Source organism: Euleptes europaea, chromosome 7 (assembly GCF_029931775.1).
Source record: "Euleptes europaea isolate rEulEur1 chromosome 7, rEulEur1.hap1, whole genome shotgun sequence".
NCBI classification, from domain to species: Eukaryota; Metazoa; Chordata; class Lepidosauria; order Squamata; family Sphaerodactylidae; genus Euleptes; species Euleptes europaea.
This window is the reverse complement of record NC_079318.1, coordinates 42,410,966-42,482,258: the sequence shown is the minus strand read 5'-3', so window position 1 is coordinate 42,482,258 and position 71,293 is coordinate 42,410,966. Positions and strand designations below refer to the sequence as shown.

The 71,293-nt window shown below is 42.3% G+C and overlaps 3 protein-coding genes and 3 non-coding genes across 6 annotated transcripts; 1 reads left to right on the top strand and 5 right to left on the bottom strand.

Moving 5' to 3' along the window:
- Positions 1–17,321: 17,321 nt before the first annotated feature.
- WDR43 (WD repeat domain 43) lies at positions 17,322–46,817 on the bottom strand. Its single transcript, XM_056852936.1, has 18 exons — positions 46,539–46,817; positions 42,634–42,768; positions 39,974–40,092; positions 37,204–37,324; positions 36,214–36,353; positions 35,425–35,527; positions 34,086–34,150; positions 33,243–33,414; positions 32,888–32,974; positions 27,691–27,819; positions 26,174–26,314; positions 24,333–24,419; positions 23,021–23,052; positions 21,886–21,949; positions 20,705–20,818; positions 18,715–18,784; positions 17,605–17,657; positions 17,322–17,508 (listed from the first exon to the last, which is right to left on the bottom strand). Exons 1-18 carry the CDS (start codon positions 46,815–46,817, stop codon positions 17,359–17,361), a joined length of 2,061 nt encoding a protein of 686 aa, XP_056708914.1. The 3' UTR covers positions 17,322–17,358.
- On the bottom strand, positions 32,320–32,395 carry LOC130481280 (small nucleolar RNA SNORD53/SNORD92). Its single transcript, XR_008933465.1, has one exon. It is a non-coding gene; the product is annotated as a small nucleolar RNA SNORD53/SNORD92 (small nucleolar RNA).
- LOC130481281 (small nucleolar RNA SNORD53/SNORD92) lies at positions 36,980–37,063 on the bottom strand. The gene has a single exon (XR_008933466.1). It is a non-coding gene; the product is annotated as a small nucleolar RNA SNORD53/SNORD92 (small nucleolar RNA).
- LOC130481279 (small nucleolar RNA SNORD53/SNORD92) lies at positions 39,248–39,325 on the bottom strand. The gene has a single exon (XR_008933464.1). It is a non-coding gene; the product is annotated as a small nucleolar RNA SNORD53/SNORD92 (small nucleolar RNA).
- Positions 46,818–51,614: 4,797 nt separating the features above from the next.
- On the top strand, positions 51,615–58,793 carry TRMT61B (tRNA methyltransferase 61B). The gene is made up of 7 exons (XM_056853696.1): positions 51,615–52,442; positions 53,277–53,379; positions 54,658–54,848; positions 55,974–56,065; positions 57,067–57,278; positions 58,375–58,446; positions 58,630–58,793. Exons 1-7 carry the CDS (start codon positions 51,615–51,617, stop codon positions 58,695–58,697), a joined length of 1,566 nt encoding a protein of 521 aa, XP_056709674.1. The 3' UTR covers positions 58,698–58,793.
- A 142-nt stretch (positions 58,794–58,935) lies between these two features.
- SPDYA (speedy/RINGO cell cycle regulator family member A) lies at positions 58,936–68,276 on the bottom strand. The gene is made up of 6 exons (XM_056853611.1): positions 68,042–68,276; positions 66,413–66,471; positions 64,184–64,269; positions 61,696–61,867; positions 59,854–60,148; positions 58,936–59,024 (listed from the first exon to the last, which is right to left on the bottom strand). The coding sequence occupies exons 1-6, from the start codon at positions 68,274–68,276 to the stop codon at positions 58,936–58,938; spliced, it is 936 nt and encodes a 311-aa protein (XP_056709589.1).
- Between the last annotated feature and the right edge of the window lie 3,017 nt (positions 68,277–71,293).

The following is a 71,293-nucleotide window of genomic DNA, read 5'->3' as shown; positions in this document are numbered from 1 at the left end:
GTCTGTTCAAAAGCCACACAGTTCAGAGCAGTAAATAAAGCCGATTCGGTGTCAGTTCCCAATTGTTCCAGGCAGGAACACAAAACAAGAAGCACGCTTTCTTTCGCAAGGACAACTAAAAAGAGACTTACCTCCATCCTCATTCAGACACTCCTAACACACACTTAGGAGTTGGCCACTTCCACAGTGGGACAGATGTGGGTCTGATGCGCTCCCCAAAACATTCTTCACTATTTTGAGCCCCCCGGGCAGTTTTTTTGCGAGGTGCCCAAGTCTGTCACCATTTGCTAAGGAATTAAGCCTGCCAGCACATAAGAAGATTCATTAATGTATTAGATAAGGTGCATCTGATTGGCTCCTTTTTTTAGGCCTTTGCATGCAAATTGATCTGTTGGACCTGGGTGTCAGGGGAGACCAGGCAACCTGCCAGCGCATGAGCTTCGAAAGGAAAAGACAGCCAGTGCAGTTCCCTAAGCCTATGTGCTAAAGGGATTGCCAACCCAGGGTCAACTCTGTAAAGTCCAAAAGCAACACTGGCTGCCTTTTGACACCAGGGAGTGAGGACATATGGGGTGCATCTAACTTCTGCTGTTTCTGGAATGCTGTTAGAAGCATTTCCCCTAAAAAGAAAAAAAAAAGGCATAGCAAGTTGCCAACCACCTGCTATTACAACTGATCTCCAGCCAATAGAGAGCAGATCCCCTGGAGATAGGGTTGCCATCCTCCCGGTAATAGCTGGAGGTCTCCTGCTATTACAACTGATCTCCAGCCAGATCCCCTGGAGATAGGGTTGCCATCCTCCAGGTAATAATGCAGTACAAAATAGGCACCTCCGTGCCAGTACCAATGGTTAGAAAATCTGCAACGGAATCTCCAGTACAAAAGTAGCAAAAAATTCTTATTGGTGCTTACACATGTAACATCAACAATACAAGAGTGAAAGATACATATAAGAACAGTCAAAGTTATATACAGTATGTACAATCTAAATAGGGTGCAGTCTCAGTGCACCAATTGCCATGTTCTTTCAAGTAAATGTTGTATTTTCTTCAAAAAGTCCAATAGTAGGTACTATCCCAAAAGCACACTTTTTGGGAAAAGGTGGGGGACGGCCGTTTCAAATATTTTCTTCAGCCCCAAACAGTAAACAAATCCAAATCGTACCCAATAGTCAAATCTTTCACTCTGTTCTCAGTTCCCCGAGGGATACTCTAAAGTGAAGCGGCCCCCAGGTCCCTGGGGGCGGAGCCTGAAGAGGGCGGGGTTTGGGGAGGGGAGGGACTTCAATGTCATAGAGTTCAATTGCCAAAGCGGCCATTTTTCTCCAGGTGATCTGATCTCTATCGGCTGGAGATCAGTTGAATTGGCAGGAGATCTCCTGCTACTACCTGGCAGTTGGCAACCCTAATTTAACTACCATGGCTAACAGCCAATGATAGACCTCCCCACCATGAATTTGTCTAATGAATCTGACAGACCTTCCCACCATGAATTTGTGAAAGTGAGAGAGACTCCAAAATCTTGCACGGATTTCAGAGGCTCTCTAAAATGGTGCTTGTCCAGTGTGGTTTTTAATATTTCTGCCGGTTTAACTTTATGATTGTGGGCTTGAATTGCTTTGGGGGCTGATTTTTTAGGGTTGGATATGCTATTATGTTTGCTGACAGTTTAATTGTTTTTAGATTATAATATTACTGTTGTAAAGCAGTATATGCATAGCATAAGTGGGTCTTTAAAAAAAGGCCATGCTGGAAATAGAAATATTAGACAGCCTCAGATTCCAGTGTCATCTATTTCTATGTGATCACTCAAAAATGTTATTCCCCAAAGCACACTTTTTTGGACAGGAAAGCATCTGTGATCTAGGCTGACTTCCTAAAACAGGGGTGGGGAACCTTTTTCCTGCCAAGGGCCATTTGCGTATTTATAACATCATTCGGTGGCTATACCCAATTGGCTCCCGCATGCATGCTCTGCTGCCAGGAGCCGCCAGCCTCTTCCTCCCCTCCCTCGCTGCTCAAAAGCCGACAGGAAGCAAGAGGGGCTTACAATGTGCCGCAGCGTTCCTGCACGCCGCAGCTGTAGGGGGCAGCCTTGGGGGAAGCATCCCTCCCCTCTCACTGACCAACAGTCAACAGTCGGCGAGAGGAGGTCCAAAGGGCACTGCAGTGCCCCTGTAAGCCGCGGCTCCAGGGACACCCTCGGGGAGGTCCGCCCTGCACCCCGCCTCCATGGCAGGGCCCCGGAGCTCCCGAGGGCCACAAAAAATGTCCTCGGGGGCCACATATGGCCCCCAGGCCTGAGGTTCCCCATCCCTGTCCTAAAACTTTGAATGAATACTGATGATCATTTCCAGAGTGTGCTTGTAACCAACCTATGAAGTGGTGAGGAGAATCTTACAGAAATCCAGAAGCAGAACGGTGGTAAGATTCTTCTCACTGTTTGACAGGGTAATACAGATGACCAGCTTATCAAGTGGTTATCAACACACTGGTAAGTTACCGCTTGGAAAACGGCTGTATTCACTACCCAATTAAAGTTTTTGCCGCTACCATCCCATCCTTTTGACAAATCTCTGCCTAAATTTCTAGTTGCTGATCTAACAGTTACCTCTGGACTTGTAATCAATAATATTTAATTCAACCAGCCTTCATAAACAACATTGAGACGTAATAGCAGCCGCTCCTGCATCAGATAAACACCCCAAACAGAAAGATAGGTAGATATACATTCCAGCTGCAGCTGCAATCAGTAATATACCTCGAGTAATGACAGCCCCAACAGTAAATAACCAGGAATTAGACAGGGAGGGCTCAACAAATCATTGCATTCTCAGAGTTGTAAAACACTAGATGTCAGGCAGTGACTATTCAAGGACTAATTGGAAAGGAAGATGGGAAGGAAGGCCAACAAAACCTCTCTAGCAGCTGCTTCACATTCACGCATTACTAAATTTCACACATGAGGCACCTGTACAAATAGATTTACATGTAAACCTGCATGTAGGATAATATACTTGTGTCAAGAAAAGGCTCCTTGAACCAGGAGAAAGCACCACCATTAGCAGAATGGATCTGTGGGGTCTAAACCTATCAGGTTTGGTCCAGTTACACCGTTTTTCACAACCCAGGTTATAAGTGTCACTTAATGAGTGGCATGCATATCGTTTCCTATATAAAAGTGCCATGAAAAAGGTAGATAATTTGAGTTGCTTTGAACACGCTACAATTTATGGAATTAACTGCAATGCCATCTGCCCTTGCTGTCCTAGTTCGCTTTCTTTAAGCATCTTTCTGCTAACAGACACACTTTCTAAAGCACTTACAGGGACAGGAACCACCACAAAATGATTGATAGTAGCGAAAGCTGTTGAGAGGTCCAGGAGAGTTACACTCCCTCTGTCTATTTCCTGGCACAGGTCATGCATCAGGGTGACCAAGGCTGTTTCAGTCTCATAACCAGACCTGGAACCAGATTGGAAAGGATCCAGCAAACAATTCGCTTCATCCAGGAATGCTAGAAGTTGTCCATCCACCATCCATTCAATCACCTTGTTCAAGAATGGAACGTTTGAGGCAGGTCAATAGTTACTGAAATCACCTGGGTCCAGGGTAGGCTTCTTTAGTAGTAGACATACCACAGCCTGCTTCGAAGCATATATTAGCCCCCTTCCTCCAAGTAAGAGCTTAATTTACACCACTTTAGCTGATCAAAAGTATAAGCTCAGCTCTTGCCCATTTGAGAAATCACCTTTGCAGTACTCCCCCCTTTGACACAAAACTATACATATCCTGTGATTTGGTGCATGTGCAGAATCTGGTCCTGGAAGCAGACTGTCAGCTTTTATTTTCAAAAGGTCAGGCTTCTAGCCCCTAAAGATGGCAAGACAGAGCTGAAACTGTGTAGAAAATAGCCGATGAAATCCTGGAAGTTGGGAGGCTGGGTAAGTTTCCCACTGATCAGCAACGATGTTTTACAGATCTTTCTTTCCAATACTAGCAGCATCAGAATTATGCATAACTGTGTGCACATCTGTATAAATTATGTAAATCCTGCAGATTGTATGAAGAATGCAAGTTATTCGGTGTAGAATTTTGATTTATTTTTAAGTACCCAACAAGAACACACAAAAAGCCCTCTAAGGCAGGAATTGTGTGTCAGAGTATTACGGGGGCAGCCACCAATCTTATAGGGGAGTCTAAGTCTGCTGTTTTGTTTTCTCTCTCTCGCAGTGATTTAGAAAATGCCTCCAGTTCTTTTCATTACAACTGCATTCAAACAACAATACATATTAGTTCACCTGTATAGGAGTGTTCCTTCCAGAGCCATTATTAGACCTACTGCTTAAGGCTTTTTTAATTTACAAGCCACTTTGCTGTTCATGGAATGTTACCAACACATCCCTAGGAGCTACAAAAGGTAATCCTTCTTACCCCCATCAGCCACATTTTAGCAAGCATGTTATGTTATTCCAGTAGCACAACAATACACACACAAAATACCCCCAAGTGAAATTAGGGAAGTTTGTTCTCCCTCTCATCAAAAGCTGAGACTCTTTCTGTATGGTTAGGCGCTTTCCCATAGAAACAGTCTAAAACAGTGAGACTTTATTATGAAAGAGAGGGAGAAACAGCTGGGAAATGAACCAGTGGGGTATAGAGTTAAGGACTGGGGAGACCCAGGTTCAAATCCCCACTCAGTTATGGAGTTTACGGGGGAATTTACTGCTTCCGTCTTGACAGACCACTGTCGAGGGGGAAGGGAAAGTGTGTACGCTATCCTGAGCTCCTGAGAGGAAGGAGAATGAACTGAGGGATACCAGCTGATCCTGGGGTTCTCTGACACTGCAAAGAAAAGGTTTGGGGTAGTTGCCAGATGAATCAGTAGCATCACACAGAGTCCAATTGTAAAACATGTAGCGCCCTTTCATGTATGGCAGAACAGAATTAAGGTGGGGTATTCCATTAAGAGCGGGGAAACTAAGTTGTTCAGAGGACAATAGACTACAAAGTTCTGCCACTGGAGTACACCTACTGTGAAACTTAAAATGGCGTAAAGCATTCCTTTTTTCAGACGTCTTATCCAGCCGTCCGTACATACTAGGAAGGTACACTCCTTTAACTTCTGAATGAAGCTACAAGCATACGGAAGAATTTAAAGCTTGAAAAAATGTCTATGAAATGGGAATTTACCGGAAGCCCACTGTGCGATATTCTTGCTCCGTTGCTTTCTGCTCCATGTATGGACTTTTATGACTTGTGAGCGTTTTAACGCCTTTGTACTTCTTAACGTTTTGCGTTCCTTATTTATTGTACATTTTGGACCTTGTCCCCTTGCTCTTATCAACTGCGGTTGTCTCTTTGAGGTCTTTTCCTCATAATATATTTTCTATCAGCATAATCCAGTTGTGATATTTAATTGCCTTCATTTTGGCGTGTTCTTACTTGTGCTTGGTCTTTGAATCCACACCACCTGGAGGTTGGCAACCCTATGTATCAGGTTAATGTTTACCCCCGTTAAGACAGCAGAGTATAATGAATATATGAGTAACAGATGAGGAGTTGTGGCAGTAGACCCTGTGCAAAGGCAGGTCAGGGCCTGCTACCATGATCCTACTATCTCCAACACATTCAGTGTGACCAACTCATGTAAAACGGTTTCTGGTTTGAGGAAACAACCAGATCCAGGGTACATTTTTAAATTTCTCTCTATTGGAATCCATGTACAAGAGAGGAAGAAGACCCTTAGGGTATTACCAGAGAGACTATTTAGTAGATTTCTTGCATGTGTGGGGGGAAAAAATCCTATATCATCTCATACAGCATTCTTCTTCAGACATGAAATTGCCTTATACTGAATCAGACCATTGGTCCATTAAAGTCAGTATTGTCTACTCACACTGGATGCAGCTCTCCAGGGTCTCAGGCAGGGGTCTTTCACATCACCTACTGCTTGCTCATTGTCACTGGAGATGCCAGGGGTTTAACCTGGGATCTTTGGCACGCAAAGCACAGGCTCTTCCACTGAGTCACATCCCCACACCATTCTTCGTGTAGGTCTATATAATTTCATGTCCCTGTTCTTTTCTTTGCTGAAGAGGGGAGGTATATTTCCTCTAAGTTTTGCCCTGAAAATATTTTGTGTTAAAATTGAACGATTGTATAGGGTAGGTACTCCAACTTTCAGGGCCTAGAATTCTCCTGGAATTCCAACTGATCTCCAGACTACCAAGATCAGTTCCCTGCAGGGAATGGCAGCTTCAGAGGACAGACTGTATGGCACATTTCTGCTGAGTTCTGTCTCCAAATTCCACCCTTCCAAGGAGCCACCCTCAAATCTCCAGGAATTGTCCAAGCTGGAGTTGGCAGCCCTAATGAGGATGCTTTCAAATGGGCCCTAGTGCTCTAATAATGTTAGATTTTTTTCCATCCCCCCAAACACATCAGTCTTGCTGTCAGAGCATTATCCTCCTAGGGAACATGTTAGAAGAACCTAATTTTTTACTGGTATTCCCTTTTGCTCCAAAGCATTTAAGAGAACAAAGTTTGTCTTGTTGAAAGCTCAGCTTTGGCATCTACTCCCCAAAACTGCCACATTTGCTTCTTCCAGAGAAACAATAAACAAGAGGACTGATGAAGAAAGGGAAGCTAAGAGACCATGCCAGGTATCCATAAGGGGCACTCATTTAGTAGTAGAGAGGGAGAATAGGACTCATGACAACTGGGGAGGTTAACATAAGCAAGATTTGTGCAGAGAGCTATGCTAATCGAAATCCTTCAGCTGCTTTAGTACAAGGACACTCCTAGTCAGAGGACAGGTCCTATTTCTGATGCTCAAAACTTCTCATGGGGTGGAACTGGGGCTCTAATCTTATAGCCTGGCTCAAACGAAAGCAGGGCATCAACGCTAATTGAGGCCATTGCCTAATCAGCTATTTCTTCCATCTTGGGTCACTGAGGGCCAAATTCACCTGACCTAATTTTGGATTGGCACTCCTCCATACATGCAGGTGCTGACTGACCATGTTATTGCAAATGTCTCTTCAAGCAGAATTAACCCAACACAACATCAGGAGTCTCAATTTCCACCATTTGGCTAAGCTGTCAGGAGGCACAGGATAGATCAGTACTGACTGGAAAAAGTTAGCGCCACTAAAAAAAAAAATAAGGTTTTTGTGGTACCCTTAAAGACTTTTTTATTTTGGCATACCTTTTTGTGGGCTAAAGTCCTTTCACAAAAACTTATACCACATTATACCACGTTGGAGTTATTCGTGTTTTTTTGCTACTTTCAGAAGTCACTTCGCAGCCACCTTGCGCTTTCCTCACGGTTTCTAGAACCTGTTTTAGCACGAATTTAAAGTTAGCCCCTATCCCAAAGTGAGGCTAATAGAGGCAACTTCTATGAATAATTGTAGCTTCGGGTTTCTCTCCCCACACCCATTCGCAGTTGTTCCTCCTTCATCCATATTCTTGCATTTCCCTCCCATTAGCCTTTCCCCTCCCTCCAACTCCTCCCCTCGACTGGCGTGTGTGTGTGTTGGGAGCTGGCTGAAACCGGCCACGAGAATAAGCTTTACTCTCTGCATTTGAAAGCCAAGGAATCACACAGCAGTATTTGCAGGGGGGAGGATAATGCATATGCTGAGGTAAGTGCTTTTTTAAACAGCGATCCAGCCATCTATCGCTAGAACACGTGGGTGAACAAAAAAGGGGGGGAAGCCACGTAAAAATGACAACATCAGTGACCCCTCCCCCATTAGTTCTAGAGCTCTGCAATTTCGCTAGTGATGCACAAAGAACTTGGAAATTTCTTCTGGGAGAGCAGCCACCCATGCATAGGGCTTTTAAGATCCGAGGCAGAAAACCGTGCGTCTGCACAGTGGCAAATCTGTCAAAGCATAAATGGCCTGTGACAAATACATGCAATGCATTCTACAGAAGCAGATAGAGGGGGAAACCCTTCCACTTAAAACTCTTTCCCTTTGTGTTGGCTTATAGAACCCTTTGTCAGAGAAAGCTGATTAACAAGACAGTCCTATGTAGATTTATTCGTCAAAGACTGTTGAAATCAATGAGCTTAGACTGGAGTAACTCTAATTCTACAGCAATTCTTGTGTAAAAAGTAAGAGTGCAAAATTCTGTTGTCTAGAACCAGCATCTGCCTACACTCACAAAGAAGCATCAAAGGTAGGGTTGCCAACCTCCAGGTACTAGCTGGAGATCTCCTGCTATCACAACTGATCATGACGGAGCTCAGTTCACCTGGAGAAAATGGCCACTTTGGCAATTGGACTCTATGGCATTGAAGTCCCTCCCCTCCCCAAAGCTCGCCCTCTTCAGGCTCCGCCCCAAAAATATCCCACCAGTGGCAAAGAGGGACCTGGCAACCCTAATCAAAGGAATTCACACCGCAAATGGTAATAATGTACAGCCTTGGAAGCAGCTTTACTTTTATTCTAACTTCAAACCTTGTTTCATTGGTTAAAGGTTACATATTCTAACAACCCATTCCTGACCTTGAGGGCTGAAAGTCCTAAGGAGGAGCACAGGGGCCCGCACCAGTGTCCGTGCCTCTTTTGCCAGCGCCCATCCCCCTTGCGCTGGCATGGACACCGGTGTCGGGCCTCTCACACTGCCCTTCTCATGTGGCCCTGGGACGCCAGCTCAGCCTCCTGACAGCAGACTTTTGTGCGCCATCTTCCCTGGAGGCTGTCCAGGGGAGGAGCCGCCTTTGGGCAGCCTCCTAAGCCCTTTCAGGCCGGGAAAGCCCCTTTGCTGTCACCTCGATGTACGCCACCTTTTTAGGAGGTATTCCCGTGGAACCCTATGGAGCGGTTCCACGGGGCTTGAGGGTGAGGGCAGCATTTTTGCTTCAATGGGAGTGGGCGCTAAATCCTCCTTTGGGGGCAGCACCACCTCCAGCTCAGCCGTTCCCATCAGGAGTGGGCTGTAAGGACTACAGTAGTTCCTAAGACACTATAAGTACACAACTAATCTGGATGAAATCATCACATACCTTTTTAGTAACTGAAGCCTTTTAAATAAAGCTAAAAAGTGACCAAGTTAAAAAAAAAGCCAAATATTTTCCAAGACAAAAGAAAGATTGCCTACACTAACACCTATAAATCCACACCGAAACTAAAAGTTTGGTTTGATGGGTGGGGGCTTGGCTTAGTCTTCTTGGGAGTCAAGCCCCATTGTACTTATCACCTTCAGGCGAATTTCAGTCCAATCTGTTCTTCTTCTAAATGAGAAGAGTCTTCCCTGCATCTTTTTTTCTCTTGGTACTCTTCCACACAGGATAGATACACCCATCAGTATTTCTATAGCAGGGCCCGTTCTATACTTATCTTTAAAAACCTGCGTGAAGAGCATTCTGCAAAGATCCGCAAGCTCAAGAAAGTTCTAAACAAATCCCGGCTTTTCTTATGCTTCGAGGCAACAGAAGGCACTCTGGTGAAATACAGCGGCCTGACATGAAACAAGCCCAACGAGAGAGCGCATTCTCTTAAATCATTCTGCATTACAGAAAGCACTAAAGAAAAATAGCAGCTTCCTATCGACTCTGGTTTTAACAGGCAGCGTTTACTTATGCGCACTGGGAGAAAAGAGAAGGAAGGGGATATGGAGGAGAAGAGGAGGAGGAGTGAAGCACCCCTACCCTGGAAATAAGTAGCACCACTTCAGAGAAAGAGCAAATCTCCCCAACCAAGATAATTCGTGAGTCATTACCACTGAACTTACCTCTGTCAAAAAGTGGCACAAGTGGTCTTGACCAACTGGAAGTGAGAAGCTCTTCACTCCAACTCATTGATGTGGGTATGAAAGAGATTCTTGTTGATACCAGTTTCTCACAGCAACTGTTGTCATGGTTATAAATCATTTCTTATTGCCCTCCCTGGTCAGCAGCAGAATATAAAGAATGGGTTCACTATGTATGAGGAAATGTAATATGCAGGCTCACTCCCCCTTAAAGTACGGCGGTGGGCCCTGAGAAGACTGCAGCCAGTTCTGTTGCCCACCGTTCGGGATGCCGGTAAAATTATCTGAACGACACCCGGCTAATAAAGCAAATTTCTGAGGCCGCAAGTGTAGAGATGAAAACAAAATGAAACACACACACACACATATTTCTTTGAAAAGAGCAGCCCTGAAGGATCAGACCAAGAGTCTTTAAAGTCCAGCATCTCCTTCCCAGATGTCTCCAGGATGCTGACCAGTAGGGCATGAAGAACAGCTTTTTTCTGCCCCCTGCAACTAACACTCAGAGTCTCATTGCTTCAGAGCGCAGAGGCTTTATTTAGCTTGTCATGGCTATTCGCTGTCAGTACGCCTATAACTTCGACCCCTCTAATACATCTAAATTTTGATGTGGGATGTTTTGAGTGCAGAACTAGACTATCTGCTCAAGGAAATGGCTTCCTTGATTACAAAGAAAAGGTAACAGTAATAAGCTGAATATTAAGACAGAGAAGACCAACCATGCTGCTTAGTCACAGGGGTTAAGATGACCACCACTGAGACTGGGAGAACTGTGGAAAGTTTCCATATTTGACCACAGCTCCCATCGCAATGCCCTCTCCCAAGAGGGCCACCTATGCACACACCCCAAGAGTCTCGTTTGTACTGCTGCAGGGAAGAACAGCTCTGGGAATTAAGCCATTGCCAGTTCAAAGGCAGGGGGAGAAGGAATCAAAACTTGTTATCTAGGTTACTGGGCACGTTTGTTTGGTTGACGATTCTGTTGCTGTAGGAGAAGCAAAAGGTTGACACCTGCAGAGCAGGCAAGGAACAATCCACTGAAGGGACAAAACAGCTGTTTGCACAGTGAGGAAAGCTAGGAATAGCTGTGCTACGAACAAAGGTGTCAATATTAAATATGTGGCTGGAACTTAGGTAAAAGGTAAAGGTAGTCCCCTGTGCAAGCACTGGGTCATTACTGACCCTTGGGGTGACATCACATCCTGACGTTTACTAGACAGACTACGTTTACAGGGTGGTTTGTCATTGCCTTCCCCATCGTCTACACTTTACCCCCCAACAAGCTGGGTACTCATTTTACCGACCTTGGAAGGATGGAAGGCTGAGTCAACCTTGAGCCGGCTACCTGAAACCGACTTCCGTCGGGATTGAACCCAGGTCGTGAGCAGAGCTTTTGACTGCAGTACTGCAGCTTACTACTCTGCACCATGGGACTGGAACTTACCCAACTACAAATGATGCAAATATGCAGAAGGAATGCTCCTCCTTCCCACTGCTACCCCCAGAAATTTGATCCTAAGCACTGGGTGGTCAAAGGGAGGAAACTGGTGCGAGTTAGAGTCACAAAACAGTCCGTGCAACCGGTGTGGGGGAAGTGGGGTCTGCTGATTCTACCCCTTCTGGCTGCCCCCTTCCATGCTGTACCACATGCTGATTTTCAAGGATCCCCAGACACTTAAGAACAGTCTTTTTTAGGGGGCTGCATCAGTAAGGAGGAGGGGGAAAGCTCTTCCACGAACTAAGTTCCTATGAAGCTGTACTATGCTCACTGAACTTCTTTTGGTAATCAGCATACAGTTGAGCTTACAATTTTATAGTTTTTGTATATTGATGAAGTTCTCTCTACAGTGCTTTTACAGGCAGAGACGCCACCTACAGTGCCTCAGCAATAACCACAACAATCCAGCAAGGTCGGCCAGTATTATCACCATAGACGGGATGAGACATACACAGTCACTTCTCTAAGGGCATTGATTTGGACTGAAGATTTCTACCTCATGGTATGAACTAGACACCAGTTCTGTACTACAACTGTTGCTTCTACATGCATTTACTAAGTGCCGTTTCCAACACTCATACTAAAATATTGAATTGTTTAGAGAGATGGTAGCCAGTAGAGAAGTGACTAGAAATCCAGCATGTCAGCTCCTGTGTAACTGTGTACATTCACTGCCACACACTAGATTCCTATATTCAGCAAACATCAAGGATTTCAGCTAAAAGCACATGAACACATGAAGCTGCCTTCTACTGAACCAGACCCTTGGTCCATCAAAGTCAGTATTGTCCACTCAGACCAGCAGCGGCTCTCCAGGGTCTCAGGCAGAGGTCTTTCACATCACCTACTTGCCTAGTCCCTTTAACTGGAGATGCCGGGGATTGAACCGGGGACTTTCTGCATGCGAAGCAGAAGCTCTGCCACTGAGCCATAGCCCCTCCCCCTTCATTAGAGATACACCTTCAAAACTGGCCTAGGCAGGATTTCCTCCCGGCTGCTAAATCCCAAAGTGATTGGTTAATACATAAAACAGATCAGATATTGTTTGATGTATACCAGATATCGACACAGATGACGACGAGACCAAACAGGCAGAACAGGATCACAAAAAGATCGGGGCTGCAGAGATAAATGTGGCCCAGAGAGCAGAAAACTGCCACTTGTCATTCATAGTTGGTGTTGTTTCATTGAGGTTGTCCCATGATCATTTGTGTGTGGGAAAGGATCTCACCATTTTGACATCCCCCCCCAAAAGCCCTTTTCAATCCAATTTTTTCCAGTTTTGTGTAAGCAATATTGCTTTTAGGGCATTTTTTTTTTTAAGTAAACACATTTGGGTAACAGTTTTCCTAATTTCCCATTTATATTCTCTAATAGGGACAGGCCAGGACTGTGCGTCTGTATCCAAAGCTAGACTTGAAGGTTACTGGCTGAAGAAGCTGTAGCCTGAATTGCACTAAAGAAGTACTGTTGTGGACATAAGGCTCCTAGTATTTATATCAGGCCAATCCAAAAGCTTCCTTGTGCGCGCGTGTGTGTGTGTGCGCGCTGTCAAGTCACACCTGGCTTATGGCAACCCCAGAGGGTTTTCAAGGCAAGAGACATTTGGAGGTGGTTTCCCATTGCCTGCCTCCATGTCATGACCCTGGTATTCTCTGGAGGTTGCCCGTCCAAATTCTAACCAGGGCCTACCTGCTTAGCTTCAGAGATCTAATGAGATCAGGCTAGCCTAGGGCTATCCAGGTCAGGCTTTCTACTGTCCTTTCAATTGCAGAGGTCAATGTTTCACAAGCCTATTGCCTTCTGTGCCCAAAGAGGGTTCCAAGGCCTGAACACACAGTGTACATTAGTGTACCAGGCTAAGTTCCAGCCTTGGACCATGAGGTTCCTGGATCAAGTCCTTTTGGACATAGACTAGCCCATTACCTTAGTAATGCCCAGTTAGGTTAACATTGTACTCTGGGCTGTTTAAAACCTCAGCTGGTTCAGAATATAGCCAGCTGGACCACTGACCTGGACTCCACAACTGAAACATCCCACCAGTATTAAAAGCTCTTCTCTGGCTCCCAGCTTGTTTCCAGGAGGCACAATTGGAAATTCTAGTTTTGACCAGCAACAGCCTTATACATCTTGAAGTTGAACGCTTCACCATCTATCTTATTTTCCCCTCACCGGAAAAAAGGAGACTAGAGCTACTGCTGTGTACCAGTGGGGTGTGTCCCTGCATGTATTTTTAAGAAGGTATCAGGCATCTTGATCTGTTCTTATTCTAATGCCAATGGTTGGATTGATGCTTCAGTACACAGACCCTTTCATTCGGCAGTGAACATACACACTGAAATCTCTACAAATAAAAGTGCACATAGTTGGGAGAAACCCAGAGATCAGCAAATTCAGAAGCGAGGCCCAGGATTGAAACATTTCAGGAAAAAACACCCATCTCCTGTTTACAGTACGATGGTCCCATGAATCAAGGACTGTGGAAGCCCTTACCCTGAGAGACTGTTAGCTCTTGAATTGCATCCCAACTGGAATTGTACCAAAGCACAGGAAAGAGAAATTGTTTGGCTTGTTCTGCCTTCTGAGAGCCAAAGTTAAGCTGGTGTGTGGGATAATGGGGCAGGGATTTTTAATTTTGAAATCTTAAGTACCATAGTTTAAGGTTGGCTTTTATGCACCTGGAATTAATGGTTTTATGACCATCCTAGAGACTTTAAGGCATCTATACCCTTTCTGTTTGAAATGTTGTACTGCCGTTCCCTTCCCAAACCTTTAATGAAGAACAAATCTTAGGACCTAGATGCTCATGAGTATGTCAGGCTTAACTTGTTGAACTGACTGACAGCACATTCTGCTGGGTTTTCCCACAGATTTTGCAGAGCTTTTTAAGAAATTAATCCAAGTTGACACTACAGATGCTTACCGCAGATCACCAGGAATTCTGTCTATAGCACAACTCTGACACCTTATGGCCATGTCTGGTATTTATACCTAAAATAAAAGCTTGCCCGCTTAATTCTGGTTATGCAAGACCTGCTGGGGGTAAAAATACATCCTAAAGGCTTCCATGAGGTTCATTTGTGTTGAATATTTCACACAATACAAAAATATCCAAGTCATGAATTACATGGCTAAAAGACCAGTCAATTCATTTTTTTAAAAAATCCCTTTTATAAGCATATTGTATTGGCAGAAGAGGGACTAAAGTCAGCCATATGGAAGATACTTTCCTCTTAAGCATATTTTAAATGGAAGGTTGCACTGAATTTCTCAGTCAACTGAGTAACTGTTTAAGCCTTTGCAAATCATGTGATATAAGATGCAGTAGATCAGATATTAAGAGCCCCGTGGCGCAGAGTGGTAAGCTGCAGTACTGCAGTCCAAAGCTCTGCTCACGACCTGAGTTTGATCCCAACGGAAGTCGGTTTCAGGTAGCCGGCTCAAGGTTGACTCAGCCTTCCATCCTTCCGAGGTCGTCAAATGAGTACCCAGCTTGGTGGGGGTAAAGGGAAGATGACTGGGGAAGGCACTGGCAAACCACCCTGCAAACGAAGTCTGCCTAGTAAACGTCGGGATGTGATGTCACCCCATGGGTCAGGAATGACCCGGTGCTTGCACAGGGACCTTTATCTTTAGATCAAAGTTATTACTTTCTTTTCACTTCTGACAGTTCTCCCATTCACTGCTGCAACGTATAGTAGAGTTAGGTTATATGAACATGAATTAGATCATACAAATGCAGTCAAGTTGAGCTTCACTCAGCCATTATGAATTGTATGCACAAGTGCAGGTATACACAAGGCATGTAATTCTAGAATATTTGGTACTCTGGCAATCTAGGCACTTGCAGCATCGGCGTAACAAGCATGTGGTTACTTTGCTAAGCTAGACACCCCCTCCTGAGATGCCTTTCCAACAGTTTGCATCCACAAGCAGATTTGATGGTGGCTGTATTTATGTTACAGGATCACGTTCTAATTAAGTAGCTTAACGGCTACAAATCATGTAATGGCAGTAAACAGCTTCCATTATTTATTTAAAACCTTTTTAAAGCCACCTTTCCACCAAATCAAGGTCCACAAGGTGACAAGCATTAAAAAAACATTAAAACTTTTAAACCATTAAAAGACAGTTAAAATATAAAATTAAATTAAAAACATATAGACAAACACTAGAAGGAAGACCAATAAGCATGACTGGGGGTATGCCAGATGAAACAAAAAAATCTTTTTACCTGCTGGTGAAAGATACTAATAGAGACAGACAAATTTCCCTAGGGAGGGAGTTCCAAAGTTTTGGTGCCACTATGGAGAAGGCCCTTTCTTGGGTAGCCACCTGTCTAGCCTCAGATGGTGGAAACCTCTGAGCAGGGCCTCCAAGGATGACAGGAATGAGAGGGTAGGTTCATATGTAGGCTCTATCTCTACTTCAGTGTGCCAGTGTCTGGGCAGTTATAGCCTCTGAAGGATGAACAGGGTGTTCTGAACTTACTGTGTTCCTAGGATTTTTCATGTAATTATACTTGCCCACCCAAAGCAGCTTACAACACCGTTCTCCTTTCCTTCATTTTTACCCTCACAACCACCTTATAAGGCAAGTTAGGCTGGATGGGATTAACTGCTCGAGGCCACCCAGTGAGTTCATATGGCGGAGCGGAAATCTGAATTTAGGACTCCCAGATCCTAGTCCAGCATTCTAACCACTATACCATGTTGGGAGGTTGGGTCATTTCTAGTTTTACTGAAGGTTCGAACCACAACCCAAATGCATTCCTCATCTCTCTCGCTGCTTTGGCTTGCTAAAATGGGTAAAAAACTTGCTTGAAAATACAGAAGGCAAATAGGAAGTTATCCAACTTCAATTTGCAGGAACAACAGATACAAGCAAGTTTCAGGACACTCAACAACAGCTACAGAGATGTGACTTGGCAGCTCTGAGAAGGTGCCAGCGTCTTCCTCAAGGCTGGTAACCATTCAGCTCTTTGTGTCTGGCTCTCCAGCAACGCAAATGGATGGCCCATCGTCTGTACAAAATGCTACGGTGCAAACACTCATCCACACACGACAGGAGTAGCACTTCATAAAGGAGAAGTATATTTATTGACTTTACAAAGAGCAGTATTTGGTTGCAACAGCTCCAATTATAGACAAATATAACTGTACATCATATTGGTGAATGGCTCAAAACTGTTACCTAACCTTGTTCTTAGAAATCGTTTAGTGATTCAGCTTCACTGAATGAATAGCAACCTCGTTTCTGCCCCCTCAGATTAAAAATTCATAATAAATGTATAGGCTTTGTGTTATATATTCACAAGCATCTGCCCTCCCGTTCATTATTTTTGTTTTCAAATCCTTACCCTTACGAAGATTAACTCTCTCTGAGTCAGCACTAAACTTATATACAAGCTCAATTAAAACAAAAGTTAGGAACCACCAATGAGTCCAACAGGGGGTTGGTGTTGTTTTTTTAGAAATAGAAGAAAAACATGACAAATTTACACACACACGTATATAAAAAGTCAGTTTGGTTTTTAAAAGTAAATGTTACTTTCAATCAGGATGGCATCACATCATTGCCGAGGCATGAACACTTCTGCTACAGAGGGATGGAAGTGGGCAGGGGGCAAACGATCGATAAATTCAACAGCATTGTATCTTACAAAAATATTTTTCTTCCCAAAAAAAAGGTAGCAAGAATCCAACTGGCAAGTACTAACTAAAGGCGTTTAAGATAAGAGTGGTCTTCAATCCTTCGGAATTAGGAACTGACAGAACAAGAGCTGCAGTATGATTACCATCCAACGGGCCTTGGTAAGAGATTCCATCCGAGATGCAAAAGGAAATGTCCAAGTAACGGGGATAATTTGCTTGCTACGTAGAAGCGTTTCATTGTGATCCCACAAAGTTTGGGGCGAGGCGATGAAGGCTGGCATGGTTACACATTCGGGGCTTGGAAGAGTGTCTCAATATGCTCTGTCACATTTGTCAACCAAGTACCAAGTCCTCGTGTGATGCTAACAATTTTTAGCACGGCAATCCAAAGTTTTGGTAGCCAGCTCTTTCGGAAAGGATTGGTTTCTTTTAAATGTTGGTGCTATTCTTCTTCACTTTCATTTTCTGGGTCCAAATCTGATTCTCCATTAATTTCTTTTTCTACAGCCATTTCTTGCTCATTGTCTGAGTCTCCTTCTCCCTCATCTTTCTCCTCACCATCCTCTCCCTCATCATCTTCATCCCAGTTCTCCTGCAGGAAGCGTGCAATTAGTACACTTTTCAAGCATCTCATTTCAAGGGATCAGGTGACAGGTGGGAAGGGGAACAGAAACGGACTTTTACTTACATCTGAATCTTTTTCAGCAGCCATCTCATCATCCGAACCTTCTTCTGATGATTCTGTGAGTAGAGAATGTGTTTGATTAAAATACTTCTATAAATAGTTGCCAACAGGGCTACATGTTACTGCTAAAGATTTTAAGGTAACCTGAAGTACTTTAGTTGGTTGAATGAGACAGCCAGAGTTCAAATTCTAATACTAATCCCCAAAACGTTTAGTAAAAGAACGATCATGTTGATTTCAACATGTAGCATAAAAGCAAAGTCCCTCACTATTCCTTGCCCCTCACAATCCCCTTAATCAAAATCTTGTAAACCAGTCAAAGGTTTGGTTCCACTGGTAATTTCCATGCATGGAAGTGATTTCTGTCCACTGAGTGCAACTTCCCCCCTCCCCCCTCATACTACAGCCCCAAAGTGCCACTACTGGCGGACGGGGACCCCCCAGGAGAGCATAAGGAGTTGGAGGTCTACAACAGGAAGTGAGAATGGGCAACAATCACCCCACCTTCCATCTATGGAAATCCTCTGGTAACACTAAACTGTGGAAATCCTCTGTAACACTGAAGTTAGGCTCCATGTACTTCTTATTTAATTAAGGCTTTGATAGTATAACATAAACATAACAAGAAACCCATTCAAATATTTAGCTTGGACGCAACACTTTGGAACTCCTTTCCCCATACACTTAGACATACTACACATGCAACCAGTGAGGTGCCAAAATGCTGAGATTGCAGAATGAAGTGTGCAACTTCAGGCAGCAGATGAAGGATTACACTTTCGAAATTCTCCTATATTAATAATTCCCAGTCAAGTGGGACACTACCAGAATAGCATGCAAAGGACTAGACCAGAAATCCTCCACCCCCACCTGACATTTTTTTCTTTTTTGGAAAGCGAAGTTTTACATTAGGAGCATTAAAATGTGACTGGCCATTTGATGTAGGACAGCCTATTTTACTACCTCAGAATTCTACCATCTCATTCCTCTGCATATGTGATAAGAAGTAACACATGCAAACTCTCCACCTGAAACAGAAGGCCAGGAACAAAACAGAACGCACTAAGCTTCCCGATTATTCCCAAAGCAACTCCACTAAATTCACTTACTTACCTTCTTCATACACCAGCTTTGCAGTCTGGTTAACATCAGTTTTGTCCTGAGCCTGTTCTAATGCAGCAACCTGTAAAGGGATTTGTGGTCATCAGCATGGGCTATGGCAATATTTTCTAACTAGGCTACTCTACCAAATACACAGGGCACTCATTTCTTCATAGCAAGAACAAGGAATTCAGCATGCGATTTTCCATATTTTAATCATAACTGCATTTCAGCGCTGCATATGATCATATTAGAAAGCACCCCGTGTGTTCATTTTTCTGCCTAGGAAGAAGTGGTAAAGAAAACAGGATGAAGATCTTGCAATAGTTAAGCTTTCACAGTGTAATAAAGGCCAAATCTGTCTTTTTGAAAATAGAAAGTACAAATCAAAGTGTGAGGTTTGCCCTACTTTTAGAAGAATATGTTATGCAATCAAGAAATATCCCACACAGGGATATCAAAGGTACTTTTCAGAAACAAATTTCAGCTGGGCAGTAACCCTAGTAGGTGGCTGCAAAAATAGGAGAAGTCCTGAGGCATCTTAGAGACTAATGTAGTGTGGCATCAACTTTTGTGGAACAAAGCCCGCTTCATCGTGAAGCTTTATTCACCGTTAGGAAACGTTTACATTAACACATACACACCTCACAATACAGGCTCCATCCCACCATAACTGAAACCATACAAGTACAGAGAAGAGTGGTTAAATTCAGTGGGCCTAAGTGCCATGCAATGCAAAAAGCCCTACTGTTTAAAAGGTTTTTTTCTCTGTGTGCTTGTGCAAGCCTGCCACTTTGTGCCTCTGATGGAATGGGGTCTGGTCCATAAAGTCTGCATTTGAGCCAGGCTGGCTACCATCTCCCATTGGCTGAAAAGAGCTCCCCTACCATCAGCTGCCCACCTCAGCCTTACTGAGGTCCCTGAAATGTTGCTTATGGAGGACAAGGGGTCCTGAAGGACATCATGGACTCCTCTCATGAAGTTATAACACAGAAGAGCAACTATAGTCATATACTACATTTCACTCTGAGTAACTGTTATCAGTTATTGGTCCAACAGGGCCATAAATTTACAGAAGTTTTCACTACTATGTGGAGGGGGACTGCAAAGGAACGCGGAATTGGTGGAAATGGGCGATTTTGTTGGGACCCAAATCAGTGTCACAGTAAAACTAATAATTGCTCATCTTTAATGTGCCATAGGACTACTTCAGAAATAGTGTTCAGTGGCAGGATGCTATTAAAACCAGAGTATTATTCCCTGGGCCCTGACCTGGATGGCCCAGGCTAGCCAGATCTCGTCAGATCTCAGAAGCTAAGCAGGGTCAGCCCTGGTTAGTATTTGGATGGAAGACCACCAAGGAATACCAGGGTTGTTGTGCAGAGGAAGGCACTGGCAAACCACCTCTGTTAGTCTCTTGCCATGAAAACCCCAAAAGGGGTCGCCATAAGTCGGCTGCGACTTGAAGGCACTTTACACACACAGATTATTCCCTGGAGAGGACGTAATACCTATGCTCAATTAAAAAAAGTAATACCTATGAAGGGAAACAAAATTCCTTGATGCTTAAACTTGCACATGCTTACACATGAACAAATGTGGCTGTTTACTACATATTACATAGAAGCATTTGAGGACAAATACTGAATTGCAGAGACTGTAAGAAGACTGCTGCAGACTGTAATTGCTTCTTTGTGAACTGGAAGCTATGCTCCATCAAGGGTGATACGCTCTACAACTGAAATTGTATTTTCATATTCTGAAGCAAAACTGAAAAACATCAGAAACAACCATTTTAAAAATAGCCGTTGTCTTACCTTTGACTCTATTGGAAAATCCATTTGATAAAGGCAGCTTTATTTGGCCCCTATTACATCACACTCTTAATTCTGGCACACCTGACAAACTTCCCCAACTAGGCTAGTGTGTCTGTGAACATATACCACTAATTGTATCCTTCGTATTGCTTAATACACTTAATACACTACCAGCTTCAACACACCTGGGTGATAAGAAGGTAGAGTTTCCCATGTAAGCGAGAGAGCTTTTGCAAAGTCTTCACTCTGCTCTCCATTAACTGATACAGCATTCCCAGCTGGGGGACCAGATCGGGCAACTAGAGGGGAAAATAAATTAAAAAAATTGTCACATCAGTCACAATCATTTGCTTTGTCTCTTAACTAGAGCCAGTGTGATTTAGAGGTTAGTGTGTCCAACTAGGATCTGGAAGACCCAGGTCTGAATCCTCCCTCTGCCATGGAAACTTACCAGGTGACCTTAGGCCACTCGCATATTCTCAGCCTAACCTACCTCACAGGGTTGTTGCTATGAGGATAGAAGGGAGGAAGAGAGAATGTTAAAAACCACTCTGGTTCTCCATTGAGGAGAAAAGTGGGGTATAATTGAAGTAAATACGAGGGGGAAAATTCAGACGTAATGCATTGTTACTACATGCACAACACATCGTTTAAGCACATAACTTTTCCTTGCTGCCCTTTTAGATTACCCTTTTGTGACAGCCAATATATACAAGTGGTGCTACTCTTTTCTGCTCAAGCATTTTCCCCCTCATGATCCTCATTCTGAAGTATGTTCTACTGTAAACCACGCTCCCCATCAGAACTGCATGCCATTCTTAGCTTCTGAAAATAAGAAGCTGAGGTAAAGCTTGCACGGCTGCTGATCAGAACCACTCAATTCCAGTTAATGTGCATCATGGTTATTCAAACACACATGGCAATTTAGTGGCGGGGTTTGCTCCAGGTTCTACAAAATGACATTCTATATCATCCTTCCTGCTCTTCCTCCCTCACCTTGTCATGCTATTACTGACTGTGTAATGACATGACAATGACCTTGGGAAACCAACTCAAGTTGTGGGACAACTGGTCATGCAAAAAAAAAATTCCACCACACTACTGCATAAATTTTTCCCTCATAGGAAGTAGTCAGATGAACACTTGAAGCCAAAAAACCAATTTATCAAATATTCAGCCATTAAAAGCAAAAGCATCACATGGGTGGAGAGACAATATTCAACCTACAGGTCATACTGAGAACCAGTACAAGTCAAACATGGGTGTATGTCAAAAGACACCCACTCTACAAATAATTTATTTTGAAAATTTAACTATCAAGTAAAACTTTTTATCAGATCTGGTCATCAGCAGTCATTTTACTTACTGTTGAAAGGTAAGATGCATGTGTAGTTAAAACGGACTTCAGCCACCGAACCATTTGTGAGGCACTGGAAAAGTACAAAGGGAAACACAGGGTTACAAAAAGATAAATACTTCATACATAAAGATGATAAGCCCCAGGCTACACAAGGGTGTATAAATAAAATCACCATCATAAGTCAGTGGGCTTCACTACACACCATTTATGATCTGCTAGGTTTACAGTAGTGATATTCAAATCAGGGGAAAGAGTGACAGGACCAGTCCCACATCTGACATTTTCCAAAAGCTGCTTCACATAGAGAGATCATTGGTTCATCTAGCCCTGCATTGTCTCCTCTGACTGGTCTTGGTTCTCAAAGGTCTTTTCTCAAGAAATCAACCAGGAGAGATCCAAATTACAGCAAAGTTCTTTACCCAAAGTTAGAGGAACTTATAATAAAGATAGACCTTAAGGCAGTCCAGTACCTAACTGAAGACCACCACTCAGCCACCTCCATCACCCCCTCAGTTTACAATATAGGATAATACTGCAGGTAATGAGATCGTATACTTGGGGTTGGATCCAACCAGCTTTTTCACTCAGGCCATTTATGCATGGCAGTTTCCTCGCGGTCATCCCGCCAACTACTTTGGGGCTTTGCTTTGGTTATGCTTGCATTTTCTGACCATCAGAGGTCGCCTCGCACTCCCCACGCGTTTTGCCAGGATTTTCTGGATTTGTGTTTAGCCATCATCCAGAAAACGTGGGGAGCACACGGAAATGCACGGGGAGAGCAAGGCGACTTCTGACAATCAGAAAATGAAAGCATAATCAAAACAAAGCCCCAAAGTAGTCGGGGGGGGGGGGTAGCCGCAAGGACATCGCCATGCATAAATGGCCTCAGTGTCAGCCAATTTCCCTCCTTATTATAGCCCCCATTCCACATGGCTTTTCTCCATATAGGTAACCATGATACTATGCATTATCATCACCACCATCATATCCCAGCAGAACTAGTCACACCTAAAATAAACAACACTTCTAGAGTATCTAAAGGTGGATCGGAGAAGCACAGTTTATTACAGTGTACAACAACAGAAGAAAAGTCTTCCTTTTAAAACCTGAACTATTTCAGGTTCAGAACATTTTTGCTTACCTGTATGGGTGACCTTGCAATCTTTTTGTGAGCTGCAAGGGGGGGTTTAAAGAGAAAGAGAGCACTGAGATATTATCAGACCAATACAGCCAGTTTTTCCCAGCACACTCACATAAATAAATTCTTAAGAATTCAAAACCTTGTTTCAAAACACATTTTTATGAACTAGGGCTTCTGATGATTCTCTAATGCTTTCACCAGAAATCTAACAGAAATCTGCAAGCAGAAAACCTGCAAGGATTTTGGGGGGCATCCCACTTCCCCCTATACCCCCTCCCCCCACTATTTCCTCTTTCCCATGTGGCAGACTCCACAACCTATCCCGGTTTCTTGCTTTCTACTCACCTATCCACCAACCCACCCTTTATCTGCCCCCATATTCAGCTAGCATTTCTTTACTTCATTTATGCCCCACCTTTCTCCACAACGGGGACCCAAACCAGCTTACATCATTCTCCTTGCCACTATTTTATCTTCCCAACAACTCTGTTGGGTAGGTTAGGCTGACAGTGTATGACTGGCCCAATGTCACCCAATGAGCTTCCATAGCAGAGTGGGGATTTGAACCTGGGTCTCCCAGACACTAAGCTGAAACTCTAACCACTATACCATACTGGTTATCGTGCAGTGGCTGCTGTTGAATAGTAATAAGCAGCCAGGCCTGGGTGAGTCATGCATGTTGCATAGTAGCAAATCCTCACTGAGATGCCTGCTGTCAGGCCTGGCCCCAATGAGACCTCCCTCAAAAGTCAAAATATCCATTGAAAGACCCCCATGGTCTTGTACTGACAGAAACCAAGGCTGGCAATGCTGTTGTGGTTGCCTAGCAATGGCCACTGAGGGCATTCATTCATTAAACTGCAGGCAGTGATTCTATTATTTTGAGGGTTTATAACCCTCCAGTGTATTTAAAAAAAAAAAAATTCAGATTGTTTTGCAAACCAGAAGCCTTTTTCTCAGGTTTATAGAAAGACATGTCTTGCTTGTTCATGGTTCCAGTCTCCAGATTTAAGGGCCCACGGATGGAGCCATGTTGAGAATTCGATATATTGATTCCCACGGTATACAAACTTGATCTTGGTGTCACATCAGTTTTCTCGTGACAAGATATGGCTGCCTTGTGGTACACAATTAAACCACTCATGTTTCATTAACCATCCCTCTTAAAGTTTGCCTTCACCTTAACATGGAAAAGGCTATAAAAACAAAAAGATACCTAGTTCATTTAAACTACTTCAGAGAAACACAGTTCCCATTAATCCTGTAGTCTGTATTTGGATTTTGGTGTTACAGTTGCTACTTGAGATCTTACCTCATGCAGCAGTGGAATGACAGCATGTACAGGTATTCTGGCTACAGTTTTCTTTATTAACGCTTCCTTTTTGACTTGAAGCACTTTCTGTTAAGGAGAAAAGGAATCAGCAAAGAAACTTAACAGGTTAAGCTTGATACCCCAAGTACATAGTATTATACAGGGAAATTATAGAGAATCACTATAACATAAAATAGTTTTATGCCCTATACGTGTATACTATTCTACTTCAGCTGAGCAGTCTTGAGTTCGAATCTCTACTAAGCCTCAAATTTCTACTAAGCCTTGAAACTCACTAAGTGTCACACATATACACTCACGGCATAGCATTGTGAAAAATATTTCACTTCTTGTTACTAGCTGCATATAGGTTTTATAACCACATTTCTGTGAAGAGGCCCATACAAAATTTAACCACCGTTCTTCACGTTTGCTCTTGAACTATTTATGCTTCTCATTTCTGTTATGCATTCTGTTAAGGAGATCAGTTCTCCTTAAGCAGTATATATGGGTCAGTTCTCAGCAAGCTGCTTGGCTATGTGCCAGATACGTGTGTGTGTGTGTGTGTGTGTGTGTGTGTGTGTGTGTGTGTGAAGTGCTGTCAAGTTGCTTCCAACTCATGGTGACCCTCTGAATCAGTGTCCTCCAAAGCCTCCTATTCAGGTCTTGCAAACTGAGGGCTATGACTTCCTTTATAAAGTCAATCCATCTCTTGTTTGGGTCTTCCTCTTTTCCTGCTGCCTTCACCTTTTCCTAGCATGATTGTCTTTTCCAGTGAGTCTTGTCTTCTCATAATGTGACCAAAGTAAGACAGCCTCAGTTTAGTCATTTTAGCTTCTAGGTTCAGTTCAGCTTGATTTGATCTATAGTCCACTAATTTGTTTTTTGACAGTTTTTTGGCATTCACGTACAGCCCCATATGCCCGCCTTCAAGTTATCAGACCCCATCAGACTTGTCCATGCCCATCTCCCAAGAGACTGGATTCAGAGACATACTGCAAACCAGTCTAATAACTCTTCACATTCATCTGAGACTTCTGTAAGATAGAAGCTGGCCAAGCAGTTGTGCTTACATGGGAAGGGAATATTCATAATACAATAAGCAATGACTGTGGAAATGCCACCTGTGATGGAATCTGCTTAGCTTGTACAATGAATATTCAGGGAGGAGGAGTGGTTAATAAATTTTCACTAGTGAGTACATCCCACTGATGTCAATAGAATGTTCTTGCTCTATATGGACTGTGTAAAAGAGCACCTTCCAAGTTATTTACAGAAATCTTTCTATTTAAAATGCTTGACATTCTCAGGCTTATTTATTAAATGTATGTGTTTTAACTTTTTCTAGATACGTATGGAAAAAAATCACAAAGCCCAACATAACAACTAATGATATTAAAAACATAAAAAGAGAATAAAGCAATGCTCAGAATCCTAATATCCACAGAAAATTTACCAGGCTAGATGCAGACCATAACAATAGGTAGAAAACCTGACAACCCTGGCCCTGTTAAAAGCCTGGTTAAGAAGAAATATTCTGGCCTGGTCCCTAGATAGGTGCCAGGTAAGCCTCAAGAGGGAGGATATTCCAAAGATGAGGTGTCTTACTGACACCCACCTCACCTCTGCAGACAGGGGCACGGAGGTTCATGCACAATTTCAGTTGCTCACAGCAGCTGCAATATACAATCAAGAGGAAGTCAATGCAACAGATAGATGCACTGGCAAATAGGTATGTCTACCACAAAGACTAAACTGCAGCGGATGAAAAAAAAATTCTCAGAATTGTGATCACTAAATTGTAAGAAACCCTCACTAGCCATCACTATTCTAATACATACATTTAAGATCTCAGGATCACTGCTTTCCAAACCCTGAACTAAGAGCACTGCAAAATTGTCAGTCTGTGGAAGGCCTCCGGACGGCGATTTTATTTTCATCACATCAATATCCATGGCACCAAGGCGGTCTTCAATGCTCTCCTATACATGGAAGAAAAACACCGTTCTGTATTAAGAGGTACTCAACATGTAGGGCTGCATTCTCACACTGTGCTGACGCTGTTCTCACACTGCATTCTCACAATGTGCTGACACACAGAACCACTTCTTTATAGCACTAAGCTGTAACTGGGGGGGGGGGAGATACACTAAACCAGTTTACCTCTGCTACAGAATTCTCTCTTGACCCTGCTTGTGGAACTATAAGATTTCTCGATTAAGGCTGATAGATACCATCTATTTCATGGAACTGCCTCACACTCCAAGTGAGGAGGGATTTCTGACTAATGAGGCAGCTAAGCACAATATACAGAGAGCAGACCTTCAAAATGTCTTCTTTTCTGAAGCTCTGACAACCCTACTGTAATTTGTGATGGATGTTAGTATGGGTTGTTAAGTTTCTTGGAGGCAGAGGCTGTTTATTTGTACGGCCAATGTACACAGGCACCGCTGCATAAATTAACAACACCGTTGCAAATGGAAACAAGGTGAAGTGTCCAGCAATGCAATTATACATTAGTGTTTTTTAAGTCTTTTATGGCTGCTTCCGGTGTGTGGGGGTGTGTGCCCCCACATGGAACACAGGAATGGGGTCCGGGCTGTGGGGGAGTCTGGCACAATTGCTTTTGCACACGCATGATGGAGGAACAGGAGGGACAGTAGGGAGTAGCACAGGAACAGGTATGTGAGGATGCTGTTCTCAGCTGCTTAGCACATGGCTTACTGCTGTGGTGCGTTTTACACACACACACACACACACACACGGAAGCAGCCTACACTTACTAGTCTTCCAAAGAACCCTGAGTGTCAGTTATTCACACAGGGCTATCCAAGCCCATTATATCTCATCGCCCCCCGATGTAAAATGGGAGCGAATGCCAGATCATGTTCCTTCACAGCAGCATACCAGAGGAAGGTCAGTACTAGTGCTAGGCAAACTTTCTTTTGGGAAATCTTGCCAACCATCTGTCATCTCATTCATCAGAACCAGGGTTACCCAGAAGACTATTTCAGGCTAAATCGGGGCAGGCAACCCCCAGATTATGAACCAAACACTGGGCTATTTTGCTGAGCACTGGTACTCCACCCAAGGGACTGAAGGTGAAATCCTGAGTCGTTGGCAATGCAGTTAGGGCTCAGCTTGCTCCCACAGTGTCTGTACATGTACAACCCTTGTCTCTTCCCCACAGTTTCTGCCAGCATGCTTAATTCTTCACAGGTGGACAATTCAGATTTTTTTGACACACAGCCTGAAAAATGTTGTCTACCTGCGGTCTAAAGCAACTCTGCAGGGTAACAAACAGACGATCGAGAATATTTGGACTGTGTTATTACAAAAAAGCAACACATTGATTTACCTCTTTGCCACCTGGCTTCCTCTTATTTTCAATTTTCTCTCTGCAAGATGAAGATCTGACAGATGCACTATGTCCAGGAATTCCAGGTATTAGCATTTTGGCTTCTGAGTTCACTATGGGAGTCTTCACCTAATTAGAAAGAGATACCCTCATGTGAATGCAACATTCAAGTTTGATTACCTTCCATATTTTGCAATAACTGCTCTACCTCAACTCCAGGATCTAGACAAGAACACTGAAACTCATGTTAGAGAAGAGGACATTTGTTCCCTGGTGGAGCCAGCAGAAGGTATGGAAACAGGGCTTCTGGAATTGCTGCAGTTTGAGCTCAGGCCCAAGTTGTAAGGCATGTAAAATTAATACTAGTTTCCTTAGTAAGAGGCTGGAGTTAATTCTTTGGGGAACCTAGGGGAAACCTTTGAACTCCATTAAAACAGCTTCTATAAGTACTTTTAAATACTGATTCCAGAGCTCAATTAATGCTTTGTAGTGGGATGAAGCTTTATTTAGAAGAGACACAGTGTGGTGCAGTGGGTAGTGATGGAATTGGACCTGAGAGACGGTAGTTCAAATCCCAAATTTGCCAGAACTTCACTGGGCGACCTGTGCCAGTCACTCTTTCTCAAACTAACCTATCCTTACCTAAGATTGCAAAAAAGATAAAGTGGATGGGAGAACCATGTGTGCCAACCTGAGTTTGGAGGAGGAGAAGGATGAAAGGGTGACAGATATTTCCTATTACCCAAAATAATGTTAAGAGCAAGCTGGTAATCCATCTGCAAGTTCAGTCTTGCAGTTGTTGTTTTTTAATTCCCTTAATACCCAGAAATTTATTCATCTCACAAGGCAGGAAATGAGGTAGCACATGGCTAGAACCTCACAAATAAAATACAAGAGCTGGTAAGAAACGGAATAATGGAAATAAGCTATTCCCCATGGAAGCAAAATTGTAAGGGAAATACTAAGTGTTAAATATATGCCCATCTTGCTAAAATTCACACATTTTCCAACCAAAGATGGCGAAGCAAACTAGCTGACTTGGTAAATTCACTGCCCTAGGAAATTGGAAGACCATTGTAAGCAAGGAACTGAATTCCCTTGGTGATGGGTTAATGAAAGAATATCCATATGCAAAGGTAGTAACTGTGGCAGCTAAGGTGAATTACATCAAAACAAGTGACAGGTTTTAACCAGGACAAGCTGATTTCATTTATTCTTTCAAACATTTATAGTCTACTTTGGGTCCTTGACCAGAGAAAGGCAGTCTTTAAATGCTTGAATGAACAAATAAAATTGGCTTTTCCAATGTTTGACATACAAATCCTTAGCTGCTCCAGAGAAGCTGCCACACGTCCAACACAAATTCTGTACTAATTACAGTAGAGTTCAACACCAGACCTCCCTAGGATGCCACAAGCTGCTGATAGAGAGTTCAAGCTCTTCAGTCCTGTCTCCCAGTACAGGGTTTTGCAAATTCTTTAATAGATCAGGGTAATAAGGCTAGATAAAGTACTCACTCCTACCATTACACATTCATTGACTCTTCCTGTATGCTTTCTGCATTTGAACTCATAAGAACTGTACCAAACCCATATGGCCTCCCTCTTGTTTCTTATACTCTGCCCTTGAGATCTTAACAAAAAAGCAAGACATTAACCCAATTATGTTACTCATCTTTAATCTTGAGGTTCAAACAATGTTTTAAAACTTTAATTAAAGAGACACCCAGGGGGTGCTTTTAGAAACAATTCACACACTCTAGGATATAAACTCTAATACGATTGAAACAATTGACTACTAAGTTTGACACATTTATATAACAGTTATAAATAGAAAAAATAATCTATATAATAGTAATAAATAGAAAAAAAATTCCTAATACCCTGATTTTTTTTCTTCAATGTAAGCTTATCTCCTCCCTATAAAAATACATTTCCGTACCTCATCATTCCCACCTTACTAGCCAATTCCTGTGAACTATATTATCCATATCTACATCCCTTGCATAGTTCCAGTGACTTTGCCCATAGAGACAAGGATAATTATTATAATAACCAGTGTAAAGAAATAGAGGAGAAAAACAAAAAAGCAAGAACAAGAGATCTGTTCCACCAGATCCAAGAAAGAGAAATTTAAAGCACAGTTAGGCATGCTGAAAGATCAACATGCAAATACATTAACTGAACAAGACAAAGTAAAGAAAAGATGGGAGAAATCCACTGAAGGACAATACAAAAGAGATCAAAAGATTACAGATTCCTTTCAAGAGGAATCTTTTGAAGAAACCTTCAGTTTTAGAAAGTGAGGTTAAAGCTGCACCGAGAGCAATTGAGAGAAACAAATCACCAGGAGTAGATGAGATATCAATAGAAATGTAGTCCATCAAAATTTTGACTAGACTATGCCAACAAATATGACCAACAAAACAATGGCCCACAGACTGGAAATGCACAATTTACATTCTAATTTTGAAAAATGAGACTTCAAAGACTGCAGAAATTATCGGACCATGGCATTAATTTCTCACACAAGTAAAGTGATGCTCAAAATCTTACAAGTCTGTTACCATATAATGGAACAAGAAATTCCTGATGTTCAAGCTGGATTCAGAAAAGGAACAGCTACTAGAGATCATATTGCAAATTTACAATGGTTACTAGAGCATATGAGAGAATTTCAGAAGAAAATCAGCTTGTGTTCCATAGATTACAGCAAAGCTTTTGACTGTGTGGGTTACGAAAAACTATAGTTGGTTTTAAAAGAAATGGGTGTGCCTCAACATCTGATTGTTTTGATGGCAAACCCATAGTCTGGACAAGAAGCTATTTTGCCAGGCTAGAATAAGGAGAAACAGAATGGTTTCCAATTGGCAAAGGCGTCAGACAAGGACTCAAAGGATTGCCACTGGAAGCCAGTTGTCATCAGTGTGGGACCTATCCTTTGGGGCTTCACTGGGTGCAATGCTGTCCCCCATGCTTTTCAATCTTTAATTACAGCCCTTAGGACAAATCATTTGTAGTTTTGGGATTTGCTGTCATCAATATGTTGATGACAAATCTCCTGGTGATGCAGCAAAGGTTCTGAATCACTACCTGCCCGCTGCAGCTAAATAGCTAAGCATGAACAAACTGAAACTAAATCCTAACCAAGCAGAGGTAATGCTGGTTGGGAAGGTGAAGATCTCGAAGAACACTGAGTGTCTCATCTTATATTTATTTATTTATATTTTCTATTTATATCTCCCTCCCAGCTTAGGTGGGGCTCAGGGCAGTTAACAACAATTAAAACAGAATATATACTATAAAATCCCATCAGTGGGGTTCAGCTCACCTTGCTGACTTGGTTAGGAGCCTAGGAGTTATACCTGATCCAACAAAACAGCTGGAGAAGCAAGTTAATGCAGGGCAAAAATATTTTCTTCCAATTATATTTACCCCTGACGATAGTCCACCATCTTGACTCAACTGGATCCACACAACAGTAACATGAAGACTTAACTACTGTAATGCATTCTACATAGGTTTCCCCTCAAAGTCAATTCGGAGACTCCATTTGGTGCAGAAGGCTGCAGCTCGGTTATCAGGAGCTAGGCAGAGCATGCATATTACTCCCATTTTGCAGTTACTCCACTGGGTGCCCATCAATTCAAGGTACTGGCTATCTCAGACAAAGCCGTTCATGGCCTTTGTCCCACAGATCTGCAGAACAGCCTCTCCTCCAAGCTTCACCACAACAGCTTCACTCATTTGAGCAGGGCCTTCTGCAGGTGCCACCCTTCAAATGGGCAAAAATCAACAACTGCCTCTACACATGCTTTCTCTGTTGTGCATTCCGCCCTATGGAATGGCCTGCCTGATGAGCTCAAAAAGGCCCCGACTTTCCTGGAATTCTGCAAACTATACAAAACTCAATTATTCTGGAGGGCTTTTTTTACATAGGTAGTAATACTGTACTGAAACGACATCGTTCAGAAAGATGCTTTGGTAAAGGGATACTCTTCTAATGTGTATACCATGTACTGGCTGTTGCTGTATGTAAGATCATACTGTGTAATTTCTGCACTGTAGAATGTATTATGTTAATGCATATGCTGTTTCAGATTTCTGAAATCAAAATCTTACTACACTGTTTATTTGATGTCCCATCCTGTTGAGTGTTTTGACTTATACTGTGCAATCCACATTGAGTCTCAGTGAGAAATGTGGGCTACAAATAATATTAATAAATACATTCTCTATAAGAACCAAAGTAAAACACACCATGCTTAATGATCTATGCAGATTCAGAGCATATCATCTGCGCTGCATGCAAACCTCTGAGTTTTCCCAAAAATTCACAAGTTAAACTAGTGATATAACCCTGCTTAAATTGTACTCAGGTTAATATTGAGGTAGAGGGATCACAGGTGTAACACTACATACATGACTAGGTCAGAACCTGCAAATTTACCAAGTACTTAGCTCAGACTAATAAAGCAGCTCTCTTTATTGTTCATTATATGCTTTAAAGAAACTCTCCTACTTACAATCTAGCCATTGGGTGGATTTTGTTTGATCCTAATTACAAAGGGCCCTAGGACAAAGAGACATGCCTATATGAGACACATGATCTTCCTTCCATTTGTCAAGCATGCTCAGACAGCCAAGAGAAAATCCTCAAAGGAATTCAGTAATATGCGAAACCAAGATGGAAGTCATCACAGCAAGCTCAACATTACCTTAAGTTTTTCCTTTCTTGTGAGGTTAGTTTATTAAAAATTCTGTACCTCTTTTGAAATAAAGTAAGACTACAACTGCCCACATATGCAGATATACAACTGATTAGAAACCAAAGGCACCAGATCAGAGAACAGGAGTTAAGGCAACTATGATATTTATCTCCATGCATCCGCATTACCCAAGCACTACATTTAGACACACACACACAGAAGAACTCGAGTTTGAAAGCTAGAGATAATGGGTTGTATCCCACTGTCTTTCACTGCTATGATGGAATACAGTCCATTATGGTGTCAAAAGTATAATTTGGATTCACTGATCTACACGAGGCAGAAAGAATGTATGTTTTAGACAAGACACCCCAGGATATTATCAGCAACTTAAAATGATCATTTGACATGGTACCATTAAAACAATCAGCACCTGAATTAAAAATGTGGTAGAGAGGTCCAGTTTTAAAAAATAATCTCAAAGTTTACCTTTGTTACAGCCATTTCTGTTTTAAGTGCCAAGGTCTTCTGAACATCCCTCACTAAACATGTGTAAGTTTCCGGAGTACTGAGGGTCTACATTAGGGAGAAAGAAGGTTTGAGAAATTGTATACACATACATTTTAACATACTCATTTTGTAATATATAAATAAATGAAACCCACAAGTTTAAATTAGAGTCACTCTACAAAAGCAATGATCTATATGAGATACTAGACTTTCATTTTGAAGCAAATAACACACAAATCAAGTTTTCCTGTAAGAGTACAAGAATGATATAGCGTAGCATGCAATAGTAGCCACATCAGCATAAAGAAAGAAGTTTCAAACAGGCTGCACATACCACTCTCTCAATGATTGGCTGTAAGGAATTTCCATATACAAGTAACAAGGACTGCTTGTCTGAACCAAATGCAGCAGCCAGAATAGGAACTGGCTTTGGTGTGGAATCAGTACCCTCTCCAGGTGTTGCTATCTGGATAGCACGGCTTGATGTCAAGGGCTTTTTGCAGTATCTGCAAGGCAAGGAGCCTGATGAACAACTGCAATGTTATTTATTTTCCTCCATACCTTGCAAATCTCTTCGTAACAGATCTTAGGGGATGTTCTCACAATTTCTTTGCAGATGGCAACAATTCTTTACAGTTAATCTGTGCCAATTCTGCAGTTGTGGCTCCCACAAATGTAGGTAGTCACTTCAGTGCCAGTGTAATACACTGAACTCAGTAGATTTAAGAATACAAAAGGGCAGGGCAGCCTTGAAAGATCCAACCGAGAACCATTTAGTCCAGCTTTCTCCCAACCAACCACACACCCCAGATGGCACCCTCCTGACATGCCACCCTGCCTAAGAGAGCAGATGGAAGACAGCCAGAATTGATTGAAAACTGCTGCTATCATGTCCTGAGATTATAAGAATGCCTGCCGTTTAACTGGCAGGTTAGCCAAGGCAAGTTAAACTGTCTAAGGTGTTAATCATTAGCAACGCTTGACCTCAAAGACCCTAATTTCACAGTCATCTGCTTCAGTTACAATGAAGGTACTTCTGTTACAGTACGAGTGTGTCAAACAAAGAAAAAAATGGAGTATAAGAGTATCCAGTGCTTCAGGTACCTTGCTGCTAATTAAATCTGCTTTCCTACTCTCCTGCTAACAACAAGATCAGGGTGTTTAAATACCAACTTACCCATTCAAGACTTGCTCAAATAAGTGCAACTGCCCATCTCTGCATACGACTGCTAGTTTCACAGGCTGAGAAGAATAAAACTATTTTAGAATACTATAACCATCATCACTACTACTATTTCTCACTGCTTGAAAAATTTATAAGAGTCAGGATGGATTCATTTAAATTACAATTCCCATTTATACATTATTTTTTACCCAGTTTTTCCAACATACTAACTCAAAGGGGCTAACCTCACATGTTATCAATACCACCAACAATAATTTAAAAGATTAATACAAACTAGTTGCTATAACAATTAACACATATTAGTTTATGATTTAAAAAGTGCCCCATGGCACAGAGTGGTAAGCTGCAGTACTGCAGTCCCAGCTCTGATTACGACCTGAGTTTGATCCCAACGGAAGTCGGTTTCAGGTAGCCGGCTCAAGGTTGACTCAGCCTTCCATCATTCCGAGGCTGGTAAAGTAAGTATCCAGCTTGCTGGGGGTAAACGGAAGATGACTGGGGAAGGCACTGGCAAAACACCCAGTAAACAAAGTCTGCCTAGTAAATGTCGGGATGTGATATCACCCCATGGGTCAGGAATAACCCAGTGCTTGCACAGGGGGACTATCTTTACCTTTTTAGTTTATGATTAAAGAGAGCCTATATATAGCCTATATATACCTAGGAAACAAACTCTTTGAAAACCACATGTACAGAGCCAGGACCCAAATCTCCATTTGACTCTCTGTAAATGGACTAAACAAGATAACATTTTTGAATGGCAACAATGCAAATTCTCCACAGACTTACTTCCAAGTTAGTTCAATTGAACAACATGGGATTTCAAGCAGCAATTATGTATAGGACCAAGCTGTTAAGTTTTCAGAATAAAAGGCTAATTATTTCGCAAAATATGGGTTTGTTTTTCCAATGAAACAGAAAGTATTCATAATTACAATCCTAAAGCCACTTTCCTAGAGTAAGCTAGGAACTCACACTTCTGAGCTGATCTGCTTTGGAGGGTTTCCTATGCTAGAGGACTTTTTAGGAGTCAAAAAACCTAATTTGCACGTAGTACATGCTGCACAACTCAGACAGTTGGAGGGCATAAAACAAGTGTACAATACCATGTTATGATTTGTGTATGATCCTGTTTGTATATATGATGACATCTATTAGATTCTAGAGCCAGCGATCACACACTGGGTAAAATAGAAAACCTCAAATAATAAATACACACAAGTGTTTCCTTTATAACGCTCAACAGATTAGATCAAACATCTGACCTAGAGGGGCTTCCCTTAAGTTACGTCAGAAAATCAATACTGGGAACTTAAGTTGCATTCCTTACCTCTTCTTTGCTTTCTGATATTGTGAGGTCAACATGGATTGGTTCATCCGTAACTGTAAAAGACATCACAGCATTCTTTTCTTTCCTGTCTGACCTCACCTGCCTTGAGACACAACAGGACACTGTTAAAGCAGGCAACTATTTTGTTGTAAATGAACATCTAAGAAACTGTCAGCCCTCTCATCAGGGACTGCGTCACTTCTGTGTAGTGTTAGATAACTCTAGCGATAATGTGTTTAACCCTACTGAACACCGCAGCTATTATTTCCCAACATGAAGGAATATAGTGACAAAGTTTCACCTGTGGTTTAAAATTATGTAGTATTCGCCACCCAACCCTTGGCCAATGCCAAAATGCTTAGAAACTGCTCCAGCGTGTACAGCGGTTGCCCAAACCTACCATTCTAAAAACAAAAGCTCACATGTATTGTATGAAGCATGTCTGCAGCCCTTCCACTAACACAGCACAACCAATGAAGACCAATTTCCATTAATTAACATTGCCTTCAATGAAAAATTAAAAACAGAATTCTAACAACATGAATTATTAAATGATTTGTAGATGTCAAGGCAAAAGCAATTTCAAGGAATGCTTCAATTTTGCACACACAAAAAAGCAAAGGGTGCCTATAAGGAATAAAAGGATCATACCAGACCACAGAATATGGAGTACATTCACATACAATCATGAAAATTCAGCTCACACTTCTATTTTTATTATGCAGTGTAATTCAATGTCTTCTGGTACAAAACAACACTCAATACAGACAGTCATGCTTAAGTACGTACCACACACTCAGTAACCGGTCGTGCACTGCCCCGGACAAGAAATAGAGCCCTGTAATCCCATCAAAGGGTTGATTTTCATTGGGCGGCCTTACTGTGATGAACATAAGCGTTGAAACTGGTGTGGCATGCCCTGTGAAATGCTAGAGAAGAAATTTTGTTTGAGACAGGACAAACAGGAATCTATATGGCAACAAGTCGACACACAATCTGCCACAAAAATGTAAGCTAGAAGATCTGACCTACATCCCAACTCCAACACCACTTCTTAAAAATAAGTTCTGATATCAAGAGTTTCTTACAATCAAATGAACGTTGTATCATAATGCACAGGTATTAATCAGAACCGTTAAATCCCATACCAATGAGCTTTAATTTTCCAAATAGAAGTTTAACCCAGTGTTTGAAATAAATAGAAAAGGAAATTGACAATGAAATTTCAGTCAAGAAAAATGGAGATGTAATTCTCAGAAGAATCAACTATGTTGGGTCAGTATGTTATGGAGCCATTACTTCACAATGCTTCACCACCCTATTCAATTTCCATGGAGCTTCCATTAAGAAGGTTATAGGTTCAACACCAGAAAGCCAACTGAAGTTGTTTTCACCCAACAACCTATACAACAATTCATCAAAAAGACCTACTTCCACCAGCATTTTCTGCTAGGGAGTATGTCTGCATATGGAAGCTCACACAGAAAAAAAAACATTAAAAAATGAGACTGAGGCAGATGATCATTTACTGCATTAGTGTCACAGACTGCTGGCAGTGCTCAGACACAGCCAAGGAATTTAATGTCTTCATTCAACTGTCAGCCAGATGAAACCACAATGTAGAGTATCATCACAGCAAACCTTCCAGCAGCCTCTGACTAGTTTAAACGTCAGTATTCAAACAGAATGAAAAGTGAAGCTAAAGTGATTAATTTCAGACTTAAAAGTGATTTTCCTCCCCATGTTCATTGCCAAAACAGACATACAAATGCTCCTTACTCTGTAGACTTCTTTGGTCTCCAAGTCCCACAATTTGATAGATCGACCAGCAGAAAGAAGCATCTTCCCATCCGGACTGATACACAATGAGCTCACACTGCTGTTGTCGCCTTTCCATTTGCTGGGGAGTTTTGAGAAAAATAGATCAACTGTTAGTAAAACATTACACTCAGATCACTCTGGCAAGCAGAGATAACAGAATATTTCAAAGTTGTTTAACAGTTAATGTTTATAGTTTTCAAGCACGTTAAATAGAAGTCTCACAAATATTTTAAGTATTTTTCTTGGACAATTCACATAGTTTGCCGTATTTTTGAATAACTTTAGACTTTTCAACATTAGAATTGTCCCTCCTACAATTCAGGCAGTAGCTCAGAGGATGAGCTAATATACATTAAAGCCCTGCTACTAAAAAGCAAGGTAATATCCATAAACATCAGTGTACGAAAGCATCTTGTGCAGCAATTCTAAAAAGATTAGAAAACAAACCTTACTATATTCAGTGGAGCTTGCTAATTCTAATTCTCAACATGGCAAAATCTGTGGATACTTAAATCTGGAGACTGGAGCCATGAACAGGAAAGACAGATCTTTCTACAAACTTGAAAAATGCCCCAAAAACAGAGGAAGAGCTTGTACCTTAGAAAAATGGCCTCAGTGATCATTGCTAGACAGCCACAACAGTATCGCCAGCCACCAAGCCTTGGATTCTGTCAGCAAAAGCAGAACCCTTTCCAGGGTTGTTTTGGCCTATAAAGGAGGATTCACGGGGCCAAGCCTACCACAAATACTAAGCAACTTGCTCCCAAGCAATTTGCATGACTCTCCCAGGCCCAGCTGCTGGCTATTGTCCAACAGCAGCAACCACACAAAAGCCAGTGTAGTATACAGTTTTGGACTACCATCTGGTAGACCCAGGTTGAAATTCCCATTCTTCTATGGAAGGTCAGAGTGACTTCGGGCCATTTACACAATCTCAGCGTAACATACCACATAGGGCTGCTGCAAGGATAAAATGGAGGAAAGGAGAATGAGGGAAGCTGCTTTGAGTCCCCATTCTGGAGAAAAGTGAGGTATAAATGGTTAATAAATCATAAATGTAGTTGGAAGTACATAAAAGGATGGCTGGTAGGTGGGAAGGAGAAAATGAGACAGGGAAATGTGAGAATATGGGGGTTGTCAGAAGAAAGACAAGAGGGAATATGTGTGGGGAATGGGAGAAAGGAGAAAGTGAGGAGGCCTCCGCAAGTCCTTGTGGATTCCCCAGCAGGTAGAGCCAGCCTGGCAGCCATCACCGCACAAACTTTTTCCAGGGAGAGGAGGGAAAGCTGAACTCAGCAGGCAGACAAAGGTAGGTTGGCTGGCGGGTGGGAAGGAGAGATGGAAGTAGGAAAAAGGGAGAGGCTATGGAGGCTTTCAAGGAAAGGAAAACAGTGGGGAAGAGGACAATAAAATGCCTCCCCCATGCAAGTCCTTGTGAGTCCCCTGCTCAAAAAGAGTAAAGTATTTAATAGTTATTTGTTTTTTCAGTGCTCCCCCATGTTCCCCATCAGAAAAACTTTCAAAGTCTGGGAGGGGAGGAGGAAAAGACCCCCCCAAGCATTCAGATCTTTGTAGCAGCCCAAGGAGGGGACTGGATTGGGCTTACAATTACAAGGTGGTTTAGCTCTTTCTACCATTCTGTTTCCCTCTATTTAAATCTCTCTCCACCTGCCTCAGCTATGATTTGCCTCAGGGCAGAAAGACCTAAGTAAATATATTCCCCTCCACACACCTTGGGGAAAACAGTGGGGGGGGAGGCTTGGATCAGGAAATCAGTGCAAAGAAAAAGAATCGCCCTCCCTCAAAGCTAGCTTTTCAAACCACACAGGAGTTTGAACCTTAGAGTGTCTCCTCACCACTTTTTCCCTTAAGCAATTTTATCCTACCCTGTTCCTTTTAAAAACTCCAGACCAATGTTCCAATCGTCCTACTCAAACATTTCACTGTGATAAATTACAACCCTGAACTTTTTCTAGTTACTTGAAGTTTTGCTGCGTTCAGCCTGCTCAGACAGCCAAGAGTAAACTGTCGTCACGACATATCAGAAGTGAGCGAAACCAAGTGGAAGTCATCACAGCAGTGCATTTTAAATATGAGCACCTACAACTGTTATGAACAACAAATGGAGGCTTTTGTGTTGAAAAGGGATTCCTATGTCTTAATTTACTTCTAATATCACCAGAAAGTCACATGTCAATCTGAAATTGATATGCAAATTATTTTAGGTGGCCAAGAAACAGGGAGACTTCTAAAACCATGCAAAATGTGGGAGGGAAATCTCCACTAATACCAGAACGGGGTTTGTGTGAATATTTACTTAAACCTTTACACCCCGCCTTTCCTCATGGTTCAAGGCACAATCCAATGAAGTGGACAGAGGTCTCAAATGCTAACAGTATCAGTGTAATCCTTGTGCTTCATAAATTCTAAGATTTCGGTATTTCATCAGAATTCTTGCTGCCTCATATGTACTGTAACACAGAGGAAACCATTAAAAGAAAACACCTATTTTCTTCAACAGGAAGCTAGCTGTGCATTTCCTTTGGCATACCTGCTAATTGCTTAGCAACATGCTACATTACTCTAACCATAAACACTGCACTACTGAAGTATCTGAACGCTGGGCATGCTAAAATATAGAATTCCACCTGAGCTAAAGTGATATGAGAATGGAAAGAAAAGAAAGTACAAGAAATTCCAACAGCTTTTATTACAAGTCCTGGCTCACCACTTCACTTTGCATGTCTGTGTGTTCCATTCCACAATATTTTTGTCATCTGAACAGCTATATAAGCAACCGTTGTCTTGATGCCACCGTACACAGTTTATTTTATTGTCGTGGCCGTTCTAGATTAAAAAAAAAAACAATTAGCAGGAAAACACCGCCTCTTTCCTGGGTTTGGAGCAATCAGTTATTAACAATACTTTTCTGCTGTCAGTTCAAGATGCTTTATACTAGCATTATTGCCCTCATGAAGTACTTTAGCAGCAAAAGGAGCATTTGTCACCTGCACATCCCTGTTCAATTTGCAGCACCTCTCCTCCTTTCTATAAAAGTACACAGACTCCCTGTTGTTACGTGCAGATCAAACCTCAACAGCCATTTACATTGTGTAGACATATATAGATCTTTTGGCTTTATACTTGATTTCTTACTTTATTCTTCTCTATTGTACTGAGATGTCATATTATAGAAAGGTAAACCTCAGTTCCATAGCAATGTTTTCTGAGACATTTTTTCATTTTATCCCCCCTATTCTTCATCAGCTGCCTTATTCTAAATCTCTTTCCATTAGTTTATTTAAAACATGTATTAGCACTTGTACCAGAGATTGGCCATAATTCTTGCATCACTTGTTGGTTGTCTTTTCAAGTTCTTACAGATTTATTTTAAGGGGCACCTTCTTAAGGGAACACATAGAAGGCATAATATGGACTTATGTCTAATTAACTGCAAGGGGTGCAGAGGATGATTTTATTCATTTGTTATCCCCTTTAAATTATGTTGCAAAATTCTACGTCCTTTGATAAACATAGCACAGTGGAAAGGGTAGGACTGACACTGACAGATGCATGCCTCCATAATATCAGGAAAGTTGAGTTTGCCTACTTGTGCATTATGAAACCTTTCTGTTATTTCTGTCTTCTTCAGATACTGTGTGTTTGTATACACACAGAGAAACAAACGTTATCTGTTTGTCCTGTGTTTGCATCAACCACAATGTACATTTTAAAAAAGCAATGCAGATCACTGGGTGCATCATATTGATTTATTTGGAAAATTTCTATGCCACCTCTCCAGGAAACCTGCCCAAGGAGGCTTACAAAAATCATAATAAAAATACTGCAATTATTAAAACTCAACATTTGTAGATACAGTAGAGGATCAAACATCATAAAATGTGGAGCAGCTTAAAACAGATCGTAAACATTTCTCAGGATAAATTTCTTTTTTTTTAATTAGCCCCTTAGTTACAAGCTTGGGTGAACAGAAATATTTTGGCCTGGTGTCTAAAGGGGAAAGGCATTCCATAAGTGAGGTGGCACCACTGAAAAATAGCTGTCTCTTATCTAATTCTGAACTTGGCCTCAGAATGTTGACTTTTTAAAAAAATCTGCAGAGTTCAGCCAGGTACAGAAAGGAGAGATGTTTTTTTTCAAATCCAGTGGAAATTAAAAGCCTTGTAGAAAAAAACCCAATGCTTAAAAAATTGGTGGTTTTTTTTAACTCAAATCATAAAAAGTGCCAAACAAGATCTTATGCCATAAGATCTCAGCACCAACTTCGTTCGAACTGGATTACAGCAGAAAGCATATCCAGCACATTTTCTGCTCCAAACTCAACCCCCTCCCCACTTGGTCAGGGACCATCAGGGGAGGAGAGAATGGGCTGTCCCCTACCATGCAAGTCCTTGCAGGTCCCCTGTCTGATATAATAGGCCTCTGTAACCTGTGAAGCACCTCCTTAATTGAACTGCACTAGCTAACACTTTTAAAGTCCCAGGAGATTTGGAAGGCACAATGCTCTCTATAAAAACCCACACAGGTACCGTATTTTTCGCTCCATAGGACGCACCTTTCCATAAGACGCACCTAGATTTTAGAGGAGGAAAACAAGAAAAAATCTTGTTTTCCTCCTCTAAAAACTTGTTTTATGAATCGAATGCCGGCTGGGTGCGTGCGCGTCGGGACGGCATGAGCTGGCGATCCCCGCCCCAACGGCCAGCTGGGAGGCAGGCGGGGCTGCACACGTCCAGCCGGCTCTGTGCGGCCCCGCCCGCCTTCCAGCTGGCCGTCGGGGCGGGGAACACCGGCTCGCGCCGTCCCAACGCGCACGTTCCCAGCCAGCTCTGTGCACCCCACCCACCTCCCAGCTGGCCGTTGTGGCGGGGAACGCTGGCTCGCGCTGTCCCGCTGCGCACGTGCCCAGCCGGCATTCGCTCCATAAGACGCACAGACATTTCCCCTCACTTTTGAGGAGGAAAAAAGTGCGTCTTATGGAGCGAAAAATACGGTATATCCTTAACATTGTGTAGCTATCCATCCCTAACTGTTATTTCTTTCCATTTATTTTGGACTTTTATTTATTGTAGGTTATATATTGCTTTAAAATGCCACTATTTCCCCATAACCTTTAATAAACAAGCAAGCTACTATGTTACAGAATTTTAAAAGTTGTTGAAATCTGAATATTTTCTTTTGCGACATATACAGCTCATTAGAAACAAAGTCTCACATTCCATTATAATATTCTGTTAACTATTACAAAAGCCACTTCTAGCTATAACAGTCCCTAAATGATTTCACACAAAGCATAATCAAGCCAGGCTGTTACGAACATTAAGAACAAACTTAATTATATGACAACAACGCTGCTATAATACTTACTAGTTTGCTCTGTAATTCTCCTTTTATTGTGCTGTATAATAAAACACTTCCAACAGCAGTACCAATAGCCAAAAGATCTAACTGTTCACCTGCTTCTATAACTTCTGATTTCCTCTTCTTCCTCTGAGGGCCTTCCTGTAAAGAAATTCAATACAGTCAGAAGATAGAAATACTCTCAGTAGCTATGTTAAATGAGAATTTTATAGACAAGGTACATTCACTTTCTTGAGAGCCACAGTGCTGTGAACAAAGTTGCATTTTTGTTACAAACCTATGTAAATTTTTACCTTGAAGCAACCATGCTTCCGCTCAAAAACAACTCACAGCAAAATCAGCAGGTGATCAAGTAACTCTGGGTTTTTCAAATTGAAACCAAAACTATTACCTTTCTCTAACTGCACTGTTATGCATTGCTAAATAAGTTCTGGATCCAAATGTAACAATGCTTTGTCATCAATTAACATTTGCTAAATGACATTAAATAATTTGTCCATCTCTCTCTCTCTCTCTCGCTTATGTTGCTCTTTGCCTTTGGAGGAGCTCAGTTTATTTGGACACATTGGGTTACCAAAAGGTCAATAATAAATTTTTTCAGCTACACAAGCAATGACCATCCTTCCGTGCCATTCGTCCATCATTTTTTTATACAGATGCAGTGGTCAAGAAGTTCTTTCCATTATCTCCCTACAAATCAAGAAACTCCAACTAGTTAACAGAACTGCCACCGAATATAGCATTGTATATAACCATGAGTTTCTGACTCTACACTACAGGAGACATTCAAATAATCTCTTATAAACTCACTGTATTGAATCCTACAAATTGTTCTTATGGATGCAGGTATTTCCTCAGTTTTGTTATTATTATTATTAACTACATTTATAGACTGCCTTTCTTGAGGGAAGCATCCATGTTCACAAGGGCCACTGTGCTTAGTTTTTGAATGATCCAACTAAGTTGCCATCTCTGAAGCCCTAGCATCAATATCTGAAGACTACTTTCTGAATCCCTTAACTCACTAAGATTTATTTAGAATTCTAATTGATACACAAGCCATAAGAATTAATGTTTGCATCTGTAAGATACACTCTTGAATTCCAATAGCCATGGTATCCAAGGAGAATCTCACAGCTCATTGTTATAGCTTTTAGGCCAGGTTAGGAAGAAGCTAGTATGCACAGAGATGCCAACAGAAACACATCTCAAATGAAATTTTTAACATTCCCCCATAAATTCAAATTTAGGATCTCGTCATTAAGGTTTCATCTTGAGTGTGTAATCTGAAACAGGCATAATATGTGACAGAAAATAAAATAAAGATCAGCATTTCAAAAGAGCAGTTTTCTATTATATGTTTCTAATTCACAAGTTTGGGTTCTCTCAGAGAAGTTGTCAACAAATTCAGTTAAGCACTTGGGTTTTCAATCTTAAACATCATCACTTTTAAGCAAACTTATTAATACGGACAGAACAGACATACAAGTCAACATGGACAACAAAACAGTGTAGTATTTTGGCATGGATGTTTAAACTTAGGCACTGCTCTGCTCTACAAAAAAGGTTTCTTGAAAAAAATACCTTGGTTTCAAATGTCAGCACACAAAGCTCTATGGCAAGTAAAAATACTGATACACAGAAGAAAGCACATTCCTGATCAAATCTTTTAGCTGGATACGAACCAACAAAATTATACACAATGAAATTAAAAACAGGCTACCCATCTCAACAGTGAACACTTAAGGGAAAGCTGCCTGTTATTTCATACTGATTTGCAAATTTGCAGCATGGGTACAAAGTAGTACTTCCCCAAAATGGGTGAAATTATTTTCTTATAGACTAAAGGTATACATACATAACAGAAGTGATTCAGCATATAAAGTCTTCTTTTTATGTTGATACATCTAATATTCTCTAACTGGATGCATTCATATGCACATCCTCGCATGCAAATATGATCAATGTGAATTGGCTGAATTTTTAGAAACTGACAGATTTTAGAACTGACATTTTTAGAAACTGACAGATCTCAATTCTGCAAATATTATGTAGACACACTACTAAAACCAATGTCAACAACAGCAATTGTTTCTGACTTAACGTGATTGTAGGAAAAGCTGTGCACTGGTTCTCTCCATTGCAAAATACAACAGTACATACATTTGTCGCATATGGCTTAGAAATCTTCTTGCAGTTACTTTGCTAAAGTGCAATCCTATAAAGAGGTACTTCAAATCTAAATGCAGTACTTCAATGGGCTTAAATTGAAGAAACTCTGCATAGGATTGTGCTGATACAGTGCTTGCAATTATAAGGCCTCTGTTCAATAGGTTTCAAATTAGTACAAAGAGCTCACAAGACCTCGATTCCCATGGGGTTTTTGTAAAATAGATGTTAGACCTCCTAAAATGCAATCCTAAACAGAGTTTCACTATTATTCTAAATCCATTTAATTCAATGGTCTTATATGGCTGCAACTCTCTTTAGAAACGCACCACGAGTCAGGGATAAGAATTTAAGAAGAGCCCTGCTGGATTCGTGGTCCATCTAGTCCCGCATCCTGCCTCACACTGAACAACCAGTTACTCTGCAGGGCCACAGGGCACAGAAGCCCAGAATCCACTGCTCATCGACTTCACTGGAGGCCCTCCAATTCTAGTATTTCAGGAGAGGGAGAAAAAGTTCTTTCTGTCCACTCTCTCCACCCCATGCATACCTTTATAAAACTCTATTATGTCCCCTTTGAGAAGAGGACATGACTGAGATATAGTGCAAGTTCTACTTGCAAGAAAACAGCAGACAGGGATGCATTCGATGACAATTTCGCTGCCAGGTTCTAACCTACTCCATGCTCTCGGAAATAAGCCTCCTCTTCAAAGAACTCCATCCGGGATAGGCTTGGTTTCTTGGGCTCACCAGCATGGGGCAGAATAGCAGCAGCTAACTATTCTTGCCCGAACACATCTACCGCCGAGCCTTGGCACTAAAACCGAATTCAAGGGTTAAGCCCCAGTGACGCAGTTTAAACCCACATGGAGCCAGGTGTAATGGCTAGCGGGTTGTGTTCCCCTCCTCAGCCTCGGCCCTATAAGTACGGGGCGGGGCCAGGGTGGCACACGTGTGCTCCTAAGGCCCAAGAGAGCCTGGCAAGCAAAAAAGAGAAAAAAAAGTAATAACCGGACTTTGAGTGAAGGGGGATCGTCAGCCAGCCAGACTGGGGAAGGGACAGATAAGGGAAGCAGATGCAAGCCCTCCCCCCTCCCCTTGCTCCTTTAGGGTGGCTTCTCTAGCTCCAGAGATCAGCCCCACGTGCTGGCACGTGGAAAATGACGGAGCTGTTATTGCTTCAGCCACAAGATAATTCACAGTGGGTAGCCGTGTTAGTCTGCCTGCAGTAGTAGAAAAGGGCAAGAGTCCAGCAGCACCTTAAAGAGTAACAAAAATATTTTCTGGCAGGGTAGGAGCTTTCGTGAGCCACAGCTCACTTCTTCAGGTCTGCAGTAGTAGAAAAGGGCAAGAGTCCAGCAGCACCTTAAAGACTGACAAAAATATTTTCTGGCAGGGTAGGAGCTTTCGTGAGCCACAGCTCACTTCTTCAGATTCAGCTAGAATGTAAAGACAGATGGATTCACATTCTAGCTGTATCTGAAGAAGGGAGCTGTGGCTCACGAAAGCTCCTACCCTGCCAGAAAATATTTTTGTCAGTCTTTAAGGTGCTGCTGGACTCTGGCCCTTTTCTACTACTGCAGCCACAAGGAAAGGCTTCTCCCCCCCATCCCCCACCCCAAGGCGTGACAGCCTTCCTCTCCCGCGTGGCGCTCACACATGGCATGGGAATGAGGCCTAGGCCCTGCATACCCACACTAGCGCAGCAACAACGCTGTGACCCCCACCCCCTCCACCGTTACCTTGCTAGGGGCCAGCCGGCCTCCTCCTCCTCCTCCTCCCCCCGCGCCCGGCGGGGCCCACGCCAGGCAGGTGCAGGCGGCGCTGAGGTGGGCGGAAGGCACGTACTCGTGCTGCAGGCGGCTGCTCGGCGTCTCCCACACCCGGAGCCGCCCGTCCGGCCCGGAGAGGGCCAGGAAGCGGCGCTCGTGGGGCGAGAAGGCGCAGGGGGGCCCCGCCACGAAGGCCGCGGCCTCTCCCTCCCCGCCGCACGCCGCCGCTCCGTGTCCCGCAGCCGCCATGGCGCTCGCGACAGGCCCGGCCCTCCTCTCCGTTCCCAGCAGGCCAGCGGCCGCACGGCAGCCACGTGGTCGGCCCTTCGCGCAGGCGCGGACGCCGCGACCTCTCTCTCCCTCTCCCCCCCCCGCGGGGTCGGACGGGCAGAGTGACGCACTCGGTGTGCGCCTGGCTTAGGGCTCCTCCTCTCTCCTGGGCTCAGGGCCTGCGAGTTCTCACAAAGAGAGCGAGGTTGTTAGGCATATATAATAATAATAATAATAATTCAGTGATAATTTATTGCTTCTTGTAGGTTATCTGGGCTGTGTGACCGTGGCCTTGGTATTTTCTTTCCTGACGTTTCGCCAGCAGCTGTGGCAGGCATCTTCAGAGGAGTAACACTGAAGGACAGTGTCTCGGAGAGGTATCTGAAGAAGTGAGCTGTGGCTCACGAAAGCTTATACCCTACCAGAAAATATTTTTGTTAGTCTTTAAGGTGCTACTGGACTCTGGCCCTTTTTGACTACTGCAAACAGACTAACACGGCTACCCACTGCGAAGTGTCTCGGAGAGACAGTGTCCTTCAGTGTTACTCCTCTGAAGATGCCGGCCACAGCTGCTGGCGAAACGTCAGGAAAGAAAATACCAAGACCACGGTCACACAGCCCGGATAACCCACAAGAACCAATGAACTCTGACCGTGAAAGCCTTCGACAATAATTTATTGCAGTCATAGACCAGTAAATATATTGCATTGCTATGCTACAAATCCAAAATCTAACATTAGGCGTGTTTTTTTTATATAACTTTTTTATAGTACAGTAGTTCCCGTCATTCATTAAAATAATTACATAGTATAAGCAATATTTCTCTATTCTATATATCTAATTAGTTGATATATTTACGTTGACTTCCCCTCCTCCTCTATTTCGATGACTTTATTGACACCTTTGCATTTAATTTCTAATTCAATACAACATATATTAATCAGATTACATTTCTTAAAATCTAAATCTTTAATCTTAATAGTATTTCTATCTTCGTCAATTGAATTAGATCAAAACATAACCTTCAGTTCTTCCCAGTTTAAGTTCATTTTGACAATATATTGTCCATGCCTCCCATTCTCCCACAAATTCCGTATTCTCCTTTTGATTTACTAATGCCGACGTTAGGTGTGTTTAGGGGGAAGGCGCCTGAGCAGAATTTGCCGCAACATTTTTGTAGACTGGAAGTGCCGTTTGAAGCGGAGTTGCGCCAGTCTGAGCCCGTTGACTTCAATGGACATCTGAAGAGTGAAGCTGTACTGTAAAGCCACAATCTTGCATGCCTTCACAGAGGAAATTAGGTCCTAGCACACTTGAACAGGACGGGGCTATAAGGTTACAATCCTGTACACATGTGCCAGTAAGAGAGCCAGCGTGATGTAGTGGTTAAATGGGGTGCAAACTAATCTGGAGATCTGGGTTTGATTCTCCTCCACGAGTGGCAGACTCTAATCTGGTGAACCGGGTTGGTTTCCCCACTCCGACACATGAAGCCAGCTGGGTGACCTTGGGTTAATCACAGTTCTCTCTGAACTCTCTCAACCTCACCTACCGCACAAGGTGCCTGCTTTGGGGAGAGGAAGGGAAGGAGATTGTAAGCCGGTTTGATTTGCCTTAAAAGGTAGAGAAAATCGGCATATAACAACCAACTCTTCTATTCAACACAGTGGGATTTACATCTGAGTAAGCATAAGTAGGATCAAGCTGCAACTTCCCTTGAATGTCAATCCTCCTTTTATGGCTGACAGTTGGAAGTCTCTGTGGGTCACAGCTTAATTGCGTTGTTTAGCAATGGCACCATGCCTTAGGATTTATTTTATTTATTTATATCCCACAGTTCACCCCAATGAGGTCTCAAAGCAGCTTACATCATTCTCGCTTCTCTTTTAGCCTCACAACAACCCTGTGCAGTAGGTTAGGCTGAGTGTGTGTGACTGGCCCAAGAGCACCCAGCAAGCTTCTGTGGCACTAGTGATGATTTGAGCCTGGATTTCCTAGATCCTAGTCTGACATTTTAACCACTACACCGCGCTACACTTTTTCCCCCTTTCCCAAATGCAGGTGACTGATTTTTCTTTGGGGAGAACAGCGTGAAGTGGGAAAGGTGCACAGAAGGAAACTATGTTCTCCATGTTGGGAAGTAATTAGAATTGCCAACTTCCAGGTGAAAAAAGACACAAGGAGGCATACAAAAGATAATGAGATGCTCAAGATTCCAGTCTCCAGGCAAAATCAATTATTTACTTTATTTGTTTTATTTAACTGAATGTATACTCTTAACTTTCTATCCAGTGGGGACCCAAAATAGCTTACATAGTTCTTTACTCCATTTTGTCTTCACAACAACTCTGTGAAGTAAGTGGAGTATGACTGACCCAAGGTTACCTAGCAATGGCAGAGCAGTGTTTCAAACCTGGGTCTCCTAGATCTTAGCCCAACGCTCTAACCACTACATGGTACTATAATTTCATTCAAAGACAAAAAAATGTTTATCTTGAGGTGCTACAAAGACACAGAAAGGATTCTGAATTGGTCCTCAGTTACACTTCAGTAGCTGCCCTTTAACAACATAGATCTTTATTTGTTAGACTGAGCATTAAGACTTAGAAGAAACAGCACTGGTACACTGGTTAAAACATAAATGCATTTTTTATGTTTTCTACTGTTCTATAAAAAAGAGTTTTTAATTTTAAAAATTAACCTGTACGTCTGCTTAAATGCAACGTATAAGCCGCATTACTATTTATTTTTATAGGAAGCATATTTCTTTCATCTATATGTTTGCTGTGATGAATAAAAACAATTGGCTCATTAAATATTCCCTTCAAAATATCTCAAATTAAAGAAACTTTAGCAAGACAACACCTGGAGTTTGCAAAGAACTTTGGCCTAGTTTACACATGCAACAGAATTAGTACCATTTATGACTATAAGTAAGGGAAGTTAATTTTTTAAGCTCCCCATATAAAAACTTCCTGCAAAAGAATTAGCATATCAGACATAGATTCTAAGCTAGCCCTGCACGTATAGTGCCAGTTTTCCAGGGAACTATTAATATAGGGCTATAGTCTAATTTATTCTACCTTCCAAAGCTGCTCCCCCACTCCCAAGGAGCTGGTCTCTATACTCTATATATATACTCTATACTCTCTCTCTCTCTCTCTCTCTCTTTCTATATATATATTCTTTTTTGTTTTTGTATTGTATTATGATTTTATTTTTGTTTTACTTTTTGTCTACTTATAAAAAGCAATAAAATTTATATATATATTAAAAAAAGAAAATATTCTTGTTAGTCTTTCAGGGGCTACTGGACTCTTGCCTTTTTCTACTACTGCAGACAGACTAACACGGCTACCCACTGTGAATTACGCAGAAAAAGTGCACAGGAAGCAACACAAGGATTACTCTTCCTCCGCTCCCCGAGGATTTGTGTCCTAAAAAGGACCCCCCCTCTCTTTATTTACGATGTGCATAAATCAATGGCGTTGCAGTAACGTTAAAGACCTACTTGGTGTAATGTTTATTACCGCTTTGGTGTTTTCTATTATTATTATTCTATTAAATTCTATTAAAAATTTCTATTAAAAAAATTAGAAAACAAGGCATACAATTACAAAGGGGCTCCTGTGCATTTGGCATTTCTATTAAAAAATTAGAAAGCAAGGCACACAATTACAAAGGGGCTCCTGTGCATTTGGCATTTCTATTAAAAAATTAGAAAACAAGGCATACAATTACAAAGGGGCTCCTGTGCATTTGGCATTTCTATTAAAAATTGAAAACAAGGCATGCAATTACAGAGGGGCTCCTGTGCATTTGGCATTTCTATTAAAAAATTAGAAAACAAGGCATACAATTACAAAGGGGCTCCTGTGCATTTGGCATTTCTATTAAAAAATTAGAAAGCAAGGCACACAATTACAAAGGGGCTCCTGTGCATTTGGCATTTCTATTAAAAAATTAGAAAACAAGGCATACAATTACAAAGGGGCTCCTGTGCATTTGGCATTTCTATTAAAAAATTAGAAAGCAAGGCACACAATTACAGAGGGGCTCCTGTGCATTTGGCATTTCTATTAAAAAATTAGAAAGCAAGGCACGCAATTGCAGAGGGGCTCCTGTGCATTTGGCAACCTGGCGCGACAGGGAGAAGTGTGACTTCCTCTCTCTAGGAGAGGCCCCTCCCTCTCCTCGCCCGCTTTCCCTGGTGGTCCCGTCGCCTCCCCAGGCAATTCCCCCGCTCTCGCCCCGCACATGGAGGATCCTAATCAGTACCGGAAGGGACTGCCCAATGGCGTTCTTGCGCCGCTCTCACGACTCGTTGGTTCCGGTCGGCGGCGGAACGGAGGAGGCGCGCGGGCCTGCGAGTGAGCTTGAAGGCGCCGCAGAGTGGGTGGGCTGTTGCGGCGATGGCCGGGCGCGAAGAAGGACAGTCCTCATCTAGCCTAGGGCCGTTTTTGCACGGTCGGGTTTGATGCTCGCTCAAAGCTCTTTTTTTTTTTTTTTAAAGGCGACTTTAAAAGGGCCTTTTCACGGCCCCGACGCAAAAGGAGAAATCCCACCCCACCCGCCTGCTCCTTTGTTCCTGTTTGCATAGCCATTAGCATGTGCATAGCTAACGCGCCTCTCTTGTTTTGCATAGGAGAATTTATACAAATGCGAATCCTTTCATCCCGAGACCCTTGCTGATTTGGAAGAAAGGAGAGATCCACATCCATAGAACCATCCCTGGAACTTATAGGGATCCACGTCCATAGACTTATCGTAGGCACGATGCGCTGCTGGAGGGGGCGGCTGAGCTTGCAGGCGTTGCGAGGAGAGGCTTGGGCGGCCGCGGTGAGCGAAGCGAAGAGGAAGCAACCCCTGTGGGATGGCGAGAGGAGCACCTGTGGTTTCCAGGGCAGAGCTTCAACGATCAGGGCGAACGAGCAGCAGCGAGGAACGCTGTGTAGGGCAAAGCACGCGCCTGCCTTGCAAGCAACCAGCTCCCCAGACTTAAATAGCAGGTTATTTTCTAGCAATGCAGGGAACGGGGACGAGTCGGAAGGGCAGGTCGATCCTCTTGTTTCCGCCCCGCCGGCATTTCAGGGGGTCTCTGCTCAGCTCGCCGGGAACCGTAGGAAGCGGGCATGGGAAAAATCCCTTTCCCCCTTGGAAAGAGTGAGCCGGATGGTACCCAAGGAATTCCTTTCCGAGGAGATCAGCGCCATGAGGAGTGCCGAGACCCAAGAATCCAAGCAAGAGCCCCGTGTGACGGGACAGGAGTCCTCTCTCACCCCCAGAAGTGCTCCCCAAGCACAGTCCCACCTGGATCAAGGCTTGGCACCTGAGCACCTCCCCAAAAATATCCCTTTCCAAGTAGGGGAGCTGATTCTTGCAGTGTTCCAGAGACGCCACTCGGAGGTCAAAAAACTGTGCAGGTTAACCAGAGAAGGCAAGCTGGATGGCAACTGGGGAGCCATTCCCTTGGTGGAGATTATAGGCAAACTTCCCGGACAGTTGTTCTTGACCTCCAGTGGTCGGACATTGCTAATAAGGAGACCGGCCTTAGAAGACTATGTGCTGCTCATGAAGAGAGGACCAGCTATTTCCTATCCAAAGGTAGAGCAAGCCTGCTTTTTTTGGAGGGGGGGGTGCGCAGCCCCTCAACCTACCAATATTGACAGGGATACTTTGATGTGATCTCAGTAACTATCTGGACTTCTTGGGTGGCTGTGGCCATGCTTTCGATTTTGTAGCTGCCGTGATGCCTGTCCCAAAAGGGAAAGTGTATGACAACAAAGACAGGTTTCTTTGGAAGGAGGGTGTTTTCTACTAATTTCAACACACCAGTGTAACTACTCAGTGGCTTTAATTCTTGATGTACATTGGTAACCAAAGGGCTCCTTCAGTATGTCAAACATTATCCTTCCCATAACAGCCCACTTTCATATAGGAAACACCTTGTACTCTACCTGTTTTGTTCCTGGCACATGCAGAGAGTGAATGCTAAATTACCAGGTTTTGATATACAAATCAAAATCTGTCCCATCAAACTTAGCACATGTATTTCCAAGCTCTTCTCTACAGCTAGACTAGAAACTCCATGTTAAACAGGGAATCTGAGATTTTCAATTACCTAATATTGTGCCATCTTGCCTATATTGGGGTGACAAAACATGATGCTTCATTCACTTAAGCAGCTCCAGCCCAGGTTGGGAGAGAGTGATAGGTGGGTGTAATGTAAGCATTTCTTCATACCCTGGACCATCCGTCCCACCCCTGAAATTAATAACATATTTGTGGCAACTGTGTGTCAAGAGATGCCCCAGTTGCTGTTGTCTGGTTGCCCTGAGGATCAATTTTGACCTGTGTGGAAGCTGAATGTGTAAAATAACCAAATTAAGCATGGTTTGGTTGGCAGCTTTATAAATAGGTGTACTCTGTTCTGTTCAGGATGTGAATGCAATGCTGCTGTTTATGGATATCAACCAAGGAGACAAAGTGCTGGAAGCTGGTTCTGGTTCAGGTGCTTTGAGTTTATTTCTATCAAGAGCAGGTAAATATTGTCTATATAGGAGATTTTATTAATGCCTAGTCTGCCAACTGTATCTTGCCCCTCTCATTTATCTTGTGGTTATCATGCTCAAAGTTACTCTTTGGTATAAGTTCTTCAAAAATAAGACCTCCTTTCAGCCACTTCACAGAATGTGGTGAATCTGAACATCACAAGGCAGTTAAATCCAGGTGATACAGTGAATGTTTGCAGTTTTGGATACAGTTGGGCAGTAAACATCTTGTAGTGATAGGAGGGGCTGTGGCCCAGTGATCTGGTTTGCATGCAGAAGGTCACAGGTTCAGTCCCTGGTGCTTCCAGTTAAAAGAATCAGGTAGTAGATTATGTGAAAGGCTTCTACCCGAGACCCTGGAAAACCGCTGCCAATTAGAGTCAACAGTACTGACCTTGATAGACCAATGGTCTGACTCAATATAAGGCATCTTTATGAATGCACAAAAGATGCTTTAGTCTACAGTCACACTTTCAAAAAAGATCACAGTTGCAGCACCTTTTTCCCCTCCATGGAGTGCCTGGTGGTTTACATGGGATTATTCCATTGTGAACTTCTAACAATCCTATAATATGGGTGAAGTTGAGAGACTAGCCTAAAATATAGCCAGTGAACTCCATGGCTGAGTGTAGATTGGAACCCAGGGTTCCTCCCATCCAATTGGTTCAGTTCTCACAGAATGGCCTGTATGTGTGAAACAGCTAGCATCAGTCACTACTGTTTTCTAATATTACCATTTGCATTAGTTTCTTTGCAGAATAGGGTAATGACATGTGTCCTGTCCCAAGGCTTACAGACAAGCAGACAGAGTATTCCAACCAGGAACTGACAATGAATAGTAGGACAGAATCGCGTGGTATAGAGTGACCAGCCACACATAATTTCTTCTTAATGCCTGTCAAATAACTCCTAAAAATTATTCTCGTGATTAAAAAGAGAGTTCTCAGGCTAAATGCAAACACTTTCTGAGCTGCTTGGTGTTTGGTGGACTGTAAATTGCACATTAACATTTTTTTAATCCACTGATAAATCTAAATAAAAATTTGTTGCCATGCACATAGATTTAATTGATCAATTAGTTAAAAGTTGGATAACTGATGAACTGGAACATCTTTAATTAGTTGACAGGCCTGTTACTAATTATGCTCTGCTTGTAATAGCAGGGAAGAAGAGAGAGCTACCAGTCATGGATTAATTTATTTCCGTTCAGTTTGTTAAATCATGTATGAGAAAGGTCAGTATTTGAGTTCTGTTTCATTTGTTTTTAGTCGGGCTGCTAGGCCACGTTATAAGTTATGAAGTCAGAAAAGATCACCACAGCATAGCCAAGAAAAACTACCAGAATTGGCGTGCTTCATGGGAAATAGGACACGCTAAAGAGTGGCCAGATAATGTGGAATTCATTAATGAAGATATTTCAACAGCAGCTAAAAGTCTGAAAACGGAAACATTTGATGCGGTAATTTCTTCATTTTTTAAAAAAGGGAAATCTCATTTTTGGAATGGTCTTACTCTCCTGAGAATAGAGAGACACATTCTAATAAAAATACTGATCTCCTTTGAAATCTCAAAAGCAAATACTTTACACATCTGGGATTATAATATCAGCTGTTTCCCCCCCCAATCCTTTTCCTAATAATCCCCAACATAGAGTTTGCCTTTTTCACCGCTGCAGCACACTGAGTTAACACTTTGAACTATCTGCTACAACCCCTCTCAGTCTCAGAAAGTTCAGACCCCATCAGCTTATACTTTAAGGTGGGATTTTTTGTCCCAGTGTGCATCACCTTACACTTCCTACACTGAACTTCATTTGCCATGTTCTTGCCCCACTCACCCAATTTGTGGAGATCTTCCTGGAGATCTTTACAGCCATCCTTGGTTTTCACCATCCTGAGCAATTTTGTGTCATCTGCAAACTTGTCCACTACACTACTCACCCCTAGTTTCAGATAATTTATGAACAAATTAAATAGTACTGGCCCCAGCACCGATGCTTGTGGGACCCCACTGCTTAATTCCCTCCATTGTGAGAATGGTCCATTTATTCCTACTCTTCCTATTCCTATTAAGGAAGAGGTTTGTGACTCCTGGCATATATTTCTGTCGTTTTGTTCACATCTAGAGAGGTGCATTCCAGGAGGGAAGCTAAGCATCCTTTCCCCTCAAATATGAACCCTTCAAGGAGTGACAGAAGCTTCTGTTTTGTACAGTAGGCAATCTGGGATATGTACATGTATTGGCTTATTTTCAGCTTACACTTATACATAGCCTTATTTAAGGTCAGAAAAGCCACATGAAGATAAATGAGCGGCTTGCAAGCCCAACATAATAGTGTCATCTTCTGTTGACATAATTTTTGATGAGCCCTATCATAAAAAATATATTTCCTAGTCCCACAGGTTTTAGGAATCTATTAATGGAATAACTATAAACCAACTCCTTGCTGCCTTCTTTAAATCATCTGTTTGTTTAGATATTTCTATCCTTATTTTCTGTCCCCTGGGGACTCAAAGTGGCTTTTAAAGAGTCCAAAAAGATATAATCTAGATACATGAATAGAAAATATATGTTTCCTCTGTAGGTATCTTTGGATATGGTCGTCCCTCAGAATGCTTTGCCTGTGATAGTCCCAAATCTTAAACAAGGGGGCGTTTGTGCTGTATACGTTACAAAGTAAGTATTCTTCTCATTCATAAGTTTCTTTGCATTGCCAAAATTTAGCTATAAGTTCCACCTCAGAGGCTTTATGAAGGACTTGTGTTCACATTCCTGCACAGTAGTTGTATTAGGTTCAGCTGTTTGACTAATTGGTAGTGTCTGCCATGGATTGTTCCTCTGAAGTGATTTTTAAAAAACTTAAAGATGGTTTTTAACTTGGTTGAGGGCAGCAACGGTTTATATCAGCTGGACCCTTTCAGGATTGGTGCACCCCTGTTGGTTGGTTCTGCGCTGTGCCCTGTTAAGTTACTGAAATTGACTATTGCTCCTGCTTGTTCACCTTTATTAAGGGGAAATTGAGGATGCCTTCTTTTTAACTATTTTAGATATACTGATAAATTTTGGGTTTTATAACTCTACATTGGTTTGTATATTTGTGTTTACAAATGATATAGACTATTTTTAGCCTCACTGAGCCCCTCTTTATAGGGAAAGAGTGGGATAAAAATCAAATAAATTAACTTGTTTTGTGAATTATAATTTAAAGGAGGGCTTTAAATGTTTTAATGAAATAAAACAAGTGAATTTCTCAATATTTGGATTTAATGACAGCCGTCAGTTTTTTAAAATGCTTGAATTAGTCGAAGGCTTTCACGTTCAGAGTTAATTTTCTTTGACAGCTGTCAGCATAGTTTCACAACATGCTTAATTTATCATATTTTATAGATCAAAGCTCTTCAGGCAAACAAAGTTTTGTAGTCCAGACAAGAGATTTGTAGTCCAGGCAATAGAAGTTTTGCTTGCATGAGACTTCATAGTTGAATTTGGGGGTAATTACGATGAATTCTAAACCTTAATCTTTTGAAAAATGAAATACTGAAGCTGCAATCTTAATCATGCTTAAAGTACAGTGAGACTTACATCTGATTAAACGTGTATAGGCTCCAGCTGCAAGATGACTGTTTGCATAAAGAAAGATTCATTGGTAATATTTATAAACTGAATTCCTCTACAAGTATCACACAGGTTATTGGTCTCTTAGAAGCAATCCGCACCAGCAAGTCAACCCTGTTTTGTGAAAGGGTTGTTGAAGTAATGCACACAGACTGGTTAGTATGTCCAGTGACACAAAAAAATGGCAATGCTTTCCAGTACATGAAATCCAAGGAAAATATGGTTGATGATCCCACATGCTGTAATGAAAATGACGAGCAGTCGGCTGAACAGAGTGAAGATGACGGTAAAGATCGTATTTTGTGACAATAACTGGAACATGAAGCTGCTGCCTTTTAGCATGTGTTATCATTGGTCCATCTAGCTCAGTACTGTCTATGACTATGGCAGTGATTCTCAAACTTTTTGAAGTCACACTTATAAAATTAGTGTACTTCTCAGGACCCCTTGCAAAGTAACTCCATACTACATTCCCTGTCTACAGTATAAAGCACAGGAATCTCACACCAGTTAGTATTTCTAAACAGCTACCATTCCTGAGTATTTCATGGCCAATTTGTACACTATGCAGAAGGAAAACCAAATTTGCCTCCCAGAGCCTTGTTAGTTCCTAATCTCGTTCCTTCTCCTTCCTGGCCTCGCGACTTGCTTATGAGTGTGTTGTGACCCACAGTTTGAGAACCATTGATCTGCTCTGACTGGCAATGGCTTTCCAGGGCCTCGAGCAGAGATGGCTCTTTCCCACTGCCTGGGACCTGAACGAGAGAAGCCAGAGATTAAACCTAGGTTTAGTGTGTAGTGGTTAAGAGCAATGGTTTGGAGTGGTGGATTCTGATCTGGAGAACCGGGTTTGATTCCCCACTCCTCCACATGAGTGGCTGGGGGGGCGGATTCGGCCCCTTGAGAGCTCTTATCCGGCCCGCAAGCCTGTTCTAAGTAAGTAAAAAATAAAGTTAAAATAATATCATTAATTTGCTTTGCCTTTGGCTTCTATAAAATTGTATATCTGGTACCTGGCATTAAATTTTATTGTTACGCATGGCCCTGCCCAACCAAGTGACATTTATGTCATATCCGGCCCTCGTGACAAATGAGTTCGACACCCCTGGTCTAGTCCTCTGAGAGCCAGCAAATGGCTGCCAAGCAGCACGCTGTAGTGTGAGGGTCTGGTGTTTGCTGCTGTTTTCCCTGAGGGAAGTATGAGAGTCAAAACCTCCACCAGAAGAAGGGGAATGGGGGTTCCAGGAGGAAAGGAACAACAGAAAAGTTTAAAAATAGGAAGAAAAGGCCCCAAGGTAGAAGAGTTATTTAAGACAGCAAGAGATATGAAGGATGCTGGTTCACATTTTTGTTCGTTTGTTTTATTTCAGCAGTTTTTGTTTCTGACAGAGCAAAGCCACCGTACATTGCTAGACCTCACCAATGGCAAATTGGTCACACAGGTAAGAATGATTTGGTAAATATATTTTGTACATTCATTACTATCGCAGTGTTGTTCAGAAGCACTGCTTTACTTTTCAAAAAAGAAATGCAAATAATAAATAAAAGCATAACCCTTTAAGATGACTTATTGATTTCACAAGTATTTTATCACTAATTCTGATGGGACATTTCTCCTAAAACAGCATTTCTTGTCAAACTCCGGAAATGTAACCCCCCAAATCCAAACACAGCTCCAGATGGTGAGTGCTAATTTGAAGACTGCATTTTACCAGAATTGGATAAAGAAAGGACTAAGTATATTTCTTGGAAGCCACAGGTTTTGTTTCTGCTGACAATACTTTTTGGTTCTGTAAAATGAAGCCAAAGATAGAATTTAAAGAATAAGAAACTTAGATTAGACAACAATTATTTTGAATTGTAGCTTGTATTTGAGTCAGAAGGTTCACTGCATTTCTGGATAACATGGAAAGTTACGGCTGGAAGTACACTTATTCTTCATTTCCAATAAACCATTCCATGGATTTATCTTGAGTTACATATTTATTTTTTCTTCCATTGTTGGGTACTTTGTTGCAATCTATGAAAAATTAGGAAAAGAAATTCACACTGGAAGTACAGAGAGGATAACAGTACAGTTTGTTTTGCATGACTTGTCCTCTTTTGTCATATACAGGACAGGTTACATTTAAGGAAGCCTGCAGTGTAACTTTGGGATATGCATACTTATATAGTCGTCAACCCTTGTCTGTTTCTTGTTCCTAAGAACACTGGATCTGGCACCCGAGGGCACCCATCAGCACAGTGAACAGCTGAGACCATCCCAGTCCATCTGTAGGCCTGGAAAGGGGGTAATCAGCACTCTGGGATGGAGCTCTAAAGTATTGCCCATTACTGTGGAAGGCTCAGTGATAGCACTGGCAAGACAGGAGCAAAGTGAGAGACTTTTATCACCTGTCCTCCCCACCCCTGCTCTGTTTTTTCCCCCATCTGCGAATTGCCTTTTCCCAGGGTCGAGCACTGAAGGAGAGGGTGCCAGGAATCTTGGTTTATGTATCTGTTTTTGGACTGCCTGTGAATAATAACTCCTTTTGGGGGAGGAATGGGAGTGGAACAGTGCAAAATTAATCAGTCTGTATACAGGTGAGGTTTCAACCCCCCTTTTTTGGGTCCATTTAGAAAGCCATATTTTTCTGCACACCCAGCGAGTCCCTTGAGTTGGGAAAGATTCTTATATTGTCCGTGAGAGGATCCATTGTGCTGCTTTCATCACCCAAGCAAGGGCCAGCCAGTTTACTATTAGGTATCGTGACTGAAATTAGTGGGACTTATGCATGGCTTAACATGCTTATATTTGGGGTATAAATCTTCTAGTTGCAAAAATTACTTTGGTGCAGACTAGATCATACCTTGGGAGAAACAGTGAGGAGGTGCCTCAGGAAGCATTTGATCAGCTGAAAGAAAGTCATTGAATCCCCGAGGAATGCGTTGCTCCATCATTTCCAGAGTGCCGTTGGAGGAAGAGGATGATAACCCCAGCCTTACGTATCTTGTTTTTTTCCCACAAATTAAACAATTAACGGGTGTGGCATTAGGTCCTCGAGGCAGGTGCACTTCATCACGGCTATGACTTCTTGTAGCGCCGCTATGATAAAGCGAACGTTCCCGCTGCCATATATAATGTGCTGGAGCAATAGCTATTACCTGTGTAAGAGTATCAATTCTGAAATGGAGCTATATCAGAATAAAACAACAACAAATACTGCACAGAAATAATCAAAGCTAAGTAATAGGGTTTTTTTAAATTCCCAATAAATACTTGAATAATAATATCTTTCAGGATTGGCCTACAGATTGTTAGGGTAGTTTTTAATAGTCTAGGGAAAAGAAATAACGATAGGATGTTTTGGAGGTCATTAATTAATAAATCACAATGGGTAGCAGTGTTAGTCGGTCACTAACAGTAGAAAAGAGCAAGAGTCCAGTAGCACCTTAAAGACTAACAAAATTTCTTGCAGGATATGAGCTTTCATGAGCCACAACTCACTTCTTCAGTTACAGCAGATACAGCTAGAACGTGAACATTCTAGCTGTATCTGAAGAAGTGAGCTGTGGCTCACGAAAGCTCATACCCTGCATTAATTAATAAGGTCGCCATAGGTCGGAAGCAACTTGACGGTACAATATCTACAGTAGGCATGCCCTAGGATTTCTGTTAACTGAAACTCCAGACCAATGCATGTTTATGTTGCAGAGAGCCATCATGAAATGAGTAGACTGAATTGGTCTGTTAGGCTGCTTTTCTATGAGAATTACATAGTTACAGCCCATTCCTGAGAGCAAGGTAAAGAAAGGGGTTATTTACAAAAAGCTGAAAATGGCGGGGAGGGAGCTCCATAGGTGGTGCGGCACTGCTGTTGCTTGAGGGGGCATTCCCTGGCTGAAAGGGGTTAGGAAGCTGCCTAACGGCAGCTCCACCCCCAGAACACCCCGGGAAAGCCGCCTGGGACACCAATGTGAGGACTTGCACCAGGATGACACTGGTGGGAGTCCATGCTGGCATTTGCAGGCCGCGCTGCTGCTGCAGTCCATGGGGGCTGGCGAAAGTGCTCCTACGCCAGTGTCTGTGCCAGTGTGCACGGTGCAAGTGGCACAAATGCTGGTGTAGGGGTCACGCCACCTCCTAAGCCCATTTGGTCCCTAACTTCAGGAACGGGCTGTTACATCTAAGTCCAGTTGCTTAGGATCTGACTTCTAGGTATGATCATATTACCATAATCGTGCAATGTGTTTGTGTTTTACTCATACACGGGGAAAGCTCTGAATAATTTACCAAAATTGGAATTGCCATATTTTGCTCATGGTTTATGCATGGTAAATTATTTGTTGGTACATTTTAAAACATATGCTAACATTCAGCAGTGAAATGATTCTGTGTACCTTTAAAAATAGTTATTTTACACAGTTGCTGAAAGTGCAAGAGACGAATCTGCTTATTAAAATTCAGCTGCTCTTCTACGTTCTCTGTCAAAAACTGCATTAGGTTGTATCCTGACACTCTACTTGGCTAATGGGAATATGTTCCTTCAGGTCAAGGAGCCTTCCTGTAAAGCAAGAGGCTTTCCACTGGCAGAAGAGCCTTTTATATTTGAGGAAGACTCCTTGTTCTAGAGGAACTTGTCATCACTAGCTGGTAGGTTACAACTCATAGCAGACAATAGCTACATATATACAGAATAAAATTTTCTTACTTCCTCACAGCAACGTCTGCTTACAATAGCCCTGTAGTCCATCTTGCTCCAGAGTTCATCCCTTAAATTTAGGAAGTCAGGAAAGAGCTTCCTCCAGGGTTTTCCTAAGGCCCATGGGAATATCTCATACTTTGACTCTTCATCATCTTCTTCAACTGTATTTGCCAGGTACCTACAAGTTAAACTGTGATTAACTTAAGTATGATTTTAACATCATCCTGACTTTTTAAAAAACAATAACTCTGAAGACCTCCAGGAAGATGGCAAAAGAAGTTCAGTGTAGGTAAGTGTAAGGTGATACACACTGGAACAAGAAATCCCAGTTTCAAGTATCTGATAATGGGGTCTGATCTTGTTGAGACTGAGAGGGAAAGAGACCTTGGGTCATAGTACATAGGTCAATGAAAATGTAAACCCAGTGTGCCATAGTGGTGAAAAAGGCTGTCTGGGGTTGACACCTCCGCTCCAGTACTTATTTCAGGGGACTGAAGGCCAAACAAAATTAGGGGGTTTGAGTGCTAAATCAGCCACAGTGATGTGGCGTTTCCAGAAGTAAACCTGGAAGTGACATCATTGCGGGTGAAAGACTGCCCCAGCCCCTCCCCCTAAAACCTCCCACTGATTGAGAGGGGGGACCTGGCAACCCTAGGAATGTAGAATGTTTTATATAACTGATATTGTAATCCTAAATAACCTGGCCAACATCTACATTTCACCCTGATTAGAAGAAGAGTTGGTTTTTATATGCCGACTTTCTCTACCACTTAAGGCAGAATCAAATCGGCTTACAATCACCTTTCCTTCTCCTCCCCACAACACACACCCTGCGAGGTAGGTGGGGCTGAGAGAGCATGACTAGCCCAAGGTCACCCAGCTGGCTTCATGTGTAGGAGTGGGGAAACAAATTCAGTTCACCAGATTAGCCTCCGCTGCTCATGTGGAGGAGTGAGGAATCAAACGCGGTTCTCCAGATCAGAGTCCACCGCTCCAAGCCACCACTTAACCACTACACGAATCTGGCATTAGGTGGATTCTAGTATTTTTTTTAAAACAACAACAACAAACAGCTTTAAAACCAAGAAACTGGGCCCTTGTTGAAAATTCTAGCAGAATGCTCATGGAGATCTATGATCTTCAGGATGTGGTCTTTCTGAAAGGGCTGAGCTATATACATTTGGTTTTATAGGGTTGCTCAGCTGATTGGCTGAACAGTCCATCTTGTCCAGCATCCTGATTCCGACAGTGGCCAGCCAAATTCTCCACAAGCAGGGAACAAATGCAATATCCATCCCCTGGTGTTGCCTTCAGCCTTTTAGCCATTGTGACTTATATCTTGATAGACTGTTCTCCTTATTAGTTGAATCTCCTTTTACAATGCCATCTAAGATAGTGGCCATTTTAAGAACATAAGCACTGATCACTAATATGGCTAATTAATTACAGTTTCTTGGTTCTTGAATTTCTTGCACTGAAATCCCAGTTGCAACTCTGTTTAGGATTGCAGTGTTGGTTTGTAATTTTCAAAGCATTAAACAATACTAGAAGCCTGATGGCAGAAATCAATTGCAGCTTCATTATTAGTGTTGGTATTAATAATGGTCTAGATTCGAACCCTGTTTTCCATTGGCAGAAGGAAATAGCAAAAGAATGGGGGTGGGGTAGGGTTGCCAACCTCCAGGTGCTAGCTGGAGATCTGCTATTACAACTGATCTCCCGCTGATAGAGATCAGTTCACCTGGAGAAAATGGCAGCTTTGCCAATTGGCATTGAAGTCCCTCCCCTCCCCAAACCCCGCCCTCCTCAGGCTCCACCCCAAAAACCTCCCGCCAGTGGCAAAAAGGGACTTGGCAACCCTAGGGCGGGGGGATTGGCAGATTCCCTAATCCCATTGCCTCCAATGCTGTTCGCAGGAGTCACAGCAGTCTACAATGGGGAGCACCTCTCTGCTTGTGATATAGGTAAAGGTCCCCTGTGCAAGCACCGGGTCATTCCTGACCCATGGGGTGATGTCATATCCCGATGTTTCCTAGGCAGACTTTGTTTATGGGGTGGTTTGCCAGTGCCTTCCCCTGTCATCTTCCCTTTACCCCCAGCAAGCTGGGTACTCATTTTACTGACCTCAGAAGGATGGAAGGCTGAGTTGACCTTGTGGTGGCTACCTGAAACCAACTTTCGTTGGGATTGAACTCAGGTCATGAGCAGAGCTTGGACTGCAGTACTGCAGCTTACCACTCTGCGCCACGGGGCTCTTACTGCTTGTGCTAAATAGTAGTTAAAAGCAATACAAATTGGGTCCAGTGCATGACATTTAAATGTCAGTCCTGTACCTTTGTATCTGCTGTGTCTAAACGCTATGAGATCCCCATTCCTAAATGTTTATTTGTTGGTGCAGCAAATTTCTAGCTTCAGAGTTTAGAAACAATAAGTTCTAGAGAAAATGTTGTCCTTTGTATTTTAGTATGGATAACAGCATTTATCAAATACTTACAGAGCAACAAAGAAATTCAGCCTGGTGTGTTCATTTATACTGTAGCCAGCCCTCTTGAAATAAACAAAAGTCATTGCTAAAAGATACTGTAGAAAAGGGTAAAGTATTAAGATCCCTGTTTTCTATTATTTTTCATAAATGATCCTTTTTAAAAAAAAAAAAGTTACTGACATAAACCATTTCCAACAACCAGGAAAAGCAGACACTTCATTTTATTAACTAATTCTTGACATGGACAGCTGAACCTTTTACAGTGCAACTCTAAACTGAGTTATACCCTTCTAAGATCACTGGGTTGGACTCCTTTCTGTGTATGGAACAACTTCCATGCAAGGAAACATCACCTTCCCTACTGACCCCTCCCATGGCAGCCCGAAACTCCCCCCAAAATGCTGCTCCTGGGATGGAGACTCCCAGAAGTAGCACGAGTGGGAAGTACTGTCCTAGAAAAGGGGGAATCAGCAAAAGGGGGAATTTGCCCCTCTTGTGCTGACCTTTTCAACGTGATCCAGTCTATCCAGGTTGTAACTCTGCTTAGAACTATATTCAAAATTGTCAACTTTTGCTGTAACTGAAACAGGGTCAAGCCTGAGATAGGGTTGCCAGCTCCAGGTTGGGAAATACCTGGATATTTTGGGGCGGAGCCTGAGGAGGGTGGGGTTTGGGATGGGGAGTGACTTCAATGCCATAGAGTCCAATGACCAAAGCGGCTATTTTCTCCAGGTGAACTGATCTCTATCAGCTGGAGATCAGTTGTAATAGCGGGAGATCTCCAGCTACTGCCTGGAGGTTGGCAACCCTAGCCTGAGAACTAAGGCTAGTTTTAACTAGTTTTCTTCATGGGCAACCTTCCCCCCACAAAAAAATCTCTCTGCACCCAAATGCTGGGCAAAGCTTATTAGCTCCAAAAATATTTCTCACTACAGCTTTTGTTACTTCACCAATCTGACTAGAAAAGTAAAACAGGGTCATGAAACAGTGCACTTTTAAAAAACATTAAAGCCTGCAGGTGGTGTTTAGATAAGAACTTGTTCTTTCTTCTGCACCCTAAATTCCAACCCGGCAATCAGGACCTAGTGAAGGTTGCTAAAAACCACAGCACACCCTTGAACTCAACTAGCTGACTTTCGTAGTACTATAGCATAAAACAAAAACTTCTTCTCAGAATAACAGCCTTTGCTCCCTCCAACTAATTATTCAAGAGTCACAACTGCATATTAGGAAATACTTGCTAGGAAAATAAACAGGATTCTAGTGGCACCTTAAAAACTATCAAGATTTTGCCCTTAGTAGGACCCATGCGGTTGGCTTTAGTCCCTGAAAATTTTTGCTGGAATAAAATCTTGTTGATCTTCGAAGTGCCACTAGACTTAGGGTTGCCAACCTCCAGGTACTAGCTGGTGATCTCCTGTTGTTACAACTGATCTCCAGCCGATAAAAATCAGTTCACCTGGAGAAAATGGCTGCTTTGGCAATTGGACTCTATGGCACTGAAGTCCCTCCCCAAACCCCGCCCTCCTCAGGCTCCGCCCCCAAAATCTCCAGATATTTCCCAACCTGGAGTTGGTAACCCTAACTCAACTCCTGTTAGTTTTTTGCAGCAACAGCCTAACATGGTTATCCCTACAGGCTTCCTAGGATGTGTCCCATTGACATATGCCTTAAGATTTATCTGTATGTATGGAAAAGGTGTAACATTTCAATTTGTTAACAGAACATACCAGGAACGTATTAATATTAATACATCTATCTATTGTCCCATAAAGTAAGCTATATCTAAATCACATTATTTTGAAAAAGCTTTGACATTCATTGTATTTGAAACGATAGTGGAGGGTGTTTTTTTAAGTGAAGTTAAAACATGAATTTGGCTGCTCATCCAAAAAAACTTCCGTACCATAGGCCTGTACCTAGTTTTGGCTGCCTGTCTGAGACTTCAAAAATGGGGATGTTAAACACCTGCTGGGTACCCAAGGTTGCTTGAAAGGAAAATATATATAAGTCTGTGTATAAATACTGAAAGTATAATTTATTAGAAGCGCTATATAAAAGTTAAAATTATTTAAAAGCATTAAAATAGCACAATGGCATTAAACACCTGGCATACAACAATAGATGGAGATCTCTATTCCGTTTGGGTGGGTCACAAATATAAAGTTCTGAGAAAAATAAAACCTCCCATTTTATTCGTAAAATCTTACTGACTTTCATGCTAACACTCACTTTTACCTTGTCTGCAATTTTGCAGCAACAATCCATCCACAAGAAATCTTGAATTAAATCATCATCTGTAAAAAAAGAGTTACAACACACCACCTATGAAACAATTATTTAAAGAGTGGTAGGTTTTTTTTTAATCCATTTTATGAATCCCATCAAGTTTTTACAAAAAGAATAGTTTATTGGGTAGAAAATAACCCAGATTTCTTTTTTGAGAGAGGCGACTTTTATGGAAAACATAAACATTTAAAAAGAAGAAAAAACTACAACGAACATAATATGAACACCTGTATAAATTGGTTGGGCTACCTCCCCACATCCCCTAGATCAGGGATGGGGAACCTTTTTTCTGCCAAGGGCCATTTGGATATTTATAACTTTATTCATGGGCCATACAAAATTATCAACTTAAAAATTAGTTTATTGGGCAGTCCTAGCAGCTCCATAGCTTACGACTCTTCTGCAAGGGGGGAAAATGTTCCTTTTCTCGGCAAAACAAACTCACATCTGCCTTGAATAGAGGCTATTCCTGTCAGCGAGAGAGGGTGGATCACCAGTCTTAGATCCTTCTGAGCTAGAGATCTGCCAGGACCCACGAAGGGCCAGACCAAATGATTTCACAGGCCTTAAACAGCCCCCGGGCCTGACATTCCCCACACCTGCCCTAGATTAATGGAAGCATAATGCTTTCTGTTAAAAAATAAGGTGCAAGATCAGTTGGCTTCAGATTTTATGACCAAGTTAGCAGGTCAGACACACAAGAAGCACTATCTCTTTACTCTTTAAACAAAGGGTTTATATAGGTGTGTGTGTGTAAATAAAAGTACCAACATGCTATAGTAAAGAGGGGTATAACTTGCTTTTAAGTCCCCAACTATGGACTGTAGCTAACTGGGTCACCCTGCACAAGTCGCTTATCACATTTTGAGCTGCATGTTAAGACTTCAAAAATGGGGGTATCACATACCTGTTTAACTGAAAGCCCTGTGGACACAGAGGAGGACTATTGAAATGTTAAAGTATAGGATTGGATTCTATAGATCCATTCCACTAGGGTTGCCAGGACCCTCTTTGCCACTGGCAGGAGGTTTTTGGGGCAGAGCCTGAGGAGGGTGGGGTTTGGGGAGGGGAGGGACTTCGATGCCATAGAGTCCAATTGCCAAAGTGGCCATTTTCTTCAGGGGAACTGATCTCTGTCGGCTGGAGATCAGTTGTAATAGCAGATTTCCAGCCAGTACTTGGAGGTTGGCAACCAGGGCCGTCTTAACAGCATTATGGGCCCCTGGGCAAACCAGTGTGCTGGGGCCCCTACGACAACCACTCACAGGAATAAAAAGTTTAGTATAGTCTAGACTACTGTGTAGTAGTATTTATTTATGGAAAGTTACTTAACATACACAGATTAGCATAGGGCCCCTATGCTCGTGGGGCTCCCGGGCAAGTGCCCATCAGGCCCATGTGTTAAGATGGCCCTGCTGGCAACCCTACAGTCCACTAACAGCAGTGTCTTTCTCTGGCACAAGGAGGTTCTGGCATCAGATGAGAAGGCACTGCTGCTAGCAGAATAGATCCACGGGATCCTGCCTACTCTCCACTTATTTTACTCAGTGACTACCAATTCACTATTGAGAAACCTACCGAATAGTTTAAAGAAACCTGTCATTTCCTGTCTCTGAATAACTAGACAGGAACCTTTTGGTTGTTTTGATTTGTTAGTACTGTTTGTATTTTTCCCGGAGGTCTCCTGGCTGCCTTTAAATTTGGGCCGTTTAAGGTTGAAGGCCTTTTTTTGCTGATACGATCTCGATAAGCTCGGCTGCATGTGAACAGTGACAGTAGGAGGTGTCTGGCAGCAGCTCTGACTATGTTTCATTTTTCTAAATGAAGTTTACCTGTTAAAGTAAATAATAGGTAGTAAGCAAAATCGATAGAGCACTGCCATGTCATGAATCTATATTCTCTGTTTACTTTGGATATCATTAGAACCTCTGCATATGATAAAGCTGTAACTCAATAAGGACTCCTGGACATTGCCCTGCCCCCAATTTTCATTTTTCCTGTATGATGTCTTAACGGAACAGCACTGTAGGGTCATTAGAACACCTTTTGCAAGAACTTGTTCTAAAAATCTTTAAATGTATACACATTCACATTACCTTTATGAATCATGTTCACATAAAATTATGCATGCGCCTAAGTAATTATTTATTTGGGATAATGGCTGACTCTGGGGTTTCCAGTGGCTGCCCCATGCCTTTGGAACAGCCACCCTAAAGAGGTCAAGGAAAGGATTTGAGTGTTCTGCTCCTTGGACTGGAGAGCCAATACAAGAGATTAGGGGGAAATCTCTCCCACCCCCTCTTTTAGGGTTGTGTGTGTTTGCCTCGTTAGAGTTTTATACCGCAGGTTCTGCATGCTGCTGTTCTGACCCTTTTCCTTTGTTTCCACATCATAAACATCATAAAGTGAGGAGGCAGATGAATTTTGCACATTGCTGAGCAAATGGCTAAATTTGTTTTGCTACACTCAAGGGACATTCAAATACTATTTTTCTTAAATTGGGGAGATGACCTAGTTCATATAAAGCAAGATAACTAAAGTCAATGGCCATTTATGCATGGTCAATGTTGATGCTAGCTCAAAGTTCTTTTTTTAAATGTGACTTTAAAAATGCCTATTCAGGGTCCTGAAGCAAAAGGAGAAATTCCACCCCCACCACCCCCACACTCGCCTACTCCTTCATTCCTGTTTGCATAGTCATTAGCATGTGCGTAGCTAATGTGCAGCTGTTATTTTGCATGGTTCCTTGAGGGGATTCTTCATGGCACCCACCAAAGGTCGTGTTAAAGGGGATGTGAAGCACGTATGCACCGGCTTCGCAGTCACTTCCGGGATGATGGTTCAGTGTGAAAAATTCAAAAAAATATGCCGGGCAATTCAGCCTGGAACGCGCTGCTAATTACCATGCATAAATGGCCCATTTAATTTTTAGCAAGAGGCCTGCACCTGTTGTATGTCGCATTGCACCTTCCAAATATGTAATCATAAGAGCAACTGTGCACAGGTTTTAAATCTCTCTTTCCATATACCCACATACTTTAAACATTCTCTTAAAGCCAGCTCTACCTATATGGAGAGGTCTTTTTAAAAAATAAACGACTGCATGTAAATTAATTGACACAGGCACATGAGCCATTGCCATCTCCCCCATCTGAAAGGTGATAACTCTGGTTGTAAATGGAAAGGTGTCTTAAGGGAAAGAATACCAGGGGCAGCTGACTGCCTAGATTGTAAAAAAGAAGACCCTTGCATAAAGGTAAACTCCCTAATGGAGAGACCTTCACCTTTCCATCACAAGCTTTATTCTTCTCTGGGAGATCCATTAATTGTATTACAACAGACTTGAGAACTGCGTAAGCAGCAGCAGGAGCAGCAAATGATGATGGCAATTACTTGTGTGTCTATCACCCGCCTCTTCTTAATGGATTTTTGCCAGACGGCAGCTCTTTTGCCTTAGGGAACGTCCAGTGGAGGGGGGGGGGAGGTATTGGAAGCGCAGTATGTGCAAGAGAAGTGTTATGAAAAACAGAGAGAGGAATGTATCCTCTCTGCAATGCAGGTAGGATTTTTCTCATCCGTCAAGTTTCTGGGAGTGCAGCGTCACCACATGCACCCATTCAAAAGTACAATGGGCTGGCAGCCAGTTTTAGTCGATTTTAAAATGGCTGCTTGGAGCATGGGAGCATAGGGTTGCCAGGTCACTCTTTGCCACCGGCGGGAGGTTTTTGGGGTGAAGCCTGAGGAGGGCGGGGTTTGGAGAGGGGAGGGACTTCAATGCCATAGGCACAACAGTCCAATGGCCGAAGCGGCCATTTCCCCCAGGGGAACTGATCTCTATCGGCTGGAGATCAGTTGTAATAACAGATTTCCAGCTAGAACCAGGGGGTTAACAACCCTAGTGGAGCAAGGGGGAAAGTAGAGATGGTGGCCATGGCTGATACCTAGGGTTGCCAGGTCCCTCTTCACCACCAGCGGGAGGTTTTTGGGCGGGGCCTGAGGAGGGCGGGGTTTGGGGACTGACTTCAGTGCCATAGAGTCCAATTGGCAAAGCGGCCATTTTCTCCAGGGCAACTGATCTCCACCGGCTGGAGATCAGTTGTAATAGCAGGAGATCTCCAGCTAGAACCTGGAGGTTGGCAACCCTACTGATACCACTTTATTTTTAGAAACATGTTTTTTTAAAAAAATATAACATAAAACAAAACAAATACAATAATAAAAAGAAAATAAAAAGAACATACAAAAGAGTATCAATTATATGCTCTAATTAATACATTCATAGTTACAAAGTTATAAAGTTCAAGAAACAAAAATAACCTTTTCAAAAGGGTATTTAGAAACATGTTTACAGGACAAACGAGTCTTGAGTCAGGCATTTCCCCCCCCCCCATATCCCAATCCCAATTTAAATATAGTAATGCCATTAGCAAGAAGTAGGACTGAACTACAGGATTCCCTAGGTTTGGGTGAAGCTCAGGCAGGATGTGTGAAGGAGAGTTTATCATCGCCCACTTAATGCTGTGTTTGAAGGAGGAAAGAAACCAAAAACACTGTTGCTGCCATGAAAATGAGCGATCCCTTCCTTACAGAACAGGCCAGAGTGATCCCAACCTTACAGAGTTGGCCCTAGGCCAACGCTAGGTGCGGACAGTTCAGGCCTGTGCTTTTTAATAACATCTCTTTCTCTCTACTGAGGCAGCAGACCTGTAAGAGTTAAAAATTGAAAATTATTATTATTCAGCTCTAAAATCAGAGGGCCTCTGGAAAAATATATTTAGAAGTTAGAAACAGACAGAAAAGAATCCAAGAAGAGATAGCTATACAATATTG

Bases quoted from the DNA above. Each gene is read 5' to 3' on its own strand.
- WDR43 (XM_056852936.1), bottom strand. From the start codon at position 46,817: ATGGCGGCTGCGGGACACGGAGCGGCGGCGTGCGGCGGGGAGGGAGAG. The intron at 40,093-42,633 runs GTAAGTATTATA...TTTTTAATCTAG, and splicing joins GAGAATTACAGAGCAAACTA to AACGGCCACGACAATAAAAT. The intron at 17,509-17,604 runs GTAAGTAAAAGT...CGCTTCCTGCAG, and splicing joins CTGCTGAAAAAGATTCAGAT to GAGAACTGGGATGAAGATGA.
- TRMT61B (XM_056853696.1), top strand. From the start codon at position 51,615: ATGCGCTGCTGGAGGGGGCGGCTGAGCTTGCAGGCGTTGCGAGGAGAG. The intron at 52,443-53,276 runs GTAGAGCAAGCC...TGTTCTGTTCAG, and splicing joins CAGCTATTTCCTATCCAAAG to GATGTGAATGCAATGCTGCT. The intron at 58,447-58,629 runs GTAAGAATGATT...CTCCTAAAACAG, and splicing joins ATGGCAAATTGGTCACACAG to CATTTCTTGTCAAACTCCGG.
- SPDYA (XM_056853611.1), bottom strand. From the start codon at position 68,276: ATGAAACATAGTCAGAGCTGCTGCCAGACACCTCCTACTGTCACTGTT. The intron at 66,472-68,041 runs GTAGGTTTCTCA...CTTTTTTTACAG, and splicing joins AGGTTTCTTTAAACTATTCG to ATGATGATTTAATTCAAGAT. The intron at 60,149-61,695 runs GTAAGAAAATTT...ACTCTTACACAG, and splicing joins GCAGACGTTGCTGTGAGGAA to GTAATAGCTATTGCTCCAGC.